Here is a 71274-nt window from a genome sequence, read left to right on the forward strand (position 1 = left end):
TTCATCTAAAGTAACAGACAGAGAATCAGCACTTTGGAAACAGGGCTGAAACAGAGGGGATTATGGGTAATGCTGCAATGATCGTTTGGTGTTTCAGCCAATCAGAGACAGGCTCTGTATATCTGAGACCTGATGAGGAACAGTATAACAGGCGACCTTTAAAGCAAACCGTCCTCCTAGGTCTCTGACTGACGGCTGCTTGTGTTTCAGAGTCTAAGAGCTTCGAGCAGTACCTGGATGAATACTATAAGCTGGACTACGAGGACATCATCGACGACCTCCCCTGCAGGTTCCGCTACAGACAGGTGCTGCCCAACGACTTCGGCCTGAGCACGGAGGAGGTGAGGCCATCGGCACTACAAAAAAAAGATGTCTACTTTACCCTTAAGAGTTCCTTAAAAAAAAACGTATTTGTTCCCACGGCCAAAAACGCCACCTTCACAAAAACTTCTGTAAAAATGTGATATTTTTTTCCACTTGAAAAAAGAGTCGATCTTTTCAAACTACTCCCGCCTGACGCATACATTTCAAATATCAGGGGGAAATTTCAGTTGTACAAAGCAGCAACAGGGTAAGCGTGAAAAAAACAGTACAGCACAGATTCACACGGGTCAATAACATCTAAAATAAATAACATAAAATCAAGGAAATAATAATAATAAAAGACTATGAAAATAGGAGATGAATAAATATAAGAGTAAAATAACTGTCAGCATATATACATATTTGGTCATCATCTAAGTCAGGGGTGTCAAACTCAATTCACGGGCCACATCAGCATTATGGTTGCACTCAAAGGGCCGGTTGTAATTTAAGACTATATAAATACATATATAAGTTTAAAGTGACAAGTTTAATGTGTTGTGGAAACAGTGTATATTTATTGGTGTTGTCTGGACCCCTGGCCTTCCTCACGTTGATCTTCGATCGCTGATTCTTAACTTGTCCGGTGGTGATTATTAGGAGTGTGAAACTGCTGGGAGTGGCTGATTCCCTGGAGTGGAGATGGGTGTGTTTGGAGAAGAAGAATCCATCAATCAATGTTTATTTATATAGCCCAATATCACAAAAGAAGAAGAAGAGATGGTGCCAGGGTTTGGAACCCCTGCTGTGGAGCTGGGATGGGATGGGATGGTCAAACCTGTTGAAAAACAGGTTTAGCTCATTTGCACCTTCAGGGGTCCTTGCACAGCCGTGCTGGATTGTTTGTACCCAGTGATTTCCCCTCCCCCCTCCCCACACCCCACACTTCTCTCGAGCTATTGGCCTCCAGACGACTCCAACTTATCTCTGTATTTCTCCTTGACTGCCCGTAGCTCCTTCTTCAGCTCCTTCTGTACAGCCTTCTCAGTGTCTCTCGCCATGAAAGCCCTCATCTTCCTGTTCAATGCGGCTTTCACGCCAGCGCTTTTCAGTTTCTAGCTCCGAGCGGGAGCTTTTCTGGTTCAGCTCCGGTTTCCCTTTTCAGCTCCCGCTCTGTGCACACCGCCCACTGGCGCCCCAGAGCTGCCCTTGCTGCGTCATGACGTCACCGTTTACATCGCTGATTTTCCCCCCAACGGCAGCTCACAACAACAACTGCGTCGGGTCGATGGTCGTGTTGCTTTTATCACACGAAGCCAGAATAAATTGAATAACGACTTCTCCAACCTTATGCTTTGCTCCAGAGTGCCGTGGTTCATTGTTTATTAATGTGTTTCTGCAGCATTTACCGACCGCTGCAGTGTTGGCTGCTCTTCCACGGGAGTTTATTCTCCCGTTGGCTCCCGGTTAGCTCACACTGCAGCGGCCGCTCTAAAGTACTCACTGTCCGACTCACACAAGCAGCTGATGCATATCCCCAGTTCCCTTAGCCTAAGTGAATGTGTGTCAGTCTGAATTGACACTGTTTGGTATCACAACGCTGTTATGAAAGTTTCTCTGGTATAAAACGGGTGATGTTGGCATAGCAACCGAAGCTAAACTGACTACTTGCATCCGATAGCTGCAATAATACAAAACAACACGTCTGCCTCTCTCCACAATGATCGATAACAGTGAACGGATGGTCAAAGTAAGGCACAAATAAACAGAATCACACGAAGCCTGGTTAGTGTTGCCTGACTTTATAAAGTGTGTTTATAGGCACTACTGCTTGTAGGCAGGCATAACAGTCGACCCATGGGAGGTGGGTTTAGTTTCCTGCACGCCTCGACGTAAGAGAGACGTAAGCGCCGTCGCCTCTTAGCTCCGAAGCTCTTGCCTCTGGACCGACAATTTTTTGGAGCTGGAAATGAAGCGGATTCCGGAGCTAAGAGCCGGCGTAGCTACGGTGTGAACTGGAAAACCGGCTCCGAGCCGGAGCTGAAAAAGCGCTGGTGTGAAAGCCGCATCAGTGTCTCTCGCCATGAAAGCCCTCTTCTTCCTGTTCAAGAGGGCTTTCATGTGCCCATTGATCCAGGGCTTGTTGTTTGGGAAGCATCGTACCTTTTTGGTCGGTACAATGCTCTCCTCACAGAAGCGGATGTAGTCGGTGATGCAATGTAATCTTCTTCCTACTAGGAACCCTCGAGGAGAAATTACATATTTTGGTCTTAGCTTTTTATCAGCCAATTGGAGTTAAACATCATTCCCCCCTTTTCCACATCTTGTGAAACAACTCCATGCAGTTTCCAAAAATGTTTAGCAACACAGCGCCATAAATAAAGAATTACATGATGTGAGGTTTCTCTTGTAGCTATCATGGAGATGTATCATAAGTCGATATATATATATATATCTGTGGTGGATTTTCTAACAGTTTAAATTCACTCCTACTAAATGTTCTCAGGGCGTCGCCTTGCCCATTGTCAGGCAATCATCATATGGATGTTAGGTTGGTAATTAGCATGTATGCAAGTTTCGCCCGTCAGGCCAACATTTCAATAGCCTGTAATGTAAATTCTAGCTGAGACCTTCCCCTTTCTTTGTCTGGTCCTGTATAAAGGGCTTGTTTTTCTGTTGCAACGGGGTCAGATCCTTGTACTACATCAGAGGTGCAGGTCATCTGTCCTTCCAGCTGGAAATGGACTTTGGTTTAAACTTGTATTTGTTCGTTTCTTACCAGAAGATGATTAAAGTGTGGAGTTTCCACCACAGTAGCCATCGAAGCTAATCGATAGCAAGAATTGGAGCCAATAAGCTCAATGTTTAACTACTATCAAAGCGATAGAGCGACTGATTCAAACCCTGGAACGGCTTTCGTGGAAAAGAGGTGAATGGAAACACTTGATATGATGAATGCTCACTGGCTGCTGGTTGAAGGCGCTGCGATGATGAGTTACAAGTGACTGATCTGGTATTGTGTTCCTCCGGGAGCAGCTCTGACCAGGGGATGATCTGCACTTAATCTTCTCGCTGAGCAGAACATCTCAAAACTCTACCGGAGTCCAGACGAGTGTTTAAACAACGTGTCTCAAAGTAATCAAAGTCTCGTTTCCTCCCTCAGATTCTACATGCTGACGATACGGAGCTGAACCAGTGGGCGTCTCTGAAGAAGACGTGCATGTTCAGGTACGACCGCTGTTCATTTTACATTCACACGTGTTCTGTTGTCTCGGATGATGCCCTTTACTCACTCTGTCTTTGCTTATTAGGTCTGACAAGGAGGAGTCGAGCGACTTGCATAACTATAAGATCAAGGCCAAGAATGTGAAGAGGAAAAAAGAAATCCTGAGCTCCGTCTATTCTGAGTAAGTGTATTTTATATTACAACTGGAAGTTAGCATCTCCCTGGTCCCTTCAACATGGAGGACATTTTTGGAGACAATAATCTGTGTTAAACAAACGTTTATGATACTTACACGTTTAGTTCACAGACCGTGGAGGCTTTTAAAAAAGGCCTCAAAACCCATCTCTTCAAAAGAGCCTTTGCCTAGACATTTTTATCACCCTTTTATTTATTTTTTATTTATTTGTATTGCTTTTTTTATTAATTCTACAGTGTTGTGTAATGTTTATTTATACTGTTCATGCTCACTACTTGTAGCACTTCGGGATTTGAATTCAAATATGAAGTGCTTTATAAATGGAACCCATTATTATTATTATTATTATTATTATTAGTTCAGCAGGATCATCTCCACATTTTAACACCACTTTATGATTTCTGAAGTTAAAAGCTAATGTCGGGCTATAAAGGAACTACAGCACGGTCACATGACTTCACGTCACCACCGCTAAGCTAAAGGTGGCTAATGTTGGGCTATAAAGGAACTACAGCACGGTCACATGACTTCACAACACCACACCACGCTAAGCTAAAGGTGGCTAATGTTGGGCTATAAAGGAACTACAGCACGGTCACATGACTTCACGTCACCACCGCTAAGCTAAAGGCGGCTAATGTTGGGCTATAAAGGAACTACAGCACGGTCACATGACTTCACAACACCACACCACGCTAAGCTAAAGGTGGCTAATGTTGGGCTATAAGGAACTACAGCACGGTCACATGACTTCACGTCACCACCGCTAAGCTAAAGGTGGCTAATGTTGGGCTATAAAGGAACTACAGCACGGTCACATGACTTCACGTCACCACCGCTAAGCTAAAGGTGGCTAATGTTGGGCTTGATGACGTTTAGTCGTCTCATTTAGACACTTGTTAGCGACCGCTGTTTTAAAATTCACCAGTGGGGTATTTACTTATATTTTGTCGTAGAACTAAATTATAAAATCTCTTCAACTTGTGTTAATCAAAGACCTTATTTCAGGCTAACAAATAAAATTACACATTCAAAGAAACATTGCCTTCCTTAAGAGGCCACAGCAAGTGATAAAAAGCTGACTAATGAATCTACAATTTGGAGCACTATCTAACAATATGTCTCTTCATTTGATCTACAGGGACGCTAAAGAGCTGGAGGACGCTAAAAACAAGAAGAGAACGGATCATCTGAAGACCCAAAATGGAGAGTCCACCTCCATCATGGACTCCACCGAGGAGACTCTTGTAACTCTCAAAGAAGCAGGAGACCACAACGAAGAAGAAGAGGAGGTTCTGATCCCCAAGAAAAAGATGAAGCAGGACGAGGAGAGTGAGGTCGCCGCTGCAGAGAAACCTGTGGCGGTGAGGAACAGGACTGAGAGGACAAAATGGCCGAAGGCGAAGCTGAAATCCTCCGCAGGACGGCGCCCCTCATCGGGAGGATTAGCCGGGGTGAGGATCGGAGGACGAGAGTTCAGCCAACAGAGACTGAAGGCGTACGGCCTGAACCCCAAGAGACTGTTCTTCAGACAGCTCGGCCGGCAGAGACGCAAAGACCAGGAGAAGATGGACAAGCAGAAAAACAAGGAGTGAGACGCCATCTTAGAAATATCCCAACAGTACAGTCTTGTGCTCTCAGCGTTGAAGACATTTCACGCCCTCAAAATGTACGAATCTTTAAATAACGACTACATATTTCGAATTTCTACTGAACCGTTTGTTTGGGCTTGCAGTTAAGATTACAATGTGTGGATAAAGTGATTGAAACTGTTCTTCAGACCAGGAGAAGATGGACAAGGAGTGAGACGCCATCTTAGAAATATCCCAGCAGTACAGTCTTGTGCTCTTAGCGTTGAAGACATTTCACACCCTCAAAATGTCCGATTCTTAAAAATAAATAAATAATTACTACATCTTTTGTGTTGTTACATAACCGTTTGTTTCGGCTTACAATTAAATATACAATTTACTGTGATTCCTCTCGCTGCATTGTGTTTAGATACCTGCAGATAACAGTGACATTTTGTTTCTGGAAATGACATAACTTGGTTTGAAAAGATATGAGACTTTGAATATGTTGAGATTTGTTTATACTTACGTTAATCTTATCCATCATCTATTACTCTCGTGTTAACTAATAAACATTTCAATTTTCTTTCACGTATCTTTTTGCCAACAACTCCCTGGCTGTTGTGTCTTCTTGTAGCTGATTAAAGCAGATGTGTGATCCATCATCTGTACTTCTACATGCTTTGAACCAGGTGGACGGATGCTATTCACTTTTATACCTCTATGATGTGTAAATAAGATGAATGTTAAATCCTTCAGGTATACAACTCCTCTTGAGGTTTTGTGCTAAAATAAACTGACTGAATAATCATGGCACCTTTTTCAAAGCAGTGGAGTTAACAAGTACATTTACATCAAGTACATTTTTGAGGTACTTGTACTTCAGTATTTCCATTTTGTGCTACTTTGTGCTTCGACTTCACTACAAGTCAGAGGTACATGGTGTACTTTTACTCCACTACATGTATTTAATACCTTTAGTTACTTCACAGATGTGGATGAATGATGTGAAATATAATCAACAAATGTGTCGGTTTTTGTGTAGCTTAGCCATTTTAGGCTAATTTAAGGAACTGATGCGACAATTCAAAATACAACTATAAAATAATATCCTCTGACAAGTTTGAGCTATATTCATCCAACACAGCCAAAATGGCTTCAACATAAAACTTGAATGGCTGAAAAATGTACCGTGGAACTCCTTAAGGGTTATTAATCTTCTTCCTACTAGGAACCCTCGAGGAGAAATTACATATTTTGGTCTTAGCTTTTTATCAGCCAATTGGAGTTAAACATCATTCCCCCCTTTTCCACTGAAATACATTTTGTTCATCTTGTGAAACAACACTAAACAGTAACGCAAACGACCGTTTTCGTCCTCGTGTGGCCGGGGCCTAAATGTTCTCAGGGCGTCGCCTTGACCATTGTCAGGCAATCATCATATGGATGTTAGGTTGGTAATTAGCATGTATGCAAGTTTCGCCCGTCAGGCCAACATTTCAATAGCCTGAAATGTAAATTCTAGCTGAGACCTTCCCCTTTCTTTGTCTGGTCCTGTATAAAGGGCTTGTTTTTCTGTTGCAACGGGGTCAGATCCTTGTACTACATCAGAGGTGCAGGTCGTCTGTCCTTCCAGCTGGAAATGGACTTTGGTTTAAACTTGTATTTGTTCGTTTCTTACCAGAAGATGATTAAAGTGTGGAGTTTCCACCACAGTAGCCATCGAAGCTAATCGATAGCAAGAATTGGAGCCAATAAGCTCAATGTTGAACTACTATCAAAGCGATAGAGCGACTGATTCAAACCCTGGAACGTCTTTCGTGGAAAAGAGGTGAATGGAAACACTTGATATGATAAATGCTCACTGGCTGCTGGTTGAAGGCGCTGCGATGATGAGTTACAAGTGACTGATCTGGTATTGTGTTCCTCCGGGAGCAGCTCTGACCAGGGGATGATCTGCACTTAATCTTCTCGCTGAGCAGAACATCTCAAAACTCTACCGGAGTCCAGACGAGTGTTTAAACAACGTGTCTCAAAGTAATCAAAGTCTCGTTTCCTCCCTCAGATTCTACATGCTGACGATACGGAGCTGAACCAGTGGGCGTCTCTGAAGAAGACGTGCATGTTCAGGTACGACCGCTGTTCATTTTAAATTCACACGTGTTCTGTTGTCTCGGATGATGCCCTTTACTCACTCTGTCTTTGCTTATTAGGTCTGACAAGGAGGAGTCGAGCGACTTGCATAACTATAAGATCAAGGCCAAGAATGTGAAGAGGAAAAAAGAAATCCTGAGCTCCGTCTATTCTGAGTAAGTGTATTTTATATTACAACTGGAAGTTAGCATCTCCCTGGTCCCTTCAACATGGAGGAAATTTTTGGAGACAATAATCTGTGTTAAACAAACGTTTATGATACTTACACGTTTAGTTCAGCAGGATCATCTCCACATTTATCACCACTTTATGATTTCTGAAGTTAAAAGCTAATGTTGGGCTATAAAGGAACTACAGCACGGTCACATGACTTCACGTCACCACCGCTAAGCTAAAGGAGGCTAACGTTAGGCTATAAAGGAACTACAGCACGGTCACATGACTTCACGTCACCACCGCTAAGCTAAAGGCGGCTAATGTTGGGCTATAAAATAACTACAGCACGGTCACATGACTTCACGTCACCACCGCTAAGCTAAAGGCGGCTAATGTTGGGCTATAGAGGAACTACAGCACGGTCACATGACTTCACGTCACCACCGCTAAGCTAAAGGAGGCTAATGTTGGGCTATAAAAGAACTACAGCACGGTCACATGACTTCACGTCACCACTGCTAAGCTAAAGGTGGCTAATGTTGGGCTATAAAGGAACTACAGCACGGTCACATGACTTCACGTCACCACCGCTAAGCTAAAGGTGGCTAATGTTGGGCGTGATGGCGTTTAGTTGTCTCATTTAGACACTTGTTAGCAACCGCTGTTTTAAAATTCACCAGTGGGGTATTTACTTACATATTTTGTCATAGAACCAAATTATAAAATCTCTTCAGTTTGTGTTAATCAAAGACCTTATTTCAGGCTAACAAACAAAATTACGCATTCAAAGAAACATTGCCTTCCTTAAGAGGCCACAGGAAGTGATAAACAGCTGACTAATGTCCAGGTTTTTGGATAATGAATCTACAATTTGGAGCACTATCTAACAATATGTCTCTTCATTTGATCTACAGGGACGCTAAAGAGCTGGAGGACGCTAAAAACAAGAAGAGAACGGATCATCTGAAGACCCAAAATGGAGAGTCCACCTCCATCATGGACTCCACCGAGGAGACTCTTGTAACTCTCAAAGAAGCAGGAGACGACAACGAAGAAGAAGAGGAGGTTCTGATCCCCAAGAAAAAGATGAAGCAGGACGAGGAGAGTGAGGTCGCCGCTGCAGAGAAACCTGTGGCGGTGAGGAACAGGACTGAGAGGACAAAATGGCCGAAGGCGAAGCTGAAATCCTCCGCAGGACGGCGCCCCTCATCGGGAGGATTAGCCGGGGTGAGGATCGGAGGACGAGAGTTCAGCCAACAGAGACTGAAGGCGTACGGCCTGAACCCCAAGAGACTGTTCTTCAGACAGCTCGGCCGGCAGAGACGCAAAGACCAGGAGAAGATGGACAAGCAGAAAAACAAGGAGTGAGACGCCATCTTAGAAATATCCCAACAGTACAGTCTTGTGCTCTCAGCGTTGAAGACATTTCACACCCTCAAAATGTACGAATCTTTAAATAACGACTACATATTTCGAATTTTTACTGAACCGTTTGTTTGGGCTTGCAGTTAAGATTACAATGTGTGGATAAAGTGATTGAAACTGTTCTTCAGACCAGGAGAAGATGGACAAGGAGTGAGACGCCATCTTAGAAATATCCCAGCAGTACAGTCTTGTGCTCTTAGCCTTAAAGACATTTCACACCCTCAAAATGTCCGAATCTTAAAAATAAATAAATAATTACTACATCTTTTGTGTTGTTACATAACCGTTTGTTTCGGCTTACAATTAAATATACAATTTACTGTGATTCCTCTCGCTGCATTGTGTTTAGATACCTGCAGATAACAGTGACATTTTGTTTCTGGAAATGACATAACTTGGTTTGAAAAGATATGAGACTTTGAATATGTTGAGATTTGTTTATACTTACGTTAATCTTATCCATCATCTATTACTCTCGTGTTAACTAATAAACATTTCAATTTTCTTTCACGTATCTTTTTGCCAACAACTCCCTGGCTGTTGTGTCTTCTTGTAGCTGATTAAAGCAGATGTGTGATCCATCATCTGTACTTCTACATGCTTTGAACCAGGTGGACGGAAGCTATTCACTTTTATACCTCTATGATGTGTAAATAAGATGAATGTTAAATCCTTCAGGTATACAACTCCTCTTGAGGTTTTGTGCTAAAATAAACTGACTGAATAATCATGGCGCCTTTTTCAAAGCAGTGGAGTTAACAAGTACATTTACATCAAGTACATTTTTGAGGTACTTGTACTTCAGTATTTCCATTTTGTGCTTCGACTCTACAAGTCAGAGGTACATGGTGTACTTTTACTCCACTACATGTATTTAATACCTTTAGTTACTTCACAGATGTGGATGAATGATGTGAAATCTAATCAAGTGTTAAATCAGACTTTAGTTCCACCTGGAGTAAATCCACAAGCCATCAGCACTACAAAAAAATGATGTTTACTTTACCCTTAAGAGTTCCTTAAAAAAAAAACGTATTTGTTCCCCAGGCCAAAAAACGCCACCTTCACAAAAACTTCTGTAAAAATGTGATATTTTTTTCCACTTTAAAAGAGTCAATCTTTTCAAACTACTCCAGCCCGACGCATACATTTCAAATATCAATTATATTTTGGGGATTTTAACCCTTTTTAAAATGCGCCCTTGCAGAAAACAGTAAAATGTTGCTGCATGCTTCAAAGGGTTGAAATTATCGCCATCTTGTAGACAAATGTAAAAATTGAAAGTTAGTAGTCCAAATGAAAACTTAACATAAAGGAATTCAGTTGTTTATGAGATAAATGTGGGGTCAAAAAAAGCATATTCAGTGGAGCATTTTTAGCCGCTTGGAACAAATGTGTCGGTTTTTGTGTAGCTTAGCCATTTTAGGCTAATTTAAGGAACTGATGCGACAATTCAAAATACAACTATAAAATAATATCCTCTGACAAGTTTGAGCTATATTCATCCAACACAGCCAAAATGGCTTCAACATAAAACTTGAATGGCTGAAAAATGTACCGTGGAACTCCTTAAGGGTTATTAATCTTCTTCCTACTAGGAACCCTCGAGGAGAAATTACATATTTTGGTCTTAGCTTTTTATCAGCCAATTGGAGTTAAACATCATTCCCCCCTTTTCCACTGAAATACATTTTGTTCATCTTGTGAAACAACACTAAACAGTAACGCAAACGACCGTTTTCGTCCTCGTGTGGCCGGGGCCTAAATGTTCTCAGGGCGTCGCCTTGCCCATTGTCAGGCAATCATCATATGGATGTTAGGTTGGTAATTAGCATGTATGCAAGTTTCGCCCATCAGGCCAACATTTCAATAGCCTGTAATGTAAATTCTAGCTGCGACCTTCCCCTTTCTTTGTCTGGTCCTGTATAAAGGGCTTGTTTTTCTGTTGCAACGGGGTCAGGTCCTTGTACTACATCAGAGGTGCAGGTCATCTGTCCTTCCAGCTGGAAATGGACTTTGGTTTAAACTTGTATTTGTTCGTTTCTTACCAGAAGATGATTAAAGTGTGGAGTTTCCACCACAGTAGCCATCGAAGCTAATCGATAGCAAGAATTGGAGCCAATAAGCTCAATGTTTAACTACTATCAAAGCGATAGAGCGACTGATTCAAACCCTGGAACGGCTTTCGTGGAAAAGAGGTGAATGGAAACACTTGATATGATAAATGCTCACTGGCTGCTGGTTGAAGGCGCTGCGATGATGAGTTACAAGTGACTGATCTGGTATTGTGTTCCTCCGGGAGCAGCTCTGACCAGGGGATGATCTGCACTTAATCTTCTCGCTGAGCAGAACATCTCAAAACTCTACCGGAGTCCAGACGAGTGTTTAAACAACGTGTCTCAAAGTAATCAAAGTCTCGTTTCCTCCCTCAGATTCTACACGCTGACGATACGGAGCTGAACCAGTGGGCGTCTCTGAAGAAGACGTGCATGTTCAGGTACGACCGCTGTTCATTTTACATTCACACGTGTTCTGTTGTCTCGGATGATGCCCTTTACTCACTCTGTCTTTGCTTATTAGGTCTGACAAGGAGGAGTCGAGCGACTTGCATAACTATAAGATCAAGGCCAAGAATGTGAAGAGGAAAAAAGAAATCCTGAGCTCCGTCTATTCTGAGTAAGTGTATTTTATATTACAACTGGAAGTTAGCATCTCCCTGGTCCCTTCAACATGGAGGACATTTTTGGAGACAATAATCTGTGTTAAACAAACGTTTATGATACTTACACGTTTAGTTCACAGACCGTGGAGGCTTTTAAAAAAAGGCCTCAAAACCCATCTCTTCAAAAGAGCCTTTGCCTAGACATTTTTATCACCCTTTTATTTATTTTTTATTTATTTGTATTGCTTTTTTTATTAATTCTACAGTGTTGTGTAATGTTTATTTATACTGTTCATGCTCACTACTTGTAGCACTTCGGGATTTGAATTCAAATATGAAGTGCTTTATAAATGGAACCCATTATTATTATTATTATTATTATTAGTTCAGCAGGATCATCTCCACATTTTAACACCACTTTAATTGATTTCTGAAGTTAAAAGCTAATGTCGGGCTATAAAAGGAACTACAGCACGGTCACATGACTTCACGTCACCACCGCTAAGCTAAAGGTGGCTAAATGTTGGGCTATAAAGGAACTACAGCACGGTCACATGACTTCACAACACCACACCACGCTAAGCTAAAGGTGGCTAATGTTGGGCTATAAAGGAACTACAGCACGGTCACATGACTTCACGTCACCACCGCTAAGTCAAAGGTGGCTAATGTTGGGCTATAAAGGAACTACATCACGGTCACATGACTTCACGTCACCACCGCTAAGCTAAAGGCGGCTAATGTTGGGCTATAAAGGAACTACAGCACGGTCCAACATGACTTCACGTCACCACCGCTAAGCTAAGGTGGCTAATGTTTGGGCTTGATGACATTTAGTCTTCTCATTTAGACACTTGTTAGCGACCGCTGTTTTTAAAATTCACCAGTGGGGTATTTACTTATATTTTGTCGTAGAACTAAATTATAAAATCTCTTCAACTTGTGTTAATCAAAGACCTTATTTCAGGCTAACAAATAAAATTACACATTCAAAGAAACATTGCCTCGTTAAGAGGCCACAGGAAGTGATAAAAAAGCTGACTAATGAACTACAATTTGGAGCACTATCTAACAATATGTCTCTTCATTTGAATCTACAGGGACGCCTAAGAGCTGGAGGACGCTAAAAACAAGAGAGAACGGATCATCTGAAGACCCAAAATGGGAGAGTCCACCTCCATCATGGACTCAACCGAGGAGACTCTTGTAACTCTCAAAGAAGCAGGAGACCACAACGAAGAAGAAGAGGAGGTTCTGATCCCCAAGAAAAAGATGAAGCAGGACGAGAGTGAGGTCGCCGCTGCAGAGAAACCTGTGGGGTGAGGAACAGGACTGAGAGGACAAAATGGCCGAAGGCGAAGCTGAAATCCTCCGCAGGACGGCGCCTCATGGGAGGATTAGCGGGGTGAGGATCGGAGGACGAGAGTTCAGCCAACAGAGACTGAAGGCGTACGGCCTGAACCCCAAGAGACTGTTCTTCAGACAGCTCGGCCGGCAGAGACGCAAAGACCAGGAGAAGATGGACAAGCAGAAAAACAAGGAGTGAGACGCCATCTTAGAAATATCCCAACAGTACAGTCTTGTGCTCTCAGCGTTGAAGACATTTCACACCCTCAAAATGTACGAATCTTTAAATAACGACTACATATTTCGAATTTCTACTGAACCGTTTGTTTGGGCTTGCAGTTAAGATTACAATGTGTGGATAAAGTGATTGAAACTGTTCTTCAGACCAGGAGAAGATGGACAAGGAGTGAGACGCCCATCTTAGAAATATCCCAGCAGTACAGTCTTGTGCTCTTAGCCTTAAAGACATTTCACACCCTCAAAATGTCCGATTCTTAAAAATAAATAATAATTACTACATCTTTTGTGTTGTTACATAACCGTTTGTTTCGGCTTACAATTAAATATACAATTTACTGTGATTCCTCTCGCTGCATTGTGTTTAGATACCTGCAGATAACAGTGACATTTTGTTTCTGGAAATGACATAACTTGGTTTGAAAAGATATGAGACTTTGAATATGTTGAGATTTGTTTATGCTTACGTTAATCTTATCCATCATCTATTACTCTCGTGTTAACTAATAAACATTCAACATTTCAATTTTCTTTCACGTATCTTTTTGCCAACAACTCCCTGGCTGTTGTGTCTTCTTGTAGCTGATTAAAGCAGATGTGTGATCCATCATCTGTACTTCTACTACATGCTTTGAACCAGGTGGACGGAAGCTATTCACTTTTATACCTCTATGATGTGTAAATAAGATGAATGTTAAATCCTTCAGGTATAAAACTCCTCTTGAGGTTTTGTGCTAAAATAAACTGACTGAATAATCATGGCGCCTTTTTCAAAGCAGTGGAGTTAACAAGTAGATTTACATCAAGTACATTTTTGAGGTACTTGTACTTCAGTTTTCCATTTTGTGCTTCGACTCTACTACAATCAGAGGTAAATGGTGTACTTTTACTCCACTACATGTATTTAATACCTTTAGTTACTTCACAGATGTGGATGAATGATGTGAAATCTAATCAAGTGTTAAATCAGACTTTAGTTCCACCTGGAGTAAATCCACAAGCCATCAGCACTACAAAAAAATGATGTTTACTTTACCCTTAAGAGTTCCTTAAAAAAAAACGTATTTGTTCCCCAGGCCAAAAAACGCCACCTTCACAAAAACTTCTGTAAAAATGTGATATTTTTTTCCACTTTAAAAGAGTCAATCTTTTCAAACTACTCCAGCCCGACGCATACATTTCAAATATCAATTATATTTTGGGATTTTAACCCTTTTTAAAATGCGCCCTTGCAGAAAACAGTAAAATGTTGCTGCATGCTTCAAAGGGTTGAAATTATCGCCATCTTGTAGACAAATGTAAAAATTGAAAGTTAGTAGTCCAAATGAAAACTTAACATAAAGGAATTCAGTTGTTTATGATGAGATAAATGTGGGGTCAAAAAAAGCATTTTCAATGGAGCATTTTTAGCCGCTTGGAACAAATGTGTCGGTTTTTGTGTAGCTTAGCCATTTTAGGCTAATTTAAGGAACTGATGCGACAATTCAAAATACAACTATAAAATAATATCCTCTGACAAGTTTGAGCTATATTCATCCAACACAGCCAAAATGGCTTCAACATAAAACTTGAATGGCTGAAAAATGTACCGTGGAACTCCTTAAGGGTTATTAATCTTCTTCCTACTAGGAACCCTCGAGGAGAAATTACATATTTTGGTCTTAGCTTTTTATCAGCCAATTGGAGTTAAACATCATTCCCCCCTTTTCCACTGAAATACATTTTGTTCATCTTGTGAAACAACACTAAACAGTAACGCAAACGACCGTTTTCGTCCTCGTGTGGCCGGGGCCTAAATGTTCTCAGGGCGTCGCCTTGCCCATTGTCAGGCAATCATCATATGGATGTTAGGTTGGTAATTAGCATGTATGCAAGTTTCGCCCATCAGGCCAACATTTCAATAGCCTGTAATGTAAATTCTAGCTGCGACCTTCCCCTTTCTTTGTCTGGTCCTGTATAAAGGGCTTGTTTTTCTGTTGCAACGGGGTCAGTCCTTGTACTACATCAGAGGTGGCAGGTCATCTGTCCTTCCAGCTGGAAATGGACTTTGGTTTAAACTTGTATTTGTTCGTTTCTTACCAGAAGATGATTAAAGTGTGGAGTTTCCACCACAGTAGCCATCGAAGCTAATCGATAGCAAGAATTGGAGCCAATAAGCTCAATGTTTAACTACTATCAAAGGCGATAGAGCGACTGATTCAAACCCTGGACGGCTTTCGTGGAAAAGAGGTGAATGGAAACACTTGATATGATAAATGCTCACTGGCTGCTGGTTGAAGGCGCTGCGATGATGAGTTACAAGTGACTGATCTGGTATTGTGTTCCTCCGGGAGCAGCTCTGACCAGGGGATGATCTGCACTTAATCTTCTCGCTGAGCAGAACATCTCAAAACTCTACCGGAGTCCAGACGAGTGTTTTAAACAACGTGTCTCAAAGTAATCAAAGTCTCGTTTCCTCCCTCAGATTCTACACGCTGACGATACGGAGCTGAACCAGTGGGCGTCTCTGAAGAAGACGTGCATGTTCAGGTACGACCGCTGTTCATTTTACATTCACACGTGTTCTGTTGTCTCGGATGATGCCCTTTACTCACTCTGTCTTTGCTTATTAGGTCTGACAAGGAGGAGTCGAGCGACTTGCATAACTATAAGATCAAGGCCAAGAATGTGAAGAGGAAAAAAAGAAATCCTGAGCTCCGTCTATTCTGAGTAAGTGTATTTTATATTACAACTGGAAGTTAGCATCTCCCTGGTCCCTTCAACATGGAGGACATTTTTGGAGACAATAATCTGTGTTAAACAAACGTTTATGATACTTACACGTTTAGTTCACAGACCGTGGAGGCTTTTAAAAAAGGCCTCAAACCCATCTCTTCAAAAGAGCCTTTGCCTAGACATTTTTATCACCCTTTTATTTATTTTTTATTTATTTGTATTGCTTTTTTATTAATTCTACAGTGTTGTGTAATGTTTATTTATACTGTTCATGCTCACTACTTGTAGCACTTCGGGATTTGAATTCAAATATGAAGTGCTTTATAAATGGAACCCATTATTATTATTATTATTATTATTAGTTCAGCAGGATCATCTCCACATTTTAACACCACTTTATGATTTCTGAAGTTAAAAGCTAATGTCGGGCTATAAAGGAACTACAGCACGGTCACATGACTTCACGTCACCACCGCTAAGCTAAAGGTGGCTAATGTTGGGCTATAAAGGAACTACAGCACGGTCCACATGACTTCACAACACCACACCACGCTAAGCTAAAGGTGGCTAATGTTGGGCTATAAAGGAACTACAGCACGGTCACATGACTTCACGTCACCACCGCTAAGCTAAAGGTGGCTAATGTTGGGCTATAAAGGAACTACATCACGGTCACATGACTTCACGTCACCACCGCTAAGCTAAAGGCGGCTAATGTTGGGCTATAAAGGAACTACAGCACGGTCACATGACTTCACGTCACCACCGCTAAGCTAAAGGTGGCTAATGTTGGGCTTGATGACATTTAGTCGTCTCATTTAGACACTTGTTAGCGACCGCTGTTTTAAAATTCACCAGTGGGGTATTTACTTATATTTTGTCGTAGAACTAAATTATAAAATCTCTTCAACTTGTGTTAATCAAAGACCTTATTTCAGGCTAACAAATAAAATTACACATTCAAAGAAACATTGCCTTCGTTAAGAGGCCACAGGAAGTGATAAAAAGCTGACTAATGAATCTACAATTTGGAGCACTATCTAACAATATGTCTCTTCATTTGATCTACAGGGACGCTAAAGAGCTGGAGGACGCTAAAAACAAGAAGAGAACGGATCATCTGAAGACCCAAAATGGAGAGTCCACCTCCATCATGGACTCCACCGAGGAGACTCTTGTAACTCTCAAAGAAGCAGGAGACCACAACGAAGAAGAAGAGGAGGTTCTGATCCCCAAGAAAAAGATGAAGCAGGACGAGGAGAGTGAGGTCGCCGCTGCAGAGAAACCTGTGGCGGTGAGGAACAGGACTGAGAGGACAAAATGGCCGAAGGCGAAGCTGAAATCCTCCGCAGGACGGCGCCCCTCATCGGGAGGATTAGCCGGGGTGAGGATCGGAGGACGAGAGTTCAGCCAACAGAGACTGAAGGCGTACGGCCTGAACCCCAAGAGACTGTTCTTCAGACAGCTCGGCCGGCAGAGACGCAAAGACCAGGAGAAGATGGACAAGCAGAAAAACAAGGAGTGAGACGCCATCTTAGAAATATCCCAACAGTACAGTCTTGTGCTCTCAGCGTTGAAGACATTTCACGCCCTCAAAATGTACGAATCTTTAAATAACGACTACATATTTCGAATTTCTACTGAACCGTTTGTTTGGGCTTGCAGTTAAGATTACAATGTGTGGATAAAGTGATTGAAACTGTTCTTCAGACCAGGAGAAGATGGACAAGGAGTGAGACGCCATCTTAGAAATATCCCAGCAGTACAGTCTTGTGCTCTTAGCCTTAAAGACATTTCACACCCTCAAAATGTCCGATTCTTAAAATAAATAAATAATTACTACATCTTTTGTGTTGTTACATAACCGTTTGTTTCGGCTTACAATTAAATATACAATTTACTGTGATTCCTCTCGCTGCATTGTGTTTAGATACCTGCAGATAACAGTGACATTTTGTTTCTGGAAATGACATAACTTGGTTTGAAAAGATATGAGACTTTGAATATGTTGAGATTTGTTTATGCTTACGTTAATCTTATCCATCATCTATTACTCTCGTGTTAACTAATAAACATTCAACATTTCAATTTTCTTTCACGTATCTTTTTGCCAACAACTCCCTGGCTGTTGTGTCTTCTTGTAGCTGATTAAAGCAGATGTGTGATCCATCATCTGTACTTCTACATGCTTTGAACCAGGTGGACGGAAGCTATTCACTTTTATACCTCTATGATGTGTAAATAAGATGAATGTTAAATCCTTCAGGTATAAAACTCCTCTTGAGGTTTTGTGCTAAAATAAACTGACTGAATAATCATGGCGCCTTTTTCAAAGCAGTGGAGTTAACAAGTAGATTTACATCAAGTACATTTTTGAGGTACTTGTACTTCAGTATTTCCATTTTGTGCTTCGACTCTACTACAAGTCAGAGGTAAATGGTGTACTTTTACTCCACTACATGTATTTAATACCTTTAGTTACTTCACAGATGTGGATGAATGATGTGAAATCTAATCAAGTGTTAAATCAGACTTTAGTTCCACCTGGAGTAAATCCACAAGCCATCAGCACTACAAAAAAATGATGTTTACTTTACCCTTAAGAGTTCCTTAAAAAAAAACGTATTTGTTCCCCAGGCCAAAAAACGCCACCTTCACAAAAACTTCTGTAAAAATGTGATATTTTTTTCCACTTTAAAAGAGTCAATCTTTTCAAACTACTCCAGCCCGACGCATACATTTCAAATATCAATTATATTTTGGGGATTTTAACCCTTTTTAAAATGCGCCCTTGCAGAAAACAGTAAATGTTGCTGCATGCTTCAAAGGGTTGAAATTATCGCCATCTTGTAGACAATGTAAAAATTGAAAGTTAGTAGTCCAAATGAAAACTTAACATAAAGGAATTCAGTTGTTTATGATGAGATAAATGTGGGGTCAAAAAAAGCATTTTCAATGGAGCATTTTTAGCCGCTTGGAACAAATGTGTCGGTTTTGTGTAGCTTAGCCATTTTAGGCTAATTTAAGGAACTGATGCGACAATTCAAAATACAACTATAAAATAATATCCTCTGACAAGTTTGAGCTATATTCATCCAACACAGCCAAAATGGCTTCAACATAAAACTTGAATGGCTGAAAAATGTACCGTGGAACTCCTTAAGGGTTATTAATCTTCTTCCTACTAGGAACCCTCGAGGAGAAATTACATATTTTGGTCTTAGCTTTTTATCAGCCAATTGGAGTTAAACATCATTCCCCCCTTTTCCACTGAAATACATTTTGTTCATCTTGTGAAACAACACTAAACAGTAACGCAAACGACCGTTTTCGTCCTCGTGTGGCCGGGGCCTAAATGTTCTCAGGGCGTCGCCTTGCCCATTGTCAGGCAATCATCATATGGATGTTAGGTTGGTAATTAGCATGTATGCAAGTTTCGCCCATCAGGCCAACATTTCAATAGCCTGTAATGTAAATTCTAGCTGCGACCTTCCCCTTTCTTTGTCTGGTCCTGTATAAAGGGCTTGTTTTTCTGTTGCAACGGGGTCAGATCCTTGTACTACATCAGAGGTGCAGGTCATCTGTCCTTCCAGCTGGAAATGGACTTTGGTTTAAACTTGTATTTGTTCGTTTCTTACCAGAAGATGATTAAAGTGTGGAGTTTCCACCACAGTAGCCATCGAAGCTAATCGATAGCAAGAATTGGAGCCAATAAGCTCAATGTTTAACTACTATCAAAGCGATAGAGCGACTGATTCAAACCCTGGAACGGCTTTCGTGGAAAAGAGGTGAATGGAAACACTTGATATGATAAATGCTCACTGTCTGCTGGTTGAAGGCGCTGCGATGATGAGTTACAAGTGACTGATCTGGTATTGTGTTCCTCCGGGAGCAGCTCTGACCAGGGGATGATCTGCACTTAATCTTCTCGCTGAGCAGAACATCTCAAAACTCTACCGGAGTCCAGACGAGTGTTTAAACAACGTGTCTCAAAGTAATCAAAGTCTCGTTTCCTCCCTCAGATTCTACACGCTGACGATACGGAGCTGAACCAGTGGGCGTCTCTGAAGAAGACGTGCATGTTCAGGTACGACCGCTGTTCATTTTACATTCACACGTGTTCTGTTGTCTCGGATGATGCCCTTTACTCACTCTGTCTTTGCTTATTAGGTCTGACAAGGAGGAGTCGAGCGACTTGCATAACTATAAGATCAAGGCCAAGAATGTGAAGAGGAAAAAAGAAATCCTGAGCTCCGTCTATTCTGAGTAAGTGTATTTTATATTACAACTGGAAGTTAGCATCTCCCTGGTCCCTTCAACATGGAGGACATTTTTGGAGACAATAATCTGTGTTAAACAAACGTTTATGATACTTACACGTTTAGTTCACAGACCGTGGAGGCTTTTAAAAAAGGCCTCAAAACCCATCTCTTCAAAAGAGCCTTTGCCTAGACATTTTTATCACCCTTTTATTTATTTTTTATTTATTTGTATTGCTTTTTTTATTAATTCTACAGTGTTGTGTAATGTTTATTTATACTGTTCATGCTCACTACTTGTAGCACTTCGGGATTTGAATTCAAATATGAAGTGCTTTATAAATGGAACCCATTATTATTATTATTATTAGTTCAGCAGGATCATCTCCACATTTTAACACCACTTTATGATTTCTGAAGTTAAAAGCTAATGTCGGGCTATAAAGGAACTACAGCACGGTCACATGACTTCACGTCACCACCGCTAAGCTAAAGGTGGCTAATGTTGGGCTATAAAGGAACTACAGCACGGTCACATGACTTCACAACACCACACCACGCTAAGCTAAAGGTGGCTAATGTTGGGCTATAAAGGAACTACAGCACGGTCACATGACTTCACGTCACCACCGCTAAGCTAAAGGTGGCTAATGTTGGGCTATAAAGGAACTACATCACGGTCACATGACTTCACGTCACCACCGCTAAGCTAAAGGCGGCTAATGTTGGGCTATAAAGGAACTACAGCACGGTCACATGACTTCACGTCACCACCGCTAAGCTAAAGGTGGCTAATGTTGGGCTTGATGACGTTTAGTCGTCTCATTTAGACACTTGTTAGCGACCGCTGTTTTAAAATTCACCAGTGGGGTATTTACTTATATTTTGTCGTAGAACTAAATTATAAAATCTCTTCAACTTGTGTTAATCAAAGACCTTATTTCAGGCTAACAAATAAAATTACACATTCAAAGAAACATTGCCTTCCTTAAGAGGCCACAGGAAGTGATAAAAAGCTGACTAATGAATCTACAATTTGGAGCACTATCTAACAATATGTCTCTTCATTTGATCTACAGGGACGCTAAAGAGCTGGAGGACGCTAAAAACAAGAAGAGAACGGATCATCTGAAGACCCAAAATGGAGAGTCCACCTCCATCATGGACTCCACCGAGGAGACTCTTGTAACTCTCAAAGAAGCAGGAGACCACAACGAAGAAGAAGAGGAGGTTCTGATCCCCAAGAAAAAGATGAAGCAGGACGAGGAGAGTGAGGTCGCCGCTGCAGAGAAACCTGTGGCGGTGAGGAACAGGACTGAGAGGACAAAATGGCCGAAGGCGAAGCTGAAATCCTCCGCAGGACGGCGCCCCTCATCGGGAGGATTAGCCGGGGTGAGGATCGGAGGACGAGAGTTCAGCCAACAGAGACTGAAGGCGTACGGCCTGAACCCCAAGAGACTGTTCTTCAGACAGCTCGGCCGGCAGAGACGCAAAGACCAGGAGAAGATGGACAAGCAGAAAAACAAGGAGTGAGACGCCATCTTAGAAATATCCCAACAGTACAGTCTTGTGCTCTCAGCGTTGAAGACATTTCACACCCTCAAAATGTACGAATCTTTAAATAACGACTACATATTTCGAATTTCTACTGAACCGTTTGTTTGGGCTTGCAGTTAAGATTACAATGTGTGGATAAAGTGATTGAAACTGTTCTTCAGACCAGGAGAAGATGGACAAGGAGTGAGACGCCATCTTAGAAATATCCCAGCAGTACAGTCTTGTGCTCTTAGCCTTAAAGACATTTCACACCCTCAAAATGTCCGATTCTTAAAAATAAATAAATAATTACTACATCTTTTGTGTTGTTACATAACCGTTTGTTTCGGCTTACAATTAAATATACAATTTACTGTGATTCCTCTCGCTGCATTGTGTTTAGATACCTGCAGATAACAGTGACATTTTGTTTCTGGAAATGACATAACTTGGTTTGAAAAGATATGAGACTTTGAATATGTTGAGATTTGTTTATGCTTACGTTAATCTTATCCATCATCTATTACTCTCGTGTTAACTAATAAACATTCAACATTTCAATTTTCTTTCATGTATCTTTTTGCCAACAACTCCCTGGCTGTTGTGTCTTCTTGTAGCTGATTAAAGCAGATGTGTGATCCATCATCTGTACTTCTACATGCTTTGAACCAGGTGGACGGAAGCTATTCACTTTTATACCTCTATGATGTGTAAATAAGATGAATGTTAAATCCTTCAGGTATACAACTCCTCTTGAGGTTTTGTGCTAAAATAAACTGACTGAATAATCATGGCGCCTTTTTCAAAGCAGTGGAGTTAACAAGTACATTTACATCAAGTACATTTTTGAGGTACTTGTACTTCAGTATTTCCATTTTGTGCTTCGACTCTACAAGTCAGAGGTAAATGGTGTACTTTGACTCCACTACATGTATTTAATACCTTTAGTTACTTCACAGATGTGGATGAATGATGTGAAATATAATCAAGTGTTAAATCAGACTTTAGTTCCACCTGGAGTAAATCCACCAGCTCCCCTGCAGTCTACAAAGTACTTCAGACTAGCTGCTCCTTCACCAGCTCTGAGAACACTTTCATGATCAATCATTATAAAACATATCATATATATTATTCTGAAATGGACCAATCTGCACAATGACTACTTTTACTGTCGCTACTTTCACTATATTTTGATGATAATACTTTTCTACTTTTACTTGAACATTTTGAATGCAGGACTTTTACTCTGACACGAGTATTCCTACACTCTGGTACTTCTACTTTTACTCAAGTACAAGATCTGAGTACTTCTACTTTTACTCAAGTAAAAGATCCTGAGTACTTCTACTTTTACTCAAGTACAAGATCTGAGTACTTCTACTTTTACTCAAGTACAGGATCTGAGTACTTCTACTTTTACTCAAGTACAACATCTGAGTACTTCTCCCACCTGTTTTCAGTGAGTATTTAATAACTCCCGTTGTACCGCAGAGGGCGCTGTGCACGTGCACGTCAAAAGCTGCTGTATTTCCGCCCAATAACCAACGAAGAAGAATCAGCAGAAGAGGCGCGCTCACTGTCAGTTTGAATCTCAGGAACAAACGGTAAGTTTTCTGCTTTATTTGAACAATAAATAGCTCATATTTTTCTTAAACATTAGTATAAAAACTTAGTTAAACAGTCGATGATAATATTGTAGCGTTATGTTGCGTGTCTGTTTAGCTATCCGTTGGAACACCCGTTGTAACAATATACAAAACCGAGCGAGAGTTTGAGGCTTTCAGACACTTTATGTACCTTTTTGATGTTGCTTTCCGTTACATTAGCATGTCAGCTAAAGGGTCAGTGTTTGGAAAGTAATGTACATTAAATAAAATGAGTTTAAGTCCAGTTTGGTGGTAAATGGTTGGTATTTCAGGGTTTTCTCTTCGTGTCACAACAGAAATATTTCATGTATTGTTCTAACGTTACTTAATTTGCCTTACGGCCGCGACAATGTATTTATTTGTACATGCTGTTACATATTTGTGTTAGTCCTGCAACTTGATTCCTTTTCTCTTTTACTTTTGTGTTGCATTGTAGGACTCTTAAGAAGACTATATATTTGCATTGTCAACGACCACGCTGTAGCTATGACAATATAACTGAATCTATAGAAGTCAACATACTTTTCCTATGTAGTGTTAAAGTTACAGGACATGTTATGTATTCATTGAAATGTACTGATATATGTCTGGTTCATTATATACATCCTTGTCACCACACTTTCCAACTACAACAGAACATGATGCTGTTGTTATATTAGTTGATATGTGGTATTTCTACACCACTGTATTTCCTCTCCTTCTGAAATAACTTTGTATCTGAATAATTCTTCCATCGCTGGGGATTGCTTATCATGTTTGATTTGTTTTATTGTTGTTGTTGTTGTTGATGATTACATTACATGTCACTTGTTAGACACAACGACATGCTGACTGCAGTGGGGTTTGAACCTGTGACCGCCTGATCCCAACACCAAGGCTCTATCCACTGCGCCACACGCCTCCTGATTAGCCAGCCTCGATGACTAATCGCCGTCTTTTCCGCTGTGTTTTCCAGGAAGCGTTGTCCCCACGATGGCTCAGAGTCATAAGTTCCAGGATCTGGAGGAGATGGGGGACATTCTGGTGTCCTTCATCAACAGCAGCCAGCCCGTGAAACTGATCCAAGTGAAGGAGGCACACCAGGCCCTGTTCGACAAACACATGGAGACCAAGAGGCTGGTGACGCAGATTCTAAAAGGCAAGTCACCGCGAGTTGGTTTCAAGATGCAAGGCTTTCAGGGTCATGTGTGTTGGGGACATAACTTTGACCCAGTTGATCGGTTCTGTCCTGACTGAGCACACGCACCTGTAGCCTCGGCTGCTGCTCTCAGGGTTCTGTCTCCCTGCTCCGGCCTGATGGCGTCGGCTGACAGAGGTGTTATCATTCATCTTGTTCTGCAGCCTGTTGATGATTCTCTCTGAACTAGCTAGACACACGGCTCGGGGGTAGAGTTCTTCAGAATACACGTGGCAACTCTACCGTGAAGTCAGAACCTCTGGCTCTTGGACTTGTTTTGTGAATTCTCGACCGTCGGCCGAAGCTCCGAATAAACCCATCAGTGTTTGACATCAGAGCTCCAGCTCTCCCCGTGTCTCCTTTGAGTCGGCGGCGACTCCTGCATCGCTACACAGACGTTTCCCCCACAATGTGTACATAGCTTCAGGCCGTTTCTCAATCGCGAGGATGCAGGCTTGGTAGTCGCGTTCTTCCAAGTCACTTCCTTCAGAAACCAAGCAAGTATGCTTCCAAGCCACGGCTTCGGAAAACGAAGAAGAATGGAACAGGCTAACAAGTGTGCCACTCTCTCTAAAGGTTTCAACATAAACTGTACCGAAATAAATACCTCACGATGTCTATCTAATTATGAACTTGCTTTACTTTCACGGAACACATTTTTGGTGATAACAAAGTGACAAAGTAACATATTTACCAACACATGTTCTACGCCACTACACACTTACATTAAATGTGTGCTGCGTCGGTTCCGCCATTCTCCGCAAGGGTTTTTGAAATCGGTCCGTGCGTAAAGCATTGTGGGGATTTTAAGGACGCGAAGTCTACCCATGTGCAGACTCGAAAATTCCCCCAAGCCAAGGACGCGGCCTCGGTGGAATTCCAAGTATGCTGGAGATTGGAACAGTCCTTCTGCGGCACTCGATGACGTAGCGTCCTTGAAATATTGGCTTGGAAGCCAGTATCCTCGAGATTGAGAAAAGGCCACAGTGTAGATAGATCAATGAAAACCTTAGGTCACCGGCTCCTCCAACGGAGCAACACAATAACACAGATACAATAGTGCAAGTAATACAAATAAAATGGGATAGAAATAGTGCAAGGAGGCTGTGGCTCAGTGGATAGTGTGATGGACTTCGATAGCAAGTTCGAGCCCCACTGCAGTCAGCATGTCGTCACCCAAATTGCCCCTGTGGGGATTGCCCACAGTACTGAGTATGTAAAAGCGTCTACCAAGTCACATGTCATGCAATAAACAGTCCAAACGTTTTTCACTGAGGGCCACATCCAGAAACATATACGAAGGGCTGGGCCGCTCACTGAGGACGTATATGGCCTCATAAGTTCAGTTATGGGTCAATGACTCTTGATGCTTAACATCAGCTCTCCAGAGGGTTTCATGGACTGCGTTGGCAGCTCATTCCTGAAAACAGAAGCTTCAGATTTCTGATCATAAGAGGAAACATGAAGGGTATGTTTCAAGATTGATATGTAAATAAGTTATTTGGCTTTTTTCTCATCAACTTACATTTCTTAGAAAATGTTTTCAACTTTAAAAACGGTGCTTACTGAAACATGAATAGTGTGTAATATAAGTTTAATTTGTGGGCCATATTTCACTCTACATGTGAGCTTTTCAGAGGTACGGAGCAATACTCCACCAGTCCCTCTGATCTTCATCCTAAATGTGGTCTTTGTTGCCGCCCCCCCCCCCCCAGAGGTGTCTCAGGTGGAGGAGGCTGCCGGTCAGAGGCTGATGGACCTGGAGCAGGAGAAGAACCGGAGGGAGGAGGAGCTTCAGACTCTGGAGGACCAGCTGAGGAAGAGCAGCGCCAAGAGCCAGATGACCGACTCTGAGCTGCAGTATCCTTTCAGAAACAACGTGGAAAATATCACTGGTCTTGAGCTTCAATCTCAGGATCCGTGTATTTGTGATCCTCTCAAGAATGGAAGGAGTCCATTTTCTCAAAATTCGTACTTTTTTCTCAAAATGTGCACTTTTTTTCTCAAAATCCTGACTTTTTTTCTCAAAATTCGCATTTTTTCTGAATACTTTAAATGTTAATAATTCGCACTTTTTCTCAAGTTTCAGACTTTTTCTCAAAATCCTGACTTTCTTTCTCAAAATCTCAAAATGTTGACTTTCTCTAAAAAGTATAACTTTTTCTCAAAATTATTTATTTTTCTGAATACTTAACATGTTAATAATCCCTGGTCCCCGGCTCGAGCTTCAGCCTCAGGATCCACGTATCTGTGATCCTCTCCAGAATGGAAGCAGTCATCACATCCAGAGCATCAGCTAGTTCCTGAGCAGTGTCCTTCACACGCTGATATCCAAGAGAGGGAGTCACACAGTCTCAAGATGGAGGGATAGAAAGCAGTATCAATGTTTACTTCAGATTAGCTCCACGTCAGAAATGAGCATGCTTGATGTCTCTCTCCATAGAGGCTGAATCATCATGTTCATCACATAGCTATCATCTGCCTCAAACAGTCCTGATGCTCTTCCAGGTCAGCACACATCCTGTCATGTTCACAGCTACAGCTGGGATACCTTTGTTAGCATGCTACTCTCATGTTGGAAGAGGACACTCAGTGTTTTCCCAACAGGACATCTTGTTCCTTGTTGTTCTTTTTTAATACTGAGCCAGAACAGTTGTCAGTGTCCTTTGTAATCCTGTCTTTGTTAGAGTCCTTAACTTTCCTCCAGATTTCTGCAGCGGGAGTTGGAGAGTCTGAGAGTCGATGAACACGGGCTGGACGTTCTGCGCAGTGAAGTGGACGAAGACACCACGGAGATCATCCCCTCAGCTGTGTGAGTCCCGCAGATTCAGCTGTAACGGGTGTTGTGTATGTTTGATTGAATTTGCAATAGAACTGCAATATAATGTGTGTGTGTGTAGCAACAATACACATGACATATATTTTGTACATGTCTCCAGTACCGATAAAAAGACCGATAACGTCGGAGCTTAACGGCACCCGGTCTTTAATAATTCAGCCCCGGGCACGGTAGGTACTGTTGAGATATAGATATACATATTTGGGTTCGGATTGTAAGATATTTGTAAATGTGGAGATCTTTGTAAAAACAATGCAGCGTGTCTGTGCAGTACGGGTTACTTTAAAGCCGCACAGACACACAAAGATGTACTGGTGGAACATAACAAGACGTTTGAAGATTTTCTCTTTGCCTTTTTTTCGACGTAGTTTCTGATATTTTATACACAAAAGGAATTCCACGATATAAGTTAAATAAAGTATTTTCGTTTCATGTCCCTGTACAGATTTGTGTCCCAGGTGTACTACCTGATAACGAAGATCAAGTGGGAGTACGAAACGCCGCCCAACGTCTTAAAAGGAGGTACGGTCAGCTTCCTCTTGTCCCAATGAATCCCTGGTGATGTGGCGACGCCCCCATCAGGATGTATATTTATACACGGGTCGTAGTACATTTTGAAAAGCCTTGAAACCTTGATTTGCCATTTTGAATACTGACTTCTTTAAGAGATTTTGCGAATGGGGGAAAGGCAGGGATTTTAATGTGACACTTTTATGCGAGTTCATATACTTTCCTCTTGCAGGTTAGTAATGAATCCAAAACAACATCTGTGTGCCATCAGGATTCATACGGTGGCCTCTAAGGAGAAATATCAATCGAGTCAAAGAGCAAAGTTCACAGTATATTTGCGTAGATTTTTAAATATCGACCTCAAGAGCTCTTGAGGTCGGAGGGAGCTTGAGTGACATTTCCGTTCTTGTCTTCTCCTCTTGCAGTTCACTACGGACCCGACCTGGCGACTCCGATCAACATGGACAAGTCTTCGTTATCTCCGTGCGACGTGAGCGACCAGCTGTGGAGCTTCGTCAGCACCGAGTGGTAGCTGAGAGGAACTGCGTACTCTCGATCTGTGTTGTCTGTTTTCTCATTTCTTCACTACGTTTCATGAACATTAAATATCTCACTCTTTCACATCGGTAGCTGTTCTTTAACTGCCTTTAAAGGTCCCATGTCGTGCTTCTCCGGTTATCACCCGTCCCCTTGTGTTGTGAGGGTTGTTCTGCATGTGAACGGTCTGCAGCCACACCCCCTCAAAGTGCACCCTGTAGCGAGTACAGCTAACCCAGAGAAGACCTGTCTCTCGCTGCGTCTCACTTCGGTTAAATGGATTCCTTGCGTCCTTCACTTGCGTCGTTTCCCTGCGACTAGTCCCTCCCACCAGGGAAGCATGGAGGGACAAGGAAACCACGAGAAGCAGGGAAATGAGCAATGGGACGTCCTTTCCTCCGGAGCATCACGTGAAGCGACGTCCGTTTGTGATGACAGCAGCCAGATCAGTGCAAGCGGTGCATCGTCCAATCAGTGAGCGGTACGCAGTAAGGGGGCGGGGCGAGCGTCTGAGGATTTCACCGGAGGATGGTCTGGTAGTTCCTCGATTATCGATCCTCGGTCCTCCGGCAAAAATAAGGCCACTGGGACGCTCCTCAAGGGGACGCAGACAAATCAACTTCCGGTGAGACCGAGCCGGAGGAGAGAGGAGATGAGAAGTGAGACGCACCCTATGCTGCCCCAGAACGCCTTGTTGGAGATTTTTCTTTTTCAAAAATGTTTTCTTCCTCGTCACAACAACGACCAAAGATGAGATGCTGTTTGAGAAACCAATGTGAGCTTGTGTAAATCTATACCTCAACAATGATCATTAGAAATGGCCTTGACATGGATATATCATGTTTTATAGTGTTAGACGGGGGTGAGTTGAACACTAGAGGGCGCTAGAGGACTATTGGTATGGTATTCATTTGCCTTTCTTTCTCCAAAGAGAAGCTGCTTTTATGTTTTAGGTTTTTTAGATATACTTTGTACCAATTGCAGAACGAGAGAGATGCTGAAGAAAAGGTGGAATAATAGGCGTTTGTATTGTTTCCAGCAACGGAAATCTACAAATGCACCTCCTTACAAAATCTATTAATAAAACATAAAATAAGGAATCACAATGATGCATTTAACCAGGGTGTCCGCGGGGTCTTAAAAAGTATTAAAAGTTGATAAATCTATTTAGCGCAAATTAAAGGTGGGGTAGGTAAGTTTGAGAAACCGGCTCGAGATGCACTTTCTGTTATATTCCATTGAATGCTCTTAACATCCATATAGCAATGAATATCTGAAGTGCTTTGACAATAAATCCATAAAAAAAATTCATCTGTGGTGCACAAATTTATCTCGTGCCCTCATGAATGTGCGCGTTCGTGTGTGTTGGAGGAGGGGCTCTGTGGCAGATTTTTTCCGGCTGTGTATTTTCAAATTCTAGCCACTCGAGCTGGGTTCTCCAAAATGACCTACCCCACCTTTAAGGCTATTAAAAAGTATCATTTCCCAAGGTTTTACATTTTGTAGCTTGTTTTCAATAAGTATATAACTTGTCCAAAGAGGTTGTATTCCACAGTCTGCCTGAATGTAGTCATGGCGTAGGTGTGTAGTGAGATTCTGTGTAGTTTATTATGGCATCCCGTTGGGTTTGACGCCATCTGAACAGGACATCGCGCGCTCACCGCTTGATAGCGAACGAAGGTCCGTTTACGCCGGTTGCTAAGCAACATCGTTAAGGGGAAATGCAAGTCTGCGTCCAAATGGTTGGAAGATAAGGAGGAAGGACGATCAATACTGTATATAGTCAATGTGAGGTGAAGTGTGTTGCCACGGTAACCGGTTAGAACTCCAAGTGGCGATGAGGTCTTAAAATGTATGGAAAGGGTCTTTAAAAAGGTATTACATTTGACTTCAGGATTCCTGCTTATACCCTGTTACAAGAATTACAAGTTATCCCAGTGAAATACAATTTAAATATTAAAGAACATACAGAAATAAATCGAAAAGCAAGTATGACTGAATTATGTGCACGAGAAAGTGTTAATACGTTTTAAGGTGAGTTTTGAAGTTCGTATGTATACAAGCTTCAAAACTCACCTTAAAACGTATTAACATTAACCCACATTAACATATTCTCGTATACAAGAGGCTATAATATTTGGTCATAGCGTTCATGCTAACTACAGTTCATCACCTCGTGGTCCAAAAACGTTTGAACACCTGTTATCCAATTCAAGCTTTGACATATTCTATTCGCTGCTTCCTTCTCCCAAAAGGACTTAACGGGGAAACACCGACATGCTCCCAACGTAACAACCGACGGTAAGTCAAGCAGCTTGTTCATCAGCCTTTATAACACATATTGTATAAGAAATACTTTATTCAGCCCACATTGGGATATCTCTTCCGTTGCAGCAGCATGTAAAACAAAGTACTGCACATAATTAGAAGTACAAATAGTAGAAAATACACAATTATATAATATAAACATCTAAAAATAGCAGATAAAAGAGGGAAAATATACAAGTTGACTGTATATTTTCACACACACATCAAGAAGACACACAAAGAAAGACACACACATCTCAAAATAGCAGATAAAAGGGAAACATAGAAGTTGACCGTGAAGATAAAGATCTGTGAACTATCTGACAAAGAAAACACTATTGGAGGGGTTCCCTGACAGTGGGGTAAAAGGGCAGCGCTGGCTGGCCAATGTACATCTCAAACTGAAGACAACAGAATAACTTTCCTACAAAAGAAATCGATAACAAGCAACGTTAAAAATGACACTTTACAAAAACACTCCTCAAAACTAGATATCTCCCCCTGAGACCTCTGGGTTCTCCCATGTTCCCTTTAAACTGTGTTTTCCCTTTCTGGAAGTGTTTCCTTGGACGATGTGAGGGTCTAAGGACAGAGGGTCTGAGGACAGAGGGTGCCGTATTGTCATACTGATACAAAGTATGACAAAGACACTGAGACAAATGTAACGTGTGATATTGGGCTATATAAATAAACATTGATTGATTGACTGGTGTCCAAATAGCTCACAGGAAAAGAATCGTCAATGACATTCTTCTGACCTGAGCTCCTCCAACAATGAAATATAAAATACAAAATAAAAAGTAGTGCAAAAAGTCTGCGCACACACACACACACACACACACACACACACACACACACACACACACACACACACACACACACACACACACACACACACACACACACACACACACACACACACACACACACACACACACACACACACACACGCACACACCACACACACACACACACACACACACACACACACACACACACACACACCACTGCATGTAACAGAGGGCTAAAGTACAGCTAACACAAAGTAGGATATTCTTCTTCTTCATTTGTTGTTTGTGTTTCCTGTGAAGCGACCTTGGGTCCCCTGAAAGGCGAAGTTATTGTCATTATGCTCAGTATTTCAGCGGTGGCACATTTCATCGGCAGTTTAGAGGAATCGCCGCCACAGGGTGCAGCGCGCGGTGGCCACTCGCCTCGCTCCATCACGGCTGGGGCGCAGCTTGTGGTTTCCTGACGGTAAACAGAGCGGCATCTCGTCTCCTCCGCTTCATCGCACTTCTTAGCAAGTGGTGAGCGGGGGCGCGGGGCTCTGTTAGTCATGCCTGATCCTCGCTCTGTTCATCTATCATTTAATCTGCACTGGATCATAATCGTGTTTAAAATGTTTAATAATATAAATGACACGTTTATCACTGGGGATTCACTTGCTGTTATTTTATGCTTTTTACTTAAACACTGTTATTTTAAAGAGACATCTTGAACTTTCTACTTCACTTAATTTATTTGAAATCTTTAGTAATTAAGATTTTTGCATAGAAATTAGTTTAATTAGCCCCTTTTTTATTATTATTATTATTATTATTATTATTTACAATATATATTTTTTCTGTATTATTATTTCTTATTTATTGGACATTTAATACTTTAAATACATTTTGCTGAGGACATTAACTTTCTTTGTTTACCTCAGCAATACAAATGCTTTGTTTGCTGTATTTAAATGACATTACAGGTCACTTGTCAGACACTTTGACCTAAACCAACCTGCATACATTCAATATTGTTGATCCGAAGACCCCACCCCCCCATGTATATTTGTCTTTTCTAGTTTTGACTCACGGTGAGAAACAGGAAGCTGCATGTTGTGTTTGTGAGAAAACAGAAACTCTACCAGTTAAAATAAACACACACACACCTCGAGGTAAACTTCATTCACATGTTTTTATTCAGTGCACATATAAAAAGTGACATCATAATTTAAGTCAGGTTTTTCACAATACAAAAAAAAAAGGACTATAGATATTTACAAAGTATACAAAACAAAGTAAATAGATTTTCTCTTTACATGTATGTACAATTACACAGTTGGCAAAGCAATACATTTATTTTTCTATGTCACTATAACCACAACATGAATTCCCCCCAGAAGCCACACAGATGATATCTGCTATTTTAACGCGAGAAACATTGAACCTTCTCCACCAAGTAGAGCAACCTTTCTCCATAATTAAGCACATAGATGGGATGTTGCAGCCGAGAAGGCGTCAACAAACCCCCGCTGTCGGGTTTTATTGCTTTGAGTCATTCACATGTGTCACGACATGTGTTGAAGCCGGGACCTCCAAAGCCCAGTATGACGCGTTCAGGGCCTCTCCGGGCGAAAAGAGCCTCTGATCATCGGGGCGAATGACCAAAAAGCCTCACATGGCAGACATTACATGGGCTCGGCTGCAGATCCCTGGGTGTGGATGCTGCTGTAACAACATGTCATTACATGTATCACACTTTGAGCTTTGCCCTCGGGTTATCAGCGTAATTAAATGGGTTTATGTGAAACGACTGCACACTGTGTCCATTCAAACACGAGATGTAATTCATAGCCAAAGATCACTTGTGTCTCGACCTGACAGCTTTAGTTCACTTGTTTGTTGAAATTATGTATTGATAACTCGTTTAATGCATAATTTCAGTCATTTTTCAAGTAAATCTACCAGAAAATGTGGTTTAATTATGAAAATGAATTTGCTGTTGTCCTCAAATGCATATGTAAGACACATCTGATGGGATTTCCTTAAGCATTGGAAAGGAAAAGCCACCAAAAGAAATGCCGTGAAATTAGTCATTGATGAATTAATTGAAATTTATAATTTTTCAATTCAAACGGACAAAGATGGTGATTTCTGTTGTGATTGGCTGCTTTTCTTAAGGCCAGTTTTCAAACCACATCTTGCTCAAATATTATGGATTTCTTAGAAAGTTGGCCCAAAAGAAACATCCATCTCCATTGAGATGACATGCTGTCTATTAGATATTCGATATTACCACCAAATCCATTATTTCTCCATCTGCCAACATTAGATGACTACTTTTCTGGAGCGTTTGTTCAAAGGATTCACCGATGAACTGTTTTCTTAATTTAATAAATAACAATTTCAGTCATTTTTCAAGTAAAACTGCCAAAAAAAGCTCCATATTTTTCATTTTTCAGTGTTGATTTGCTGCCGTTGTCATGGCGATCTCCCAACACAGTGTTGCACCGATATCGGGGAATCTCCAGATCACTTGCGAACAAACCACCCAAATGAATTCATGTTTCAACTGTGAGATGATATCATGACAATCCCTGCATGTATCTACAACATCTGCCCTTAACGTCCTTTTCACGAGGAAAGCAAACAGTGATGAAAGGAAACGGCCAGACGGAAGATGCTCTGACTAATACTGGCCGTGTTTTTAGTGTCTTAAAGATAAGTGTAATGCTAGTTTGCCTCCTCCTCTTAAGGCATGGCAACTGTCTTTCTCCCAATATGGACTCCTGTTGCATCGGGCTTATTCTGTCCATCAGGTTTTAATACCAAAAAGTCCGGCAGAGTGCAACAGGACATGTCCAGTCCAACACGAAGCACAGCTCAGATTTAGCGACCACGTTTTAGTCCGAGTGCTTTCTCCAAGAGTCCCGTGTGTCATGTTTTGGACATCCTGGGGTAAATCGCTTTGATAGTCGAGGGCGTACAGTTCCCAGAAGACACCGTCGTCTCCAGTCCTTCCAGCCGATGGGAAACACCGTCTGTTTTGCTGGTGCTGCACTCCAGGAAGGGCATCCCGATCTTCTTCAACTGCCCGTCCTTCGTCATCAGACAAGGTCGGCACAGCAGCCTCAGAATCGCCCGCCTCATATCCTTGCTCGTGAGCGTGTAGATGATGGGGTTCAGCAGGGAGTTTAACATGGCGATACCCAGAAAGTAGTCCGCCTTGAAGAGCACATCGCAGCTTTTCGCCGGGCAGCAGAAGTCCAACAGTAGGAGGATGAAGAGCGGCAGCCAACAGATGATGAAGACTCCCAACACGATGGTGACGGTCTTCAGGAGCGCCATGTACTTCTGGGATTTTCGGTAGAGGCCTTTTCGCTGCGGTGCCGAGGCGAGACGCTGCGTGTTGCACTTCACGATGCGGAAGATACGCACGTAAAGCACCACGATGGACATGAGGATGGCGCTGAAGACGGTGATGCAGAACAGGATGTAGCTTTTGGCGTAGAGCGGGAGAACCGTGGAGCATTGGTCCAACAAACCTATGCAGTTCCACCCCAGAACGGGAAGCACTCCGAGGAAAATGGACAACACCCAACTGGCGCCGATCAGAGCGAACATCCGCCCTTGTTTGTCGCCCTGATACGGCTTCATTCGCACCATCGTCACGTGGCGCTCGATGGCGATGGCGAGCAGACTGATGACGGACGCCGCCAACATGATGAAAACCCCGCCTTCTCTGAGGAACCAAAGCACCGGCGTCATGTTCAAAGTCTTGGCGCCGGACGTTACAATGTTCACCATGTACGTGAAGCCCGCCAGCAGGTCGGAGAGGGTCAGGCTGCCCAGTAGGTAGTACATGGGCACGTGGAACTTCTTGTTCTTCCAAATGGCCAGAAGCACGATGGCGTTTTCTATGACGATGAGCACGCAGACGAGCAGGAAAGCGATGGCCTCGGGTTTGAGTCCCTCCTTGTATCTGCCCTCGAGTTTCCCCGTGAAGTTGTAGTGCTTCAAGATGACCGAGTTACTTTGATATGAGCGGAACATCCGAAGCAGGTTTCCGGTGGAGGGCGACATCGGGTTGGCAGACGGGGCTACGGCAGCGTAGGCGGCATGGAAAGACTCGGTCGCCATTTTTTGTTATTTCCACAAGGATTTGAATTTTTTTTGAAGGTTAGATCCACAGAAAAGCGGTCATGAAGTCCTCTGGTTGTGCATATTTCTCTGGTATGTTCCTTTGATGCAGTCAGAGAGGATTTCCTGTGGTTTGGGAATTTTCCTCCCAAAGTCTCAATTTCGGCCACTAGGGGGCGATGAGAGCCAGCCTGCAGTAAACAAGAGGAGAGGAAAGTCAGTGAGGAAGACTCCACATAAACACGATCTCTTACAATGACAGGAAATTCATTATTGGATTAATTTAGAAAATATGAACACGAGTCAGAATACAAACAGAACATATAACACTTAGTAATGATTATTTCCATGGCTGAGCTGTCAGTTTCCACATGTATGCTTTTACTTGTACGGAATATTACAGTTTTAAACAAAATAAAGGATTAATAAATGCTTCCAGTTGGTGCTAAACAACGGATACACATTCAAACAGGAACTGGAAGCATATGTATATGAATCATAAAAACCGCATGAGATACCACAAGAGTTAAAAGGACCAGCCAGTTGTCACTATACTGACTACATGTCGCTTTGAATGTTTTTAGAGCTACACGTCCATCTTCACGCATTTATCCGACAACAATGGCAAAAACGTGACTTTTAAAACACTCCAGTCCCCACGCCTGTAAACTCGTTAATATCCAGAAGTTGCACCAAAGAGGGAGGACTGGGCACACAGTTACATGTCAGAGCAACACGGATCCATTGGACTCATCGTTACGCATCTATTCCAAACAATATCACTCGTAAACCCCAGTAGCAGCAGCAGCGGAGAGAGGACACGGGCTCACGCGACTTTGATTGGCGTTGTCAAAACCATCAGCAATATCGATACGGTAGGAAATAAAAAAAATGACCATTTGCTTAAGGTAAAGTCACCATCATTCAAATTCCACGCATCTTCACGCATCCTATACATCCAAAATGTTAAAAACGTAACTTTTGTAACACTTTTTCACACACCTGTTAATGCGTACATATCCAGGAGAAGCAGCAGAGAGAGGGCACGGACTTACGAAACACGCACGCTGCTCCAAAAGGACCAGTTGCTAACAGTAAGTTATTATACATTTCAGAGCAGCACGAGCCCACTTTACGCATCTTATCCAATAATCGTAACATGTGAAACTACTTTCCCACGCACCTGTACATGCGTAAACCCCAGTAGTACATAGCGTAATAGTTAAGAATGACCACTTGCATACACCGAATGCATTTCAGAGCAACGCGAACCCATTTCTCGCGTCTTTACGCATCCTATCCAACAACCGTAACTTTGAATGTACTTTTCCACGCACCAACAGAAAGAGGACACTGCCTCGGGCAACTTCAGTTGTCATGCATACAGTTTAAAAAACGATAGTCATAACCATAAGCAATATCGATACCCAAAGAATTAAAAAAGACCACTCGCGTCCAATAACGTCACGGACCCATGTTACGCGTCTTTACGCACAAACCCGTCCAAATGGTCAGAAAAGTCAACTTTAAATCCGTTTCCCACGCACCTGTAGAGTGGTAAATATCCAGCAGCAGCAGCAGCAGCAGCAGTTGTGTCGGGCAGCGGCTCTGGCGTGATGTGGGAACAGAGCAGGCAGGCAGGCAGGACTCGACATGCAGTGGGTTGGTCCTCCGTGCGGTTGGCCTTCAACGCCTCTCCTCCTCCTCCTCCTCCTCCTCCTTCTTCATGACCCCTCTCTCTGATTTGCCCTCAGGACGGATTACAGCTCGATGACAGATTACGTGTTTATGTTTTGTTATCCAACAGGACAGGTAGAAAGTGAGATGTGAAGAGAGGTGGAAGACATATCCATTACTCAAGTAAAAGTAGAAACGACTCCACTACTTTATCTGACAGCTGTTGACTCATTCAGATTAAATCAATATTGACATTTAGGTTAAGATATCAAGCAGCTGTTCATAAAGTCATTACAATTAGCACCTTTATCAGCTGTGATAACACTTTAATTCATTTCTAATCAGAATCGAGTCGTTTCATACACTCTGAAGTGGGCGAATTTGCATATGAGTACTTTTACTTTTAATACTTTAAGTATATTTTGATGCCAATGCTTTTGCACAAAGTAAGATTTTGATGCATTTTGAGTTTAAATATAAGTCTGAGTACTTCTTTCATCTTTTGCACATAATGACAATTCACTTTTGGTTAAGTAGGAAACATCTTGAGTGCAGCTGTTAAACTTCTAAAGTGAAAAGAATTGCTTCAAATTCATAAATGACAGAGACAAGAATGTCATTTTAATAATTTACGACCGGGTGATTTAACTTTTCTGCCTGAAGGATTCCGTCCACAGAGTTTTTATGTTTTACGAACATAGCGTAGGGAGGGCAATATCTATAAACGGCATGAAAGCCCCAACAAACTGTATTTTTTAATGTGTGAGCAGAAAGATAATTACAGACTGTGCCAGTATGTCGTTTTCTGAATTCTGGGGTTTCTGGCCCGCCAAACCGATCCGGCTGCACCTGCCTCAGAAACCGCTACTTTTCCACGCTGACATGAACGTGTGGTTTTTCCAGTTTGGAGTTTTTTTCTGAACGTGACGTTTCCCCGTTCTGCACCGTGGGAGAATCTGAGAAACCTGACAAGCGACTGTGATGATCTGCAGCTATAATTACACGTCCAGAGCATCAGGAAGAGAAGTGTGCAACGACTAGCCTCTGATTCTGTACCTGAGGGCAAACTGAATGGGAGATACAATCAGGCGGAGGAATGTTACGAACAATTACGAGTTAACTGCTGGGCCTTTTGGATTATCAAATGCATTACAACCAATCAGATGTTTAACTTAAAGGGGCCCTATTCTCATCGTTTTCAGGTGTATATCAGTATGTAGTGTCTCTACTTTAAAGAGTCCTCTCCTGCTGATGTTCAGGTGTATATCAGTATGTAGTGTCTCTACTTTAAAGAGTCCTCTCCTGCTGATGTTCAGGTGTATATCAGTATGTAGTGTCTCTACTTTAAAGAGTCCTCTCCTGCTGATGTTCAGGTGTATATCAGTATTTAGTGTCTCTACTTTAAAGAGTCCTCTCCTGCTGATGTGCAGGTGTATATCAGTATGTAGTGTCTCTACTTTAAAGAGTCCTCTCCTGCTGATGTTCAGGTGTATATCAGTATGTAGTGTCTCTACTTTAAAGAGTCCTCTCCTGCTGATGATCAGGTGTATATCAGTATGTAGTGTCTCTACTTTAAAGAGTCCTCTCCTGCTGATGTTCAGGTGTATATCAGTATGTAGTGTCTCTACTTTAAAGAGTCCTCTCCTGCTGATGTTCAGGTGTATATCAGTATGTAGTGTCTCTACTTTAAAGAGTCCTCTCCTGCTGATGTGCAGGTGTATATCAGTATGTAGTGTCTCTACTTTAAAGAGTCCTCTCCTGCTGATGTTCAGGTGTATATCAGTATGTAGTGTCTCTACTTTAAAGAGTCCTCTCCTGCTGATGTTCAGGTGTATATCAGTATGTAGTGTCTCTACTTTAAAGAGTCATTTCCTGCTGATGTTCAGGTGTATATCAGTATGTAGTGTCTCTACTTTAAAGAGTCCTCTCCTGCTGATGTTCAGGTGTATATCAGTATGTAGTGTCTCTACTTTAAAGAGTCCTCTCCTGCTGATGTTCAGGTGTATATCAGTATGTAGTGTCTCTACTTTAAAGAGTCCTCTCCTGCTGATGTTCAGGTGTATATCAGTATGTAGTGTCTCTACTTTAAAGAGTCCTCTCCTGCTGATGTTCAGGTGTATATCAGTATGTAGTGTCTCTACTTTAAAGAGTCCTCTCCTGCTGATGTTCAGGTGTATATCAGTATGTAGTGTCTCTACTTTAAAGAGTCCTCTCCTGCTGATGTTCAGGTGGATATCAGTATGTAGTGTCTCTACTTTAAAGAGTCCTCTCCTGCTGATGTTCAGGTGTATATCAGTATGTAGTTTCTCTACTTTAAAAAGTCCTCTCCTGCTGATGTTCAGGTGTATATCAGTATGTAGTGTCTCTACTTTAAAGAGTCCTCTCCTGCTGATGTTCAGGTGTATATCAGTATGTAGTGTCTCTACTTTAAAGAGTCCTCTCCTGCTGATGTTCAGGTGTATATCAGTATGTAGTGTCTCTACTTTAAAGAGTCCTCTCCTGCTGATGTTCAGGTGTATATCAGTATGTAGTGTCTCTACTTTAAAGAGTCCTCTCCTGCTGATGTTCAGGTGTATATCAGTATGTAGTGTCTCTACTTTAAAGAGTCCTCTCCTGCTGATGTTCAGGTGGATATCAGTATGTAGTGTCTCTACTTTAAAGAGTCCTCTCCTGCTGATGTTCAGGTGTATATCAGTATGTAGTTTCTCTACTTTAAAAAGTCCTCTCCTGCTGATGTTCAGGTGTATATCAGTATGTAGTGTCTCTACTTTAAAGAGTCCTCTCATGCTGATGTTCAGGTGTATATCAGTATGTAGTGTCTCTACTTTAAAGAGTCCTCTCCTGCTGATGTTCAGGTGTATATCAGTATGTAGTGTCTCTACTTTAAAGAGTCCTCTCCTGCTGATGTTCAGGTGTATATCAGTATGTAGTGTCTCTACTTTAAAGAGTCCTCTCCTGCTGATGTTCAGGTGTATATCAGTATGTAGTGTCTCTACTTTAAAGAGTCCTCTCCTGCTGATGTTCAGGTGTATATCAGTATGTAGTGTCTCTACTTTAAAGAGTCCTCTCCTGCTGATGTTCAGGTGTATATCAGTATGTAGTGTCTCTACTTTAAAGAGTCCTCTCCTGCTGATGTTCAGGTGGATATCAGTATGTAGTGTCTCTACTTTAAAGAGTCCTCTCCTGCTGATGTTCAGGTGTATATCAGTATGTAGTTTCTCTACTTTAAAAAGTCCTCTCCTGCTGATGTTCAGGTGTATATCAGTATGTAGTGTCTCTACTTTAAAGAGTCCTCTCCTGCTGATGTTCAGGTGTATATCAGTATGTAGTGTCTCTACTTTAAAGAGTCCTCTCCTGCTGATGTTCAGGTGTATATCAGTATGTAGTGTCTCTACTTTAAAGAGTCCTCTCCTGCTGATATTCAGGTGGATATCAGTATGTAGTGTCTCTACTTTAAAGAGTCCTCTCCTGCTGATGTTCAGGTGTATATCAGTATGTAGTTTCTCTACTTTAAAAAGTCCTCTCCTGCTGATGTTCAGGTGTATATCAGTATGTAGTGTCTCTACTTTAAAGAGTCCTCTCCTGCTGATGTTCAGGTGTATATCAGTATGTAGTGTCTCTACTTTAAAGAGTCCTCTCCTGCTGATGTTCAGGTGTATATCAGTATGTAGTGTCTCTACTTTAAAGAGTCCTCTCCTGCTGATGTTCAGGTGTATATCAGTATGTAGTGTCTCTACTTTAAAGAGTCCTCTCCTGCTGATGTTCAGGTGGATATCAGTATGTAGTGTCTGCCTGTGCTGCAGCACCTCTTTTCACCCTCTGTCTGAAACCAGAGCCCAGTCTGCTCTGATTGGTTAGCTGGCCGGCTCTGTTGTGATTGGTCAACAACTTAGATGTCCCGCCCCTTTATCACGTACAATGTGTTGGAAGCGTTTCAGCTCCTAACCCGTATAATATTGTAAGCGTTTGACAGTCTTGTAAAGCTGCGAGTAATCCAAAGTTATCTGATCCGAGTACACGTGTTATGGGACTGTGAGGGAATCCTGCTTTGAATACCTCAAGCTCTTGGATTGAGTTACTGCCTGACTTCCTCTTCGTGCTTTGTATCTTTGCTGAAAAGTGTTAAACAAATTAAGATTACTAATTGTTTAAATGCCCTTTTATCTCATTAATGTTTAACTTCATTCCCCTTCTCATTAGCAAACACAGCTGGAGAGATCCCAGCCTAGACCTTATCACCAAATCCAGAATGCCTCTACCTGCCGAGCTTCAGATAAGATAAGATGGACTTTCATTGATCCCCGTGGGGACATGGTTTCTCTGCATCTGACCCATCCTAGTGTTAGGGGTCAGGGTGCTGCCATTTTGAACGGCGCCCGGGGAGCAGTGTGGGGAACGGTGCCTTGCTCAGGGACACCGCGGTAGCACTTGGTCTTGCCGGGACTTGAACTGGTGACCTTCCAGTTGCCAAGCTGAGTCCCTATCGACTTCGACCGCCCCAGATAACTACTTTTACATGATCATTTATGTCAGGGTGTCAAACTCAATTTCATCACGGGCCACATTCGCATTATGGTTGCACTTTAAGAATATATCAAAATACAGATATAAACATTTAATATATATAAAATAATGCATTATATTACATTATTGCCTCTGCATTGGATTATTATCGGATAGGGTAATACCTTCATAATTAACTACGTTTGAAAGCAGAAGTCTGGGTCAAATAATTGCAAGTCTCTTCAGTGCGCATGTCACCAAATGATTTTAAAATAAAAGCAAAAAAATAAAAAAGTTACATTTTGAACAAAAAGTCAATTCTGAGAAAAAAGGCATATTTAGAAGAAAAAAGTCAAATTTGAGATGCATTGTGGGACATGTAGTTTATGGGCAACGTGCTTCTGTAAATCGCCATGTAACCATATAACAAACATATTATATTCTTTGCAAGCTCTTGTGGGGCCGCAGGAAATGAAGTCGCGGGCCGGATTTGGCCCCCGGGCCTTGAGTTTGACACCCCTGATTTAGGTTAATTAATAAACCGTTTGAGTCATTTTTCTTGCTAACCCACCAAACATGTTGCAGATTTGTTCAATTGTGGGGATTTGCAGCTTTTCTAACGTCAAGTTTTTGCCTTACATTAACACACACACATTTCCAGAAACAAAGGAAAATTAATACGTCTAGATAATCAACAATTTCTTACATTTTTCAAGCCAAACAGTCAAAAAAGCTCCTGATTTTTTCACTTGTTGTGGTTCAGTACTTTTCTACGGGAATGTTCCTTCAAATGTGGCAATAAAACCAACTCCCATCTCTCAGCAATTGGCTCTATATATGTGAACGTCTCTTTGATTTCATTTCACGTGGAAATACCTCTGTTTTAATGTCGTAAAGATACATTTAATAACTCTCAAGAAACTTCCAAAATAGCACTCATGGAATTTCCATTAAATGGAAAACACAACCAACACAAACGAGTGCGCACTTCCACCAAGGTCACATCGCCCGAAACCTGGCAGAACATGGGGGAAGTTACGTCAGGTAGAGAGTGCCTTTCTCTAAACAGGAAGCTGCCTCATTGTGCCTCGAGAGGAGAGGGATATCCTTCAGAGAAAACATGGATGAAGTCACCGTGAGGAATTAACACACAGACGTGACGTTCAAGTGCCCCTCACGCACACAATTAACATCTGACTCACGCACAAAATTAACTTCTGACTCACTTCCACTGATGAAATGCCCTCACGCCATTTCATCCAGAGCTCTGCTGGTGGTCTGCAGTCGTGTTTTGAAACCCTATTTTAGCTCCTCCCACCACAGCTGCTAACAGCGGAGGAATGTTTTGAAGGACATTTACTCAAGTATTATACTGAGGTAGTATTTCCATGTAACGCTACTGGAAGCCAATATTGTAATTTTATATAACAAGTACTCGGAGATGTAAAGTAGATTTGCTCAAGTGAGTACGATTTTGAGGTCCCATTCTATGCTACTTTGTACTTTTACTCCACTACATGTATTTAATACCTTTAGTTACTTCACAGATGTGGATGAATGATGTGAAATCTAATCAAGTGTTGAATCAGACTTTAGTTCCACCTGGAGTAAATCCACCAGCTACCCTGCAGTCTACAAAGTACTTCAGACTGGCTGCACCTTCACCAGCTACCCTGCAGTCTACAAAGTACTTCAGACTAGCTGCACCTCCACCAGCTACCCTGCAGTCTACAAAGTACTTCAGACTAGCTGCACCTCCACCAGCTACCCTGCAGTCTACAAAGTACTTCAGACTAGCTGCACCTCCACCAGCTACCCTGCAGTCTACAAAGTACTTCAGACTAGCTGCACCTTCACCAGCTACCCTGCAGTCTACAAAGTACTTCAGACTAGCTGCACCTTCACCAGCTACCCTGCAGTCTACAAAGTACTTCAGACTAGCTGCACCTTCACCAGCTACCCTGCAGTCTACAAAGTACTTCAGACTAGCTGCACCTTCACCAGCTACCCTGCAGTCTACAAAGTACTTCAGACTAGCTGCACCTTCACCAGCTTTGAGAACACTTTCATGATCAATCATTATAAAACATATCAGATATATTATTCTGAAATGGACCAATCTGCACCACGACTACTTTTACTGTCTTTCACTATATTTTGATGAGAATACTTTTCTACTTTCACTTGAGGAACATTTTGAATGCAGGACTTTTACTGTAACAGAGTATTCCTACACTCTGGTACTTCTACTTTTAATCAAGTACAAGATCTGAGTACTTCTACTTTTACTCTAGTACAAGATCTGAGTTCTTCTACTTTTACTCAAGTACTAGATCTGAGTACTTCTACTTTTACTCAAGTACAAGATCTGAGTACTTCTACTTTTACTCTAGTACAAGATCTGAGTTCTTCTACTTTTACTCAAGTACTAGATCTGAGTACTTCTACTTTTACTCAAATACTAGATCTGAGTTCTTCTACTTTTACTCAAGAACAAGATCTGAGTACTTCTACTTTGACTCAAGTACAAGATCTGAGTTCTTCTACTTTTACTCAAGTACTAGATCTGAGTACTTCTACTTTTACTCAAGTACAAGATCTGAGTACTTCTACTTTTACTCAAATACTAGATCTGAGTTCTTCTACTTTTACTCAAGTACAAGATCTGAGTACTTCTACTTTTACTCAAGAACAAGATCTGAGTACTTCTACTTTGACTCAAGTACAAGATCTGAGTTCTTCTACTTTTACTCAAGAACAAGATCTGAGTACTTCTACTTTGACTCAAGTACAAGATCTGAGTTCTTCTACTTTTACTCAAGTACTAGATCTGAGTACTTCTACTTTTACTCAAGTACAAGATCTGAGTACTTCTACTTTTACTCCAGAACAAGATCTGAGTACTTCTACTTTTACTCAAGTACATGATCTGAGTACTTCTACTTTTACTGAAGTACAAGATCTGAGTACTTCTACTTTTACTCAAGTACCAGATCTGAGTACTTCTACTTTTACTCAAGTACCATATCTGAGTACTTCTCCCACCTCTGCAAGTACTTTTCCTTTTGGTTTATTGAGTGTATGTTGATGCCAATACTTTTGTACTTTTACGGCCTATGTATTTCTACTTTTACTTAAGTACATTTAACAAGTACTACTTTCTGTTTTTTATTTTACAATGTGGAAAAAACAGTTTTTAAGATTTAGATTTGTTTTGAAACACAGATCCCACCCAAGAAATCCCCATGCTGCACTTCTCCTCTCATGGCAGTGGACCCCCTGCTGTGACAGGCTCCCTGTGGGACGCCTCTGTTAGTTAACACACAAAGACCTGACAGCAGGACCCGCCTCTGTCTTTTAGTTTCCTCACACACTCCCTCAGGCCACAACACAGAGACCCTCCCAGCCGTCTTACTGAGTGTGTGTGTGTGTGTGCGTGTGTGTGTGTGTGTGTGTATGTGTATGTATATGTGTGTGTGGCCTAGCATTACTATACTTGTGGGGACCTAAATCTGTTTACACAGTCACGTGTGGGGACTCGCCTCCCTTATGGGGACAAAATGGAGGTCCCCATAAGGGGGATCATTAATTTTAGGGTGAAGACTTGGTTAAGGTTAGGATAAGTCTCCAGGAAATGCATGTAAGTCAATGTAATGTCCCCTGAGGTGATGTATACATGGCATGTGTGTGTGTGTGTGTGTGTGTGACGTTAGTGCTCCTTCAGAAAGGAAGTCCAGTCAGTCTTGCTTTTGTCGGGATCGCCCGCTTCAGATTTACTGTCGGTGCCTAATGAGACGCTGGAGTAAATAAACCTGCAGTATTTAGATCCTTTAGTTGGTTAATACTACACTGTAAAGAACTCTTCATTACTTTAGTAAGAGGGGCAATACGGAAGTTAAAAAACAAGTAAAAGTCCTGCATTCAAATCTAAGTAAAAGTACAAAAGCATAGGCATCAACATATACTTAAAAGTACTCATTGTATTTAGCTCATCATTCTGTAAAAAGCAGTGGAGGAGAAAGTCCAACACTGGCTTCTGAAATGTATAAAAGCAGCATAAAAAACACTTAAACTACCTTGACGTTGTACTTAAATACGTGTAATAAGTGCAAATGTACTTAATGACATTACACCACTGACTCAAAGCAGACCCTGACTCTATTTCTAAAACGCATTAACATGTGATAGTTTGAATTATAAAGGTCTGTCTATTGTTCCCGTGAGAAAGCAGGACCAGAGAGCTGTGTGTCTCCAGGTGAGAATCTCATTTCAAGGTGTGACTCCGCTTCAGACGGGCCTCAGGTAACACCTCTAAACCCAGTGTGTGAGAGGACTCTTTAAAGTGGAGACACTACATACTGATATACACCTGAACATCAGCAGGAGAGGACTCTTTAAAGTAGAGACACTACATACTGATATACACCTGAACATCAGCAGGAGAGGACTCTTTAAAGTAGAGACACTACATACTGATATACACCTGAACATCAGCAGGAGAGGACTCTTTAAAGTGGAGACACTACATACTGATATACACCTGAACATCAGCAGGAGAGGACTCTTTAAAGTAGAGACACTACATACTGATATACACCTGAACATCAGCAGGAGAGGACTCTTTAAAGTAGAGACACTACACACTGATATACACCTGAACATCAGCAGGAGAGGACTCTTTAAAGTAGAGACACTACATACTGATATACATCTGAACATCAGCAGGAGAGGACTCTTTAAAGTAGAGGCACTACATACTGATATACACCTGAACATCAGCAGGAGAGGACTCTTTAAAGTAGAGACACTACATACTGATATACATCTGAACATCAGCAGGAGAGGACTCTTTAAAGTAGAGACACTACATACTGATATACACCTGAACATTAGCAGGAGAGGACTCTTTAAAGTAGAGACACTACATACTGATATACACCTGAACATCAGCAGGAGAGGACTCTTTAAAGTAGAGGCACTACATACTGATATACACCTGAACATCAGCAGGAGAGGACTCTTTAAGTAGAGACACTACATACTGATATACACCTGAACATCAGCAGGAGAGGACTCTTTAAAGTAGAGACACTACATACTGATGTACACCTGAACATCAGCAGGAGAGGACTCTTTAAAGTAGAGACACTACATACTGATATACATCTGAACATCAGCAGGAGAGGACTCTTTAAAGTAGAGGCACTACATACTGATATACACCTGAACATCAGCAGGAGAGAACTCTTTAAAGTAGAGACACTACATACTGATATACACCTGAACATCAGCAGGAGAGGACTCTTTAAAGTAGAGGCACTACATACTGATATACACCTGAACATCAGCAGGAGAGGACTCTTTAAAGTAGAGACACTACATACTGATATACACCTGAACATCAGCAGGAGAGGACTCTTTAAAGTAGAGACACTACATACTGATATACATCTGAACATCAGCAGGAGAGGACTCTTTAAAGTAGAGGCACTACATACTGATATACATCTGAACATCAGCAGGAGAGGACTCTTTAAAGTAGAGACACTACATACTGATATACACCTGAACATCAGCAGGAGAGGACTCTTTAAAGTAGAGACACTACATACTGATATACATCGAACATCAGCAGGAGAGGACTCTTTAAGTAGAGGCACTACATACTGATATACACCTGAACATCAGCAGGAGAGGACTCTTTAAAGTAGAGACACTACATACTGATATACATCTGAACATCAGCAGGAGAGGACTCTTTAAAGTAGAGACACTACATACTGATATACACCTGAACATTAGCAGGAGAGGACTCTTTAAAGTAGAGACACTACATACTGATATACACCTGAACATCAGCAGGAGAGGACTCTTTAAAGTAGAGGCACTACATACTGATATACACCTGAACATCAGCAGGAGAGGACTCTTTAAAGTAGAGGACACTACATAATGATATACACCTGAACATCAGCAGGAGAGGACTCTTTAAAGTAGAGACACTACATACTGATATACACCTGAACATCAGCAGGAGAGGACTCTTTAAAGTAGAGACACTACATACTGATATACACCCTGAACATCAGCAGGAGAGGACTCTTTAAAGTAGAGGCACTACATACTGATATACACCTGAACATCAGCAGGAGAGGCCTCTTTAAAGTAGAGACACTCCATACTGATATACACCCTGAACATCAGCAGGAGAGGACTCTTTAAAGTAGAGGCACTACATACTGATATACACCTGAACATCAGCAGGAGAGGACTCTTTAAGTAGAGACACTACATACTGATATACACCTGAACATCAGCAGGAGAGGACTCTTTAAAGTAGAGACACTGCATACTGATATACACCTGCACATCAGCAGGAGAGGACTCTTTAAAGTAGAGACACTACATACTGATATACACCTGAACATCAGCAGGAGAGGACTCTTTAAAGTAGAGACACTACATACTGATATACACCTGAACATCAGCAGGAGAGGACTCTTTAAAGTAGAGACACTACATACTGATATACACCTGAACATCAGCAGGAGAGGACTCTTTAAAGTAGAGACACTACATACTGATATACACCTGAACATCAGCAGGAGAGGACTCTTTAAAGTAGAGACACTACATACTGATATACACCTGAACATCAGCAGGAGAGGACTCTTTAAAGTAGAGGCACTACATACTGATATACACCTGAACATCAGCAGGAGAGGACTCTTTAAAGTAGAGACACTACATACTGATATACACCTGAACATCAGCAGGAGAGGACTCTTTAAAGTAGAGACACTACATACTGATATACATCTGAACATCAGCAGGAGGGGACTCTTTAAAGTAGAGACACTACATACTGATATACACCTGAACATGAGCAGGAGAGGACTCTTTAAAGTAGAGACACTACATACTGATATACACCTGAACATCAGCAGGAGAGGACTCTTTAAAGTAGAGACACTACATACACCAGTATTATTATCTACACCAGTTATTTCTCATTTGAAAAGCGTTGAGTTCTAACCGTGAATGTAATGCATTTTGTTTCTGTGTTAGAGAGAGCGTATCCACGGTAATCAAAACAAAAATGCTGCACCAAACCCCATTTCTTTTTAAAATGGAAACCCCAGAAACTCCGATGTCCAGTGCTGTTGTGGCTCTCAGAGATTTATGGGAATCCTGGAAATAGCCGGCCTTTTGTTGCTTTTCTGACGCTCTGTTTCTGTTTCAAGTGCAGCTGTCCCTCGGGCTGAGCTCCTAGGAGGAAATGGGAAGAACACACGGTAATGTTGGACCTGTTTCTTTTCCATCGCTTCCAGACTGCATGCGGTGTTTCTGTCACTCTGGACGACTGTACCTGCCTCATGCTTTGTGTGAATGGCACTGCTCTCCGTTATTCACAAAGTAAAAACATTCAGATTCATATCATTACAACAAAACAAAACAGGTTCGGCCATTTCTGCTGTTTCTTATTATTATGTATTTATTTAAACAAGGACCAAATACAAATACATTAATCTCAGAAAAGAGAAGAGATGAATTATGCCAGATTTGAGAGCTGATTTCCAGGTACATAACAATCAACAAACACTAAAAACATTGCATGATCTCTATCACACAAAGAAATAAAAAACATGATTTAAGTACAGGTCAATAAAATAATTCATAGTACAGTTAAAATATAATATTACTTATTTAATTGTGTTCATGCAAGCAGAGACAGTTTTTTAACGCTTGTAAAATTCATCAGAATGAAACTACTTGGGTTTTTGTTGCTCCATTTAGAATAAAATAATAATAAAATAAATTAAAACATTATATATAGTAAGAACTTAAAGGGGACCTATCATGCAAAATGCACTTTCTGATTCCGGTGTGTCGGGGAACTCACGCAGCGTCAGGAAATAAAACCCTCTCTCTTTTCCTCCGTACCCAAATCTCTAAAAACGGGGAACAACGGAGCTGATCCAGATTTGCGTCCGATATGACGTAACATCTGAAATGTGGACCCACGGCCCAATCAGAAACGTTGCTATCAGAAACAATGCCCGACTGTTTTGGACGTAATATGGTCGGTGTTTACATTAGCATCGCTAACACTCAGAGCTAACCTGTACTGGAGAGCATGTGTGTGAAGAAGCAGGAAGTAGAAAGGAACTCACCTTGTGGTGTAACCGGCAAGAGAGAAGCCTTTGAGCTCCAGACTGTTTCAGAGCCTTGATAATCCATGATATGGCGTTTCATCACGGCAGCATTTAGTTTAGACGGTAGCTGCGGGTCCCGCATGAGCTCAGACCCCTCTCTTTAAAGCTTTATACCCCAAATCAGCACTTTAGAAACAGGAAGTGAAAGAGGGATTGAGGCGTGGCTAGAATGACCTGTTTGGTATTTTGAGCAAAACACTTCATAGACATGTTTTTATATTTATTTTATATATCTGAGACCTGTGCTATTGCATATAAATAGCATGATCTGTCTGTCATTGAATACCTTTACAAGAGCAGTCTCAGTGTTGTGGTTTGGACGAAAGCCTGACTGGAACACATCCAAACAGCTATTTAAATGCAAGAAATTACTCAACTGTTGAAAAAACAACTTTTTCAATTATCTTACCTAGAAATGGGAGGTTTGATATGGGCCTGTAATTGTTCATTCCTGAAGCATCTGGATTATTCTTTTTTAAGAGCGGTTTAATGACTGCAGTTTTCAGGGCATGTGGAAAAATACCTGAGTGAAGAGATGTGTTTACTATATGAAGTAGATCTGAGGCCATGCAAGGAAAAACATCTTTGAAAAATCCTGTTGGAATAATATCAAGGCAGCAGGAGGAGGATTTCAGAAGTTGAATAATGTCCTCCAGGTTTTTATCATTAATCTGATGGAACTGTGTCATGATGTCGAATGATGTTAGGTGGACATAAACAATACATTATTCAATTATAAACAAACAAGCTTAAGTAAAATTGTGCAATAAAAGTAAAAACAATATGACTTATTAGAAAAGTAACACATTTACAAAATAAAAATGTATTTATATGAAATAAAAGGTAAAAAACATTTTAAATATGAGATACGAAAATTTAAATATTTACATTAACATAAAAATTCATACTTTTCTCAAGTCCAAGATCTGAGCATTTCTTCAGACCTTGAAATCTACATTCAAATGCTCTAAGTATTGTTCTGTGGTTCGTAAAATGTATTTCGCCAGAGCTAACATGTTTCTGCTCTGATCGGGCCTCGTGTTTTTACACTCTTGAAGTTGTTGCTTGTGTCGAAGCCAAATAGCCAGAGCCTCTGCAGTAAAACACTCACTCATGCCCTCTAGATTCAAACAAAGAAAAGAGGAATCTGCTCAGAAGTCGATATTTTTCAAAACAAGAGTCACGAGGCGGAAAATGCTTTGTCGGCCGGAATCAGTGGAGATTTTCTGGTACAAATAAACACAGGAAGAGGCGGCTATTTGGGTATTTAGTCTTTAAACCCAGCATATGTGGATGTCAGTTGTGTCTATACGCAAACACAAACATCCTAATTCCCTCTCTCCAGTTCCCACTCTCAGGCTCCAGCACTTTCCATACTGCAGATCAATGGTTGTTTAGTCATTCTTTTCTGCTTGTTCGTGATTACTTCTTAGCTCACTTACATCTGTGTTTGTCAGAATCCACGACGGCATCTTTGATATCGAATCCCGGTATTTTTGCAGAGCGGTGTTTTGGTTGACCACCAAGCTCTCTTGGCTCGTCGATAGAGGAAATCAGCTTTGTGTTTGTTAATTAAGGAAGATAGCTCGTTTAGCATTTTTGGCACCAAGTACTGTACATCATTAGTCAAAAACCAACCCTGCTATAATTTGAATTTTTACATAATTGCTTTAGCCACATTCACGGCTGATACACAGACTTGTTTTTGTTTGTGGTCACTCTTTGTTAGGCCTGCAGGATATTTACTTTCTTTAAAGGACACACTTTTATGGTTTGGAAATCATGCAAAGATCAATACCATCTGTCCGTCAAAGGAATGGTTGGATATTGTGGGAACTTGCTACCACTATCAAATCTGTATTTGCTAAATATGATGCTACAGCCAGCAGCTGATTAGCATAGTTTACAGACTGAAAACAGGACTACACTGAGTTCACCAACCAACCCTTATCCAATTACCACTTTAAATCTTATACTTAAATCTGAGTTAAAAAAATAAACATTTTTGCCAGATATTTTCTTGTACAGGCAGAGTTACTTTGCACGTTTTCAGGTCTGCGCATTAACCATATAGTGTGGACAAAGTTAACATGCCCGACAAGCTAATTTGTTGAACGTGGAGGCATATTGTTACCTTCAAATGGAGTCTGTTTCTATTCTTTATGCTAAGCTATGCTAAATGTTGGTGGTAGCTTCTTAAAGCCTTTAACCAGAAAAAGCGAGCTGTTTTCTACTGTTACCGGTCGTTTTGCTAAGCTAAGTTGTTGGTGGTTTTCTAAAAGCCTTTAACCAGAGAGTTCAGAGCAAGGCAAGGCAAGGCAAGGCAAGGCAAGGCAAGGCAAGGCAAGGCAAGGCAAGGCAATTTATTTGTATAGCACAATTCATACAGTAATGCAATTCAAAGTGCTTTACAGGATCAAGCAGAGAAAACACAATACATTGAGAAGAAATACAAAACACACAAAATAATTAATTAAAAGCAAGAAAACCATGTTTAACAGTTCGAAAATTAGAACATTTAAATTTGAAAAGCCATATTAAAAAGAAAAGTTTTTAGACCTGATTTAAATGTTTCTAAAGTGCTCGCCATTCTCATACGTTCTGGGAGTTTGTTCCATGCATCAGGAGCATAGATGCAGAAGGCTGCTTTCCCACGCTTTGATCTCACACATGGAACAGTGAGCTGGCCTGAAGACCTAAGGGGTCTGCTGGGTTCGTACCACTGAAGGAGGTCCTTGATATATTGGGTCCTAGCCCGTTTAGTGCTTTATATGGGTGCATTAAAATCTCAAAGTCAATTCTCTCACTAACTGGAAGCCAATGCAGCGATCTCAGCACTGGAGTGATCTGTTTTCTTTTCCGGGTTAAGATTCTGGCAGCAGCATTTTGAATTAGTTGGAGTTTACGCAGTGATTTTTTTTGTGAGGCCTGTGAAGATGCTGTTGCAGTAGTCAAGCTTGCTAAAAACAAATGCATGGACAAGTTTTTCAAGGTCTTGCTTGGACATAAGGTCTTTAATACGTGAGATATTTTTAAGATGGTAGTAGGCTGATCTGTTGATTGCCCTGATGTGGCTGTTAAAATTGAGGTCAGAGTCTAAAATTATACCTACGTTTCTTGCTTGACTTTTCGGTTCGAGTAATAGTGATTCCAGGTGTGCAGAGACTTTAATTCTTTCTTCTTTGGTTCCAAAAACAATTACTTCGTTTTTTTTGTGTTGAGCTGTAAGAAATTATGGCACATCCAGTCATGTATTTGTTTTAGATGGTAGCATCTTAAAACCTCTTTAACCAATACCAAGCTAGCTGTTTTCTACTGTTACTGGTCGTTTTGCTAAGCTAAGCTAAGTTATTAACTGTTGGTGGTAGCTTCTTAAAAGCCTTTAACCAGAGAGTTCAGAGTCCCTCATGTCTCCTTGTTGTTTTGCTAAGCGAAGCTCTGCTAAGCTATTAAATGTTGATGGTAGCATCTTAAAACCTCTTTATCCAGTACCAAGCTAGCTGTTTTCTACTGTTACAGGTCGTTTTGCTAAGCTAAGCTAAGTTATTAACTGTTGGTGGTAGCTTCTTAAAAGCCTTTAACCAGAAAAAGTGAGCTGTTTTCTACTGTTACTGGTCGTTTTGCTAAGCTAAGTTGTTGGTGATATTTTCTTAAAAGCCTTTAACCAGAGAGTTAAGAGTTTCTCATGTCTCCTTGTTGTTTTGCTAAGCTAAGCTCTGCTAAGCTAAGTTAATTAACTGTTGGTGGTAGCTTCTTAAAAGCCTTTAACCAGAGAGTTCAGAGTTCCTCATGTCTCCTTGTTGTTTTGCTAAGCTAAGCTCTGCTAAGCTATTAACTGTTGATGGTAGCATCTTAAAACCTCTTTAACCAGTACCAAGCTAGCTTTTTCTACTGTTACTGGTCGTTTTGCTAAGCTAAGTTATTAACTGTTGGTGGTAGCTTCTTAAAAGCTTTTAACCAGAAAAAGTGAGCTGTTTTCTACTGTTTCTGGTCGTTTTGCTAAGCTAAGTTGTTGGTGATATTTTCTTAAAAGCCTTTAACCAGAGAGTTCAGAGTCCCTCATGTCTCCTTGTTGTTTTGCTAAGCTAAGCTCTGCTAAGCTAAGTTATTAACTGTTGATGGTAGCATCTTAAAACCTCGTTAACCAGTAAGAAGCTAGCTGTTTTCTACTGTTTCTGGTCGTTTTGCTAAGCTAAGCTAAGTTATTAACTGTTGGTGGTAGCTTCTTAAAAGCCTTTAACCAGAGAGTTCAGAGTTCCTCATGTCTCCTTCTGGTATTTGTGCTAAGCTAAGCTAATAATCTTATGGCTGTAAATCCATATTTGGTTAACAGACATAAAAGTGGTATCAATCTAATCGCCTAACTCAAATCCAGAAACCAAATTAGCGTATTTCTGAAAATGTCCAACTATTCAAATGCTTGAAAAACAAGCTTTAAAGTAACACTTAAGTCGATCGCAGTGTGTAAAGAATGACAATTACAGACCTTTTCCTTCACAAACTATGAAGGCTTTGTTTCGTTTCCATTTCTCAGACGTTTTGTTCTCCGTCTCCACATTCCCACATTCAACCTTCCACCTTTTACCCTCTCTGCGTCCTTCATTCGCTGATAAACCCGCAAAAAGCCACCAGGTCAACCTTGATAAAGAGGCATTCTTCCCTAATAAGGTTCCTTAGTGAAGTGGAAAACACCAGTTCATGTTTGAACTCAAGTCAACGGATCACATCATTACGGATCCCATGTCGGTTACATAACCAAATTGGGTTAAGTCTGTGTATGATGGTCATTTTTAAAAACGTTTCCTCAGTCCTGAAAGGTTTACTTTGGGGGTTTCCACAGAGACAGCCATTTACAATTCATTGGCCGTGACAGGCTTTAATACATTTCCATTTTTCCACATTAGCTGTTGAGCGGGGTGAGATGTGAGCTTTTATGAAAGCATGTTTTGTTCATGAAGCAACGGTTTTGGGGATGAGTTCATCTTGGAGGACAGAATGGAAGAAAGAACATTCCCACATTGGGGGAGAAAGGAGGGTGAGTGTGGGCGGGGGAGGGACGTATGGTTGGGGTGAGTCATGAGAATTAGTAACCGGCCCCAGTTTCTTCAATTACTGACAAGGCCAACAACCCACCAGCTCTCTCTTTCGGGGGCAGATTCTCAGAAGAGTCCCTTGACTTCCACACAGGGAGCGTGGGCATCTAACACCGGGAAGAGAGTCATTAACAGATCCTTTGTGGGATGACAGCGCTCGGAAAAAATCTGTTTCCGGGACTGATGCTTGGTATTTGTCTTGGTTTTCAGGCAGTGAGGGAAGAAGTCCTTTTGAATAAGTCAAAATCAAAGGCAACTTTATTGTCAATCTTTCAGTTTGTGTGTACAGTCAGAGAGATCAAAATAACGTTTCCCACAATCCAGAATAGAAAATATATATCCTATATATACACAATCAACAGACACATTACATTACATGTCACTTGTTAGCAGGGGCGCCATAGGGGGTGAACAGTTAGGATGATTCTAAGGGTGACTGACAGGGGCCCAAACAATTTTAGAACAATAAGAAAAAACATTTTTAAGTAATCAATGTGATATCTTTTCATGGGGCCCAACATCCCTGGCGGCGCCCCTACTTTTATCCAAAGCGACTTACATACACTCAGTACTGTGGACAATCCCCACAGGAGCAATTTGGGGTGAAGTGTCTTGTCCAGGGACACAACGACATGCTGACTGCAGTAAGTTCAGCGCACTATACCACTGAGCCACAGCCTCCCGACACACTTATACATATGCACACATTAAAGGTGGGGTAGGGACATTTGAGAAACCGGCTCGAGATCGCTAGAATTTGAAAATACACAACCGGAGAAAATCTGCCACTTCCTTACAGAGCGCCTCCTCCAACACACACGAACGCGCACATGACCAATGAGGGCACGAGATAAGTTTGTGCCCCGATGGAAGGCTGACAGGCAGGTAGGCCATCCAATCCGTTTAGCCGGCCCTAAACGGATTGGTTGTACTTTTTACAGTATTACGGCTTCTACAGATGAATTTTTTTTATGGACTTTTTGTCAAAGCACTTCAGATATTCATTGCTATCGGGATGTTAAAAGCATTCCATGAAATATAACAAAAAGTGTATCTCGAGCCGGTTTCTCAAACTTACCTACCCCACCTTTAATACATAAAAGCACAACAATCAATACATACAAAATAACAGTCACTTCAATATCTTTGGGAAATGTACATTAGTGCAAGATTGCAAGCCGCACTTAATGATTATAATAACCTGTTGCAACGACCTGTATCAACTTAGATTCAACTTACAGACAATAAAATGTATGTGGCATCTTATCAAATTGCATAATAGACTATACAGATAGTGCAGCAAGTGCTTAAGCATACTTGATGATATCTTAAATATAAAAGGGACAATTCCAGATAATTTACTTGAGGAACATTTGGCTGATAATACTGTATTTCTACTTAGGTCACTCTGACTTGAATAGGGTATTTAAAGCCCAATTATTTCCAGTGTAGGAGGAACTACTTTTTGAACTGTTGCCATACTAAATTGTTGAAATACTCTGTGGCAAGAACCTGAAACATGAACCTAAATCCAGTCTTAATTAGACTAGATTTGTATTCAACTTTATTGTCAGTGTACAAGTTAGCATCTAACCTAACTCATCTAACTAATATAAAATATAAACTATATACATTACAGAATGTGCATTTAGTACTACAGCATATGTGGTGATGTAATCTACAAAAATACATAGTTTGTCAATGTAAATCCTTAATATAAAGAATGATAATACTTGTATTCAACTGTAATGTCATTGTACAAGTTAATAAAGCTCCAGTTAGCGTCTTACCAGAATTGCAAATGCCAAATATATAAACGACAGAACATGCGGCAAGTACTACAGCATGTGGTTATATAGTATACAGAGTTAATGTCGATGTAAATCCTTAAAATGAAGGGAATAATCCCATATATTTTACTTTACGTACATTTGGCTGATAATACTGTATTTTTACTTTAGTAACTTTTACTTTTGATGGAGTATTTACAGACCAATTGATTTCCCCCTGTAGGAAGAAGTACTTTTTTAACTGAGGCCGTGTTGCCGTATTAATTACACCTTTTAAGTTAATGCATTGTATTACGTTACACGACTGGTTTTGCTAAAACAAGTTAGAAAAGCCTCGGGATTATCCTGCTGTATATTTCCTGTCCTGTACTTCTTGGGTTTTGTTTTATTAGAAAACCAAAACCACATTCACTTTAATGCTTTAATTGCTTTTCCCAGGAAGTATAAATACTTCCATCGGGGTGTTAGTCGCTGAATGAAAGCCTGAAGCTGTTTATAAAGGAAGCCAGGCTGCAAACAGGTAGGAGCAGATTAGTAATACAATAGTCAATCTGAAATGTATTCAGGAAATGTCACAGATATCAGCCAGAAAAGGATTACAGTCTGCAGCAAATGAGGTCAAAGAGATTTTAGGGTACTTAGCGTGGAGGTTAAAAATACCTTCCCACAAGAACTCCATTGTCTCATGTGTGTGTGTGTGTATGTGTATGTATATGTGTGTGTGGCCTAGCATTACTATACTTGTGGGGACCTAAATCTGTTTACACAGACGTGTGGGGACTCGCCTCCCTTATGGGGACAAAATGGAGGTCCCCATAAGGGGGATCATTAATTTAGGGTGAAGACTGGTTAAGGTTAGGATAAGTCTCCAGGAAAGCATGTAAGTCAATGTAATGTCCCTGAAGGTGATGTATCATGGTATGTGTGTGTGTGTGTGTGTGTGTGTGTGTGTGACGTTAGTGCTCCTTCAGAAAGGAAGTCCAGTCAGTCTTGCTTTTGTCGGGATCGCCCGCTTCAGATTTACTGTCGGTGCCTAATGAGACGCTGGAGTAAATAAACCTGCAGTATTTAGATCCTTAGTTGGTTAATACTACACTGTAAAGAACTCTTCATACTTTAGTAAGAGGGGCAATACGGAAGTTAAAAAACAAGTAAAAGTCCTGCATTCAAATTAAGTAAAAGTACAAAAGCATAGGCATCAACAATACTTAAAAGTACTCATTGTATTTAGCTCATCATTCTGTAAAAGCAGTGAGGAGAAAGTCCAACACTGGCTTCTGAAATGTATAAAAGCAGCATAAAAAACACTTAAACTACCTTGACGTTGTACTTAAATATGTAATAAGTGCAAATGTACTTAATGACATTACACCACTGACTCAAGCAGACCCTGACTCTATTTCTAAAACGCATTAACATGTGATAGTTTGAATTATAAAGGTCTGTCTATTGTTCCCGTGAGAAAGCAGGACCAGAGAGCTGTGTGTCTCCAGGTGAGAATCTCATTTCAAGGTGTGACTCCGCTTCAGACGGGCCTCAGGTAACACCTCTAAACCCAGTGTGTGAGAGGACTCTTTAAAGTGGAGACACTACAGACTGATATACACCTGAACATCAGCAGGAGAGGACTCTTTAAAGTAGAGCACTACATCCTGATATACACCTGAACATCAGCAGGAGAGGACTCTTTAAAGTAGAGACACTACATACTGATATACACCTGAACATCAGCAGGAGGGACTCTTTAAAGTGGAGACACTACATACTGATATACACCTGAACATCAGCAGGAGAGGACTCTTTAAAGTAGGACACTACATACTGATATACACCTGAACATCAGCAGGAGAGGACTCTTTAAAGTAGAGACACTACACACTGATATACACCTGAACATCAGCAGGAGAGGACTCTTTAAAGTAGAGACACTACATACTGATATACATCTGAACATCAGCAGGAGAGGACTCTTTAAAGTAGAGGCACTACATATGATATACACCTGAACATCAGCAGGAGAGACTCTTTAAAGTAGAGACACTACATACTGATATACACTGAACATCAGCAGGAGAGGACTCTTTAAAGTAGAGACACTACATACTGATATACACCTGAACATAGCAGGAGAGGACTCTTTAAAGTAGAGACACTACATACTGATATACACCTGAACATCAGCAGGAGAGGACTCTTTAAGTAGAGGCACTACATACTGATATACACCTGAACATCAGCAGGAGAGGACTCTTTAAAGTAGAGACACTACATACTGATACACCTGAACATCAGCAGGAGAGGACTCTTTAAAGTAGAGACACTACATACTGATGTACACCTGAACATCAGCAGGAGAGGACTCTTTAAAGTAGGACACTACATACTGATATACATCTGAACATCAGCAGGAGAGGACTCTTTAAAGTAGAGGCACTACATACTGATATACACCTGAACATCAGCAGGAGAGAACTCTTTAAAGTAGAGACACTACATACTGATATACACCTGAACATCAGCAGGAGAGGACTCTTTAAAGTAGAGGCACTACAACTGATATACACCTGAACATCAGCAGGAGAGGACTCTTTAAAGTAGAGACACTACATACTGATATACACCTGAACATCAGCAGAGAGGACTCTTTAAAGTAGAGACACTACATACTGATATACATCTGAACATCAGCTGGAGAGGACTCTTTAAAGTAGAGACACTACATACTGATATACATCTGAACATCAGCTGGAGAGGACTCTTTAAAGTAGAGACAAGATATACACCTGAACATCAGCAGGAGAGGACTCTTTAAAGTAGAGACTACATACATGATATACATCGAACATCAGCAGGAGAGGACTCTTTAAAGTAGAGGCACTACATACTGATATACACCTGAACATCAGCAGGAGAGGACTCTTTAAAGTAGGACACTACATACTGATATACATCTGAACATCAGCAGGAGAGGACTCTTTAAAGTAGAGAACTACATACTGATATACACCTGAACATTAGCAGGAGAGGACTCTTTAAAGTAGAGACACTACATACTGATATACACCTGAACATCAGCAGGAGAGGACTCTTTAAAGTAGAGGCACTACATACTGATATACACCTGAACATCAGCAGGAGAGGACTCTTTAAAGTAGAGACACTACATACTGATATACACCTGAACATCAGCAGGAGAGGACTCTTTAAAGTAGAGACACTACATACTGATATACCCTGAACATCAGCAGGAGAGGACTCTTTAAAGTAGAGACACTACATACTGATATACACCTGAACATCAGCAGGAGAGGACTCTTTAAAGTAGAGGCACTACATACTGATATACCCTGAACATCAGCAGGAGAGGACTCTTTAAAGTAGAGACTACATACTGATATACACCTGAACATCAGCAGGAGAGGACTCTTTAAAGTAGAGGCACTACATACTGATATACACCTGAACATCAGCAGGAGAGGACTCTTTAAAGTAGAGACACTACATACTGATATACACCTGAACATCAGCAGGAGAGGACTCTTTAAAGTAGAGACACTGCATACTGATATACACCTGCACATCAGCAGGAGGACTCTTTAAAGTAGAGACACTACATACTGATATACCTGAACATCAGCAGGAGAGGACTCTTTAAAGTAGAGACACTACATACTGATATACACCTGAACATCAGCAGGAGAGGACTCTTTACAGTAGAGACGCTACATACTGATGTACACCTGAACATCAGCAGGAGAGGACTCTTTAAAGTAGAGACACTACATACTGATATAACCTGAACATCAGCAGGAGAGGACTCTTTAAAGTAGAGACACTACATACTGATATACACCTGAACATCAGCAGGAGAGGACTCTTTAAAGTAGAGGCACTACATACTGATATACACCTGAACATCAGCAGGAGAGGACTCTTTAAAGTAGAGACACTACATACTGATATACACCTGAACATCAGCAGGAGAGGACTCTTTAAAGTAGAGACACTACATACTGATATACATCTGAACATCAGCAGGAGGGAACTCTTTAAAGTAGAGCACTACATACTGATATACACCTGAACATGAGCAGGAGAGGACTCTTTAAAGTAGAGACACTACATACTGATATACACCTGAACATCAGCAGGAGAGGACTCTTTAAAGTAGAGACACTACATACACCAGTATTATTATCTACACCAGTTATTTCTCATTTGCAAAGCGTTGAGTTCTAACCGTGAAGGTCATGCATTTTGTTTCTGTGTTAGAGAGAGAGTGTATCCACGGTAATCAAAACAAAAATGCTGCACCAAACCCCATTTCTTTTTAAAATGGAAACCCCAGAAACTCCGATGTCCAGTGCTGTTGTGGCTCTCAGAGATTTATGGGAATCCTGGAAATAGCCGGCCTTTTGTTGCTTTTCTGACGCTGTTTCTGTTCAAGTGCAGCTGTCCCTCGGGCTGAGCTCCTAGGAGGAAATGGGAAGAACACACGGTAATGTTGGACCTGTTTCTTTTCCATCGCTTCCAGACTGCATGCGGTGTTTCTGTCACTCTGGACGACTGTACCTGCATGCATGTGTGTGAATGGCACTGCTCTCGTTATTCACAAAGTAAAAACATTCAGATTCAATCATTACAACAAAACAAAACAGGTTCGGCCATTTCTGCTGTTTCTTATTATTATGTATTTATTTAAACAAGGACCAAATACAAATACATTAATCTCAGAAAAGAGAAGAGATGAATTATGCCAGATTTGAGAGCTGATTTCCAGGTACATAACAATCAACAAACACTAAAAACATTGCATGATCTCTATCACACAAAGAAATAAAAAACATGATTTAAGTACAGGTCAATAAAATAATTCATAGTACAGTTAAAATATAATATTACTTATTTAATTGTGTTCATGCAAGCAGAGACAGTTTTTTAACGCTTGTAAAATTCATCAGAATGAAACTACTTGGGTTTTTGTTGCTCCATTTAGAATAAAATAATAATAAAATAAATTAAAACATTATATATAGTAAGAACTTAAAGGGGACCTATCATGCAAAATGCACTTTCTGATTCCGGTGTGTCGGGGAACTCACGCAGCGTCAGGAAATAAAACCCTCTCTCTTTTCCTCCGTACCCACATCTCTAAAAACGGGGAACAACGGAGCTGATCCAGATTTGCGTCCGATATGACGTAACATCTGAAATGTGGACCCACGGCCCAATCAGAAACGTTGCTATCAGAAACAATGCCCGACTGTTTTGGACGTAATATGGTCGGTGTTTACATTAGCATCGCTAACACTCAGAGCTAACCTGTACTGGAGAGCATGTGTGTGAAGAAGCAGGAAGTAGAAAGGAACTCACCTTGTGGTGTAACCGGCAAGAGAGAAGCCTTTGAGCTCCAGACTGTTTCAGAGCCTTGATAATCCATGATATGGCGTTTCATCACGGCAGCATTTAGTTTAGACGGTAGCTGCGGGTCCCGCATGAGCTCAGACCCCTCTCTTTAAAGCTTTATACCCCAAATCAGCACTTTAGAAACAGGAAGTGAAAGAGGGATTGAGGCGTGGCTAGAATGACCTGTTTGGTATTTTGAGCAAAAACTTCATAGACATGTTTTTATATTTATTTTATATATCTGAGACCTGTGCTATTGCATATAAATAGCATGATCTGTCTGTCATTGAATACCTTTACAAGAGCAGTCTCAGTGTTGTGGTTTGGACGAAAGCCTGACTGGAACACATCCAAACAGCTATTTAAATGCAAGAAATTACTCAACTGTTGAAAAACAACTTTTTCAATTATCTTACCTAGAAATGGGAGGTTTGATATGGGCCTGTAATTGTTCATTCCTGAAGCATCTGGATTATTCTTTTTTAAGAGCGGTTTAATGACTGCAGTTTTCAGGGCATGTGGAAAAATACCTGAGTGAAGAGATGTGTTTACTATATGAAGTAGATCTGAGGCCATGCAAGGAAAAACATCTTTGAAAAATCCTGTTGGAATAATATCAAGGCAGCAGGAGGAGGATTTCAGAAGTTGAATAATGTCCTCCAGGTTTTTATCATTAATCTGATGGAACTGTGTCATGATGTCTGAATTGATGTTAGGTGGACATAAACAATACATTATTCAATTATAAACAAACAAAGCTTAAGTAAAATTGTGCAATAAAAGTAAAAACAATATGACTTATTAGAAAAGTAACACATTTACAAAATAAAAATGTATATTTATATGAACATAAAAGGTAAAAAACATTTTAAATATGAGATACGAAAATTTAAATATTTACATTAACATAAAAATTCATACTTTTTCTCAAGTCCAAGATCTGAGCATTTCTTCAGACCTTGAAATCTACATTCAAAATGCTCTAAGTATTTGTTCTGTGGTTCGTAAAATGTATTTCGCCAGAGCTAACATGTTTCTGCTCTGATCCGGGCCTCGTGTTTTTACACTCTTGAAGTTGTTGCTTGTGTCGAAGCCAAATAGCCAGAGCCTCTGCAGTAAAACACTCACTCATGCCCTCTAGATTCAAACAAAGAAAAGAGGAATCTGCTCAGAAGTCGATATTTTTCAAAACAAGAGTCACGAGGCGGAAAATGCTTTGTCGGCCGGAATCAGTGGAGATTTTCTGGTACAAATAAACACAGGAAGAGGCGGCTATTTGGGTATTTAGTCTTTAAACCCAGCATATGTGGATGTCAGTTGTGTCTATACGCAAACACAAACATCCTAATTCCCTCTCTCCAGTTCCCACTCTCAGGCTCCAGCACTTTCCATACTGCAGATCAATGGTTGTTTAGTCATTCTTTTCTGCTTGTTCGTGATTACTTCTTAGCTCACTTACATCTGTGTTTGTCAGAATCCACGACGGCATCTTTGATATCGAATCCCGGTATTTTTGCAGAGCGGTGTTTTTGGTTGACCACCAAGCTCTCTTGGCTCGTCGATAGAGGAAATCAGCTTTGTGTTTGTTAATTAAGGAAGATAGCTCGTTTAGCATTTTTGGCACCAAGTACTGTACATCATTAGTCAAAAACCAACCCTGCTATAATTTGAATTTTTACATAATTGCTTTAGCCACATTCACGGCTGATACACAGACTTGTTTTTGTTTGTGGTCACTCTTTGTTAGGCCTGCAGGATATTTACTTTCTTTAAAGGACACACTTTTATGGTTTGGAAATCATGCAAAGATCAATACCATCTGTCCGTCAAAGGAATGGTTGGATATTGTGGGAACTTGCTACCACTATCAAATCTGTATTTGCTAAATATGATGCTACAGCCAGCAGCTGATTAGCATAGTTTACAGACTGAAAACAGGACTACACTGAGTTCACCAACCAACCCTTATCCAATTACCACTTTAAATCTTATACTTAAATCTGAGTTAAAAAAATAACACTTTTTGCCAGATATTTTCTTGTACAGGCAGAGTTACTTTGCACGTTTTCAGGTCTGCGCATTAACCATATAGTGTGGACAAAGTTAACATGCCCGACAAGCTAATTTGTTGAACGTGGAGGCATATTGTTACCTTCAAATGGAGTCTGTTTCTATTCTTTATGCTAAGCTATGCTAAATGTTGGTGGTAGCTTCTTAAAAGCCTTTAACCAGAAAAAGCGAGCTGTTTTCTACTGTTACCGGTCGTTTTGCTAAGCTAAGTTGTTGGTGGTATTTTCTTAAAAGCCTTTAACCAGAGAGTTCAGAGCAAGGCAAGGCAAGGCAAGGCAAGGCAAGGCAAGGCAAGGCAAGGCAATTTATTTGTATAGCACAATTCATACAGTAATGCAATTCAAAGTGCTTTACAGGATCAAGCAGAGAAAACACAATACATTGAGAAGAAATACAAAACACACAAAATAATTAATTAAAAGCAAGAAAACCATGTTTAACAGTTCGAAAATTAGAACATTTAAATTTGAAAAGCCATATTAAAAAGAAAAGTTTTTAGACCTGATTTAAATGTTTCTAAAGTGCTCGCCATTCTCATACGTTCTGGGAGTTTGTTCCATGCATCAGGAGCATAGATGCAGAAGGCTGCTTTCCCACGCTTTGATCTCACACATGGAACAGTGAGCTGGCCTGAAGACCTAAGGGGTCTGCTGGGTTCGTACCACTGAAGGAGGTCCTTGATATATTTGGGTCCTAGCCCGTTTAGTGCTTTATATGGGTGCATTAAAATCTCAAAGTCAATTCTCTCACTAACTGGAAGCCAATGCAGCGATCTCAGCACTGGAGTGATCTGTTTTCTTTTTCCGGGTTAAGATTCTGGCAGCAGCATTTTGAATTAGTTGGAGTTTACGCAGTGATTTTTTTGTGAGGCCTGTGAAGATGCTGTTGCAGTAGTCAAGCTTGCTAAAAACAAATGCATGGACAAGTTTTTCAAGGTCTTGCTTGGACATAAGGTCTTTAATACGTGAGATATTTTTAAGATGGTAGTAGGCTGATCTGTTGATTGCCCTGATGTGGCTGTTAAAATTGAGGTCAGAGTCTAAAATTATACCTACGTTTCTTGCTTGACTTTTCGGTTCGAGTAATAGTGATTCCAGGTGTGCAGAGACTTTAATTCTTTCTTCTTTGGTTCCAAAAACAATTACTTCGTTTTTTTTTGTGTTGAGCTGTAAGAAATTATGGCACATCCAGTCATGTATTTGTTTTAGATGGTAGCATCTTAAAACCTCTTTAACCAATACCAAGCTAGCTGTTTTCTACTGTTACTGGTCGTTTTGCTAAGCTAAGCTAAGTTATTAACTGTTGGTGGTAGCTTCTTAAAAGCCTTTAACCAGAGAGTTCAGAGTCCCTCATGTCTCCTTGTTGTTTTGCTAAGCGAAGCTCTGCTAAGCTATTAAATGTTGATGGTAGCATCTTAAAACCTCTTTATCCAGTACCAAGCTAGCTGTTTTCTACTGTTACAGGTCGTTTTGCTAAGCTAAGCTAAGTTATTAACTGTTGGTGGTAGCTTCTTAAAAGCCTTTAACCAGAAAAAGTGAGCTGTTTTCTACTGTTACTGGTCGTTTTGCTAAGCTAAGTTGTTGGTGATATTTTCTTAAAAGCCTTTAACCAGAGAGTTAAGAGTTTCTCATGTCTCCTTGTTGTTTTGCTAAGCTAAGCTCTGCTAAGCTAAGTTAATTAACTGTTGGTGGTAGCTTCTTAAAAGCCTTTAACCAGAGAGTTCAGAGTTCCTCATGTCTCCTTGTTGTTTTGCTAAGCTAAGCTCTGCTAAGCTATTAACTGTTGATGGTAGCATCTTAAAACCTCTTTAACCAGTACCAAGCTAGCTGTTTTCTACTGTTACTGGTCGTTTTGCTAAGCTAAGTTATTAACTGTTGGTGGTAGCTTCTTAAAAGCTTTTAACCAGAAAAAGTGAGCTGTTTTCTACTGTTTCTGGTCGTTTTGCTAAGCTAAGTTGTTGGTGATATTTTCTTAAAAGCCTTTAACCAGAGAGTTCAGAGTCCCTCATGTCTCCTTGTTGTTTTGCTAAGCTAAGCTCTGCTAAGCTAAGTTATTAACTGTTGATGGTAGCATCTTAAAACCTCGTTAACCAGTAAGAAGCTAGCTGTTTTCTACTGTTTCTGGTCGTTTTGCTAAGCTAAGCTAAGTTATTAACTGTTGGTGGTAGCTTCTTAAAAGCCTTTAACCAGAGAGTTCAGAGTTCCTCATGTCTCCTTCTGGTATTTGTGCTAAGCTAAGCTAATAATCTTATGGCTGTAAATCCATATTTGGTTAACAGACATAAAAGTGGTATCAATCTAATCGCCTAACTCAAATCCAGAAACCAAATTAGCGTATTTCTGAAAATGTCCAACTATTCAAATGCTTGAAAAACAAGCTTTAAAGTAACACTTAAGTCGATCGCAGTGTGTAAAGAATGACAATTACAGACCTTTTCCTTCACAAACTATGAAGGCTTTGTTTCGTTTCCATTTCTCAGACGTTTTGTTCTCCGTCTCCACATTCCCACATTCAACCTTCCACCTTTTACCCTCTCTGCGTCCTTCATTCGCTGATAAACCCGCAAAAAGCCACCAGGTCAACCTTGATAAAGAGGCATTCTTCCCTAATAAGGTTCCTTAGTGAAGTGGAAAACACCAGTTCATGTTTGAACTCAAGTCAACGGATCACATCATTACGGATCCCATGTCGGTTACATAACCAAATTGGGTTAAGTCTGTGTATGATGGTCATTTTTAAAAACGTTTCCTCAGTCCTGAAAGGTTTACTTTGGGGGTTTCCACAGAGACAGCCATTTACAATTCATTGGCCGTGACAGGCTTTAATACATTTCCATTTTTCCACATTAGCTGTTGAGCGGGGTGAGATGTGAGCTTTTATGAAAGCATGTTTTGTTCATGAAGCAACGGTTTTGGGGATGAGTTCATCTTGGAGGACAGAATGGAAGAAAGAACATTCCCACATTGGGGGAGAAAGGAGGGTGAGTGTGGGCGGGGGAGGGACGTATGGTTGGGGTGAGTCATGAGAATTAGTAACCGGCCCCAGTTTCTTCAATTACTGACAAGGCCAACAACCCACCAGCTCTCTCTTTCGGGGGCAGATTCTCAGAAGAGTCCCTTGACTTCCACACAGGGAGCGTGGGCATCTAACACCGGGAAGAGAGTCATTAACAGATCCTTTGTGGGATGACAGCGCTCGGAAAAAATCTGTTTCCGGGACTGATGCTTGGTATTTGTCTTGGTTTTCAGGCAGTGAGGGAAGAAGTCCTTTTGAATAAGTCAAAATCAAAGGCAACTTTATTGTCAATCTTTCAGTTTGTGTGTACAGTCAGAGAGATCAAAATAACGTTTCCCACAATCCAGAATAGAAATATATATATCCTATATATACACAATCAACAGACACATTACATTACATGTCACTTGTTAGCAGGGGCGCCATAGGGGGTGAACAGTTAGGATGATTCTAAGGGTGACTGACAGGGGCCCAAACAATTTTAGAACAATAAGAAAAAACATTTTTAAGTAATCAATGTGATATCTTTTCATGGGGCCCAACATCCCTGGCGGCGCCCCTACTTTTATCCAAAGCGACTTACATACACTCAGTACTGTGGACAATCCCCACAGGAGCAATTTGGGGTGAAGTGTCTTGTCCAGGGACACAACGACATGCTGACTGCAGTAAGTTCAGCGCACTATACCACTGAGCCACAGCCTCCCGACACACTTATACATATGCACACATTAAAGGTGGGGTAGGGACATTTGAGAAACCGGCTCGAGATCGCTAGAATTTGAAAATACACAACCGGAGAAAATCTGCCACTTCCTTACAGAGCGCCTCCTCCAACACACACGAACGCGCACATGACCAATGAGGGCACGAGATAAGTTTGTGCCCCGATGGAAGGCTGACAGGCAGGTAGGCCATCCAATCCGTTTAGCCGGCCCTAAACGGATTGGTTGTACTTTTTACAGTATTACGGCTTCTACAGATGAATTTTTTTTATGGACTTTTTGTCAAAGCACTTCAGATATTCATTGCTATCGGGATGTTAAAAGCATTCCATGAAATATAACAAAAAGTGTATCTCGAGCCGGTTTCTCAAACTTACCTACCCCACCTTTAATACATAAAAGCACAACAATCAATACATACAAAATAACACTCACTTCAATATCTTTGGGAAATGTACATTAGTGCAAGATTGCAAGCCGCACTTAATGATTATAATAACCTGTTGCAACGACCTGTATCAACTTAGATTCAACTTACAGACAATAAAATGTATGTGGCATCTTATCAAATTGCATAATAGACTATACAGATAGTGCAGCAAGTGCTTAAGCATACTTGATGATATCTTAAATATAAAAGGGACAATTCCAGATAATTTACTTGAGGAACATTTGGCTGATAATACTGTATTTCTACTTAGGTCACTCTGACTTGAATAGGGTATTTAAAGCCCAATTATTTCCAGTGTAGGAGGAACTACTTTTTGAACTGTTGCCATACTAAATTGTTGAAATACTCTGTGGCAAGAACCTGAAACATGAACCTAAATCCAGTCTTAATTAGACTAGATTTGTATTCAACTTTATTGTCAGTGTACAAGTTAGCATCTAACCTAACTCATCTAACTAATATAAAATATAAACTATATACATTACAGAATGTGCATTTAGTACTACAGCATATGTGGTGATGTAATCTACAAAAATACATAGTTTGTCAATGTAAATCCTTAATATAAAGAATGATAATACTTGTATTCAACTGTAATGTCATTGTACAAGTTAATAAAGCTCCAGTTAGCGTCTTACCAGAATTGCAAATGCCAAATATATAAACGACAGAACATGCGGCAAGTACTACAGCATATGTGGTTATATAGTATACAGAGTTAATGTCGATGTAAATCCTTAAAATGAAGGGAATAATCCCATATATTTTACTTTACGTACATTTGGCTGATAATACTGTATTTTTACTTTAGTAACTTTTACTTTTGATGGAGTATTTACAGACCAATTGATTTCCCCCTGTAGGAAGAAGTACTTTTTTAACTGAGGCCGTGTTGCCGTATTAATTACACCTTTTAAGTTAATGCATTGTATTACGTTACACGACTGGTTTTGCTAAAACAAGTTAGAAAAGCCTCGGGATTATCCTGCTGTATATTTCCTGTCCTGTACTTCTTGGGTTTTGTTTTATTAGAAAACCAAAACCACATTCACTTTAATGCTTTAATTGCCTCTTTTCCCAGGAAGTATAAATACTTCCATCGGGGTGTTAGTCGCTGAATGAAAGCCTGAAGCTGTTTATAAAGGAAGCCAGGCTGCAAACAGGTAGGAGCAGATTAGTAATACAATAGTCAATCTGAAATGTATTCAGGAAATGTCACAGATATCAGCCAGACAAAAGGATTACAGTCTGCAGCAAATGAGGTCAAAGAGATTTTAGGGTACTTAGCGTGGAGGTTAAAAATACCTTCCCACAAGAACTCCATTGTCTCAGTTCAATAGCTGTACCTTAGCATACACTGGCCAATCTCCACTTTATATTCACCTAACAATTGTAAAAGCATGTTACCTTCCAAAGAAAATACGGCAGCGCCAACTTCCTATCAGGAAGGCTTTTCTATGACAAATGCAGACAAATACAAGACGGCTGATAAGGTGAAAGGCACAGACATATTGGGTAGATTCACTTAATCATATGCTTGCTATTCAGACACCTCGGTTAGTACACTTCCGTTTAGTACGCTGTGAACTTTACTTGTGTAATGCATGCATTTTGCTGGGTATTATCTCATCAAACTCTGCTGTTGTGCACTTACCAGAAATGACTATCACAAAATGTTACCACTTCCTTATTTTAAATGGCTAATTGCAACCAGACGGAGCATTTACCGACATTTCAACGCATGGAAAATGACCTTAATATTGCCTTTGTGTAAGGCCAACGTTTCCAACAAAAGGGTTATGTAAAATAAAAGTCAATTGACAGTTAGCACATCGATTAGCATCCACTGTAAACCGAAATATGATAGCGCTCATTGTGTGCTATGCTTATGGACACTAAGTGTAGCATGGCTCAGGGTTCGTCTGTTCAGAGTGTATCTTATTAGATTTTTTCGGTTTATTTTTCTGACCCTAGTAAAATAATTTCCTGTGGGCATTAGTAATATAATTTTAGATTACTCAAAACTCTAAACGATACAAACTAGATGGGCACTCGGTAAAGCCCCTGTCACACTGTCCCGAAATTGACACCCGATGGACACACGAATATGGAATTGTGAATTTCGCACGAAGATGGACCCGAACCCCACGCGAAGGCAACATTTACATTACATTTAAGACATACAACTGCAACGAAAGCACCAAAAACAATTATGTTACAGTACTATGATACTGTACTGATATCTTCAGACTTTGTTCTTTACTTTCTCCGTCTTTATATGTAGAACATATTACGTTTTCTCCGTCATGTTTTTTCCATAGCAACAACAACTTTCTGTCAACTCTCCTTCAAAATAATATATTATATCCTTTTCAGTTTCACAGAACACAAATTGCGTTATTTACATAATATGTTTACATGATTTTGTTGTGCAATAAAACAACCCGATGGACCCACGATAAAGGAAATGTTCAAATTCGGCTGTGATCGTAGCAACATCGGGCCGTTCGTGAGGGCATCTTAAGCCATCGTATGACCGCTGGCGGAGTCTCTCAGGCTCCGGCAGCAACTTCGTGAGCGGTGGCAAAATCTTTGGCATGCCAAAAAATTGCAGAAGG

At 40.8% G+C, this 71274-nt stretch overlaps 6 protein-coding genes and 5 non-coding genes across 12 annotated transcripts; 10 read left to right on the forward strand and 1 right to left on the reverse strand.

Moving 5' to 3' along the window:
- Positions 1-210: 210 nt before the first annotated feature.
- Positions 211-5882, forward strand: LOC117443277 (protein KRI1 homolog; the record flags this gene model as incomplete). Its single annotated transcript, XM_034079246.1, has 4 exons — positions 211-341; positions 3467-3531; positions 3615-3710; positions 4867-5882. Coding segments are annotated over 4 exons (746 nt in total), but the record flags the coding sequence as incomplete, so codon positions are not given.
- On the forward strand, positions 3286-3383 carry LOC117443285 (Z30 small nucleolar RNA). The gene has a single exon (XR_004551648.1). It is a non-coding gene; the product is annotated as a Z30 small nucleolar RNA (small nucleolar RNA).
- Positions 5883-6910: 1028 nt separating the features above from the next.
- On the forward strand, positions 6911-9536 carry LOC117443280 (protein KRI1 homolog). Its single transcript, XM_034079249.2, has 4 exons — positions 6911-7127; positions 7362-7426; positions 7510-7605; positions 8521-9536. The coding sequence occupies exons 2-4, from the start codon at positions 7419-7421 to the stop codon at positions 8972-8974; spliced, it is 558 nt and encodes a 185-aa protein (XP_033935140.1). The 5' UTR covers positions 6911-7127; positions 7362-7418; the 3' UTR covers positions 8975-9536.
- LOC117443286 (Z30 small nucleolar RNA) lies at positions 7181-7278 on the forward strand. The gene has a single exon (XR_004551649.1). It is a non-coding gene; the product is annotated as a Z30 small nucleolar RNA (small nucleolar RNA).
- A 1746-nt stretch (positions 9537-11282) lies between the features above and the next one.
- On the forward strand, positions 11283-11380 carry LOC117443287 (Z30 small nucleolar RNA). Its single transcript, XR_004551650.1, has one exon. It is a non-coding gene; the product is annotated as a Z30 small nucleolar RNA (small nucleolar RNA).
- Positions 11381-15559: 4179 nt separating this feature from the next.
- On the forward strand, positions 15560-15657 carry LOC117443288 (Z30 small nucleolar RNA). Its single transcript, XR_004551651.1, has one exon. It is a non-coding gene; the product is annotated as a Z30 small nucleolar RNA (small nucleolar RNA).
- Positions 15658-15741: 84 nt separating this feature from the next.
- On the forward strand, positions 15742-17805 carry LOC117443281 (protein KRI1 homolog). The gene is made up of 3 exons (XM_071202568.1): positions 15742-15806; positions 15890-15986; positions 17064-17805. The coding sequence occupies exon 3, from the start codon at positions 17146-17148 to the stop codon at positions 17515-17517; it is 372 nt and encodes a 123-aa protein (XP_071058669.1). The 5' UTR covers positions 15742-15806; positions 15890-15986; positions 17064-17145; the 3' UTR covers positions 17518-17805.
- Positions 17806-19550: 1745 nt separating this feature from the next.
- Positions 19551-22348, forward strand: LOC117443282 (protein KRI1 homolog). Of its 2 annotated transcripts, XM_034079251.2 has the most exons (4): positions 19551-19780; positions 20015-20079; positions 20163-20258; positions 21331-22348. In XM_034079251.2, the coding sequence occupies exons 2-4, from the start codon at positions 20072-20074 to the stop codon at positions 21782-21784; spliced, it is 558 nt and encodes a 185-aa protein (XP_033935142.1). In that variant the 5' UTR covers positions 19551-19780; positions 20015-20071; the 3' UTR covers positions 21785-22348. The 2 variants fall into 2 exon arrangements, with proteins under 2 accessions (XP_033935142.1, XP_071058670.1); XM_071202569.1 differs by lacking the exon at positions 19551-19780 and having other exon boundaries at positions 19847-20079.
- Positions 19834-19931, forward strand: LOC117443289 (Z30 small nucleolar RNA). The gene has a single exon (XR_004551652.1). It is a non-coding gene; the product is annotated as a Z30 small nucleolar RNA (small nucleolar RNA).
- A 950-nt stretch (positions 22349-23298) lies between the features above and the next one.
- On the forward strand, positions 23299-28580 carry spc24 (SPC24 component of NDC80 kinetochore complex). Its single transcript, XM_034079248.2, has 6 exons — positions 23299-23391; positions 24389-24571; positions 26326-26470; positions 27318-27422; positions 27895-27971; positions 28385-28580. Exons 2-6 carry the CDS (start codon positions 24406-24408, stop codon positions 28489-28491), a joined length of 600 nt encoding a protein of 199 aa, XP_033935139.1. The 5' UTR covers positions 23299-23391; positions 24389-24405; the 3' UTR covers positions 28492-28580.
- Positions 28581-32746: 4166 nt separating this feature from the next.
- s1pr5a (sphingosine-1-phosphate receptor 5a) lies at positions 32747-37359 on the reverse strand. The gene is made up of 2 exons (XM_034079247.2): positions 37258-37359; positions 32747-35901 (listed from the first exon to the last, which is right to left on the reverse strand). The coding sequence occupies exon 2, from the start codon at positions 35708-35710 to the stop codon at positions 34508-34510; it is 1203 nt and encodes a 400-aa protein (XP_033935138.1). The 5' UTR covers positions 35711-35901; positions 37258-37359; the 3' UTR covers positions 32747-34507.
- Positions 37360-71274: the final 33915 nt, after the last annotated feature.

This window comes from Pseudochaenichthys georgianus, unplaced genomic scaffold (assembly GCF_902827115.2).
Source record: "Pseudochaenichthys georgianus unplaced genomic scaffold, fPseGeo1.2 scaffold_574_arrow_ctg1, whole genome shotgun sequence".
NCBI classification, from domain to species: Eukaryota; Metazoa; Chordata; class Actinopteri; order Perciformes; family Channichthyidae; genus Pseudochaenichthys; species Pseudochaenichthys georgianus.

What these genes read in the sequence shown, in the direction of transcription:
- LOC117443282 (XM_034079251.2), top strand. An exon ending in CTGAGCTCCGTCTATTCTGA is followed by an intron (nt 20,259 to 21,330) that starts GTAAGTGTATTT and finishes TTTGATCTACAG; the next exon opens with GGACGCTAAAGAGCTGGAGG.
- s1pr5a (XM_034079247.2), bottom strand. Translation starts at nt 35,710, where the DNA reads ATGGCGACCGAGTCTTTCCATGCCGCCTACGCTGCCGTAGCCCCGTCT.
- LOC117443280 (XM_034079249.2), top strand. An exon ending in CTGAGCTCCGTCTATTCTGA is followed by an intron (nt 7,606 to 8,520) that starts GTAAGTGTATTT and finishes TTTGATCTACAG; the next exon opens with GGACGCTAAAGAGCTGGAGG.
- spc24 (XM_034079248.2), top strand. Translation starts at nt 24,406, where the DNA reads ATGGCTCAGAGTCATAAGTTCCAGGATCTGGAGGAGATGGGGGACATT. An exon ending in GAGATCATCCCCTCAGCTGT is followed by an intron (nt 27,423 to 27,894) that starts GTGAGTCCCGCA and finishes GTCCCTGTACAG; the next exon opens with ATTTGTGTCCCAGGTGTACT. An exon ending in GCCCAACGTCTTAAAAGGAG is followed by an intron (nt 27,972 to 28,384) that starts GTACGGTCAGCT and finishes CTCCTCTTGCAG; the next exon opens with TTCACTACGGACCCGACCTG.
- LOC117443281 (XM_071202568.1), top strand. Translation starts at nt 17,146, where the DNA reads ATGGACTCCACCGAGGAGACTCTTGTAACTCTCAAAGAAGCAGGAGAC.